This window comes from Solanum verrucosum, unplaced genomic scaffold, assembly GCF_900185275.1.
Source record: "Solanum verrucosum unplaced genomic scaffold, falcon-dt-bn FXZP01000092.1, whole genome shotgun sequence".
Classification (NCBI taxonomy): Eukaryota; Viridiplantae; Streptophyta; class Magnoliopsida; order Solanales; family Solanaceae; genus Solanum; species Solanum verrucosum.
This window is the reverse complement of record NW_026020351.1, coordinates 1,806,278-1,878,366: the sequence shown is the minus strand read 5'-3', so window position 1 is coordinate 1,878,366 and position 72,089 is coordinate 1,806,278. Positions and strand designations below refer to the sequence as shown.

General features: G+C 37.1%; 2 pseudogenes; one reads left to right on the top strand and one right to left on the bottom strand.

Moving 5' to 3' along the window:
* Nucleotides 1-39,701: 39,701 nt before the first annotated feature.
* LOC125837505 (gibberellin 20 oxidase 1-like) lies at nt 39,702-40,784 on the bottom strand (annotated as a pseudogene).
* Nucleotides 40,785-41,639: 855 nt separating this feature from the next.
* On the top strand, nt 41,640-42,683 carry LOC125837504 (gibberellin 20 oxidase 1-like; annotated as a pseudogene).
* Nucleotides 42,684-72,089: the final 29,406 nt, after the last annotated feature.

The following is a 72,089-nucleotide window of genomic DNA, read 5'->3' as shown; positions in this document are numbered from 1 at the left end:
TGCAACTGCATAACTAATATATCGATATATAGTGAGGGAAAATGTAGTGTTCTGGAGTTTGGACTTATAGCCAATGTAGCATATAGTTGCAATTACTAGTTTTCTTGTTTTTTTTCTTTATGCATTTCTTTGAGGATGCGACTAAGTTATTCTTAACTTTATGAGAAGTTAGTTATGAGCCAAGACTTTTTAATCACAAGCGACTACCAACAAGAATTTTTTTAATAACAAACGACTATTTTGTATAAGTACAAAGCCATAGAAGATTACATGTTTTAAGATGAGTAATCTTTTATGTGATTCTAAAGTATTAAATCTCTTCTTTTTCTCAAATGTGTTATTCAATATTGAAATGACTAGGTGCCACAGTTGTATAAACCTAAGTGCTAAAGCAGGTTGTTACGATAACGTGCTTTTTTGCTTAAAACGAGAAGCGAAATGTATCATATTTTTATCACTTTTCTGCCCTCAAGAAAGTCGATAGTGAAAAGTGAGCCCTTGTTATTTTGTTTATATAAAGCCCTATTTTTTTTTGTCTCAAAATCGAATCTTCTCTTTGAGCCATTGTTATTTCTTACAGCTTCTCGCTCTCAAAATAAATGTTCTAAAGTATTAATTATATGATTTGCTTTCTCCATGTTATGTAGGGAAGGGTCGAGGACAAGGACTTACAAACTCTAATTTATTTACTAGTCAAGGAATGATAACAATACCTAAGAACTCCATCAATCTTGAGAAAGAGAACAATCAAATTAACCTTCAGCTCATGCATCGACTAATCTAGGTAAAAAATACAGCCAAGAAGTCCATTGTTTCTATTATGAGACAAATGTTATGTATTTAAGTTGTAAATCTTCAAAATAGATATTGGATTCTTGGTTAATGCATCTCAATGTTTTCTAATAGATTTTTTCTTATTTTCTTGCAGCTTTTGCTGATGTTTCTCGATGAAGATTGGAACTTTAAATTTTTTGCCTAACTTTTGTTCATTCTCCAGTGCAAGATACAAGTTTAGAAGAAGATGACTGAGCTCACCTTGGTTAAGGAAGTATTGAAACTAATATCATGGATGTAAACTAGTTTATTCTAATTAATCGCTCTCTTTACATATATCTTCTTCTCTCTGTCTCTTCTCTCTCTCTCTCTCTCTCTCTCTCTCTCTCTCTATATATATATATATATATATATATATCATCTTTTTGTAGAAAATTTTTTGGTAGCAATTTGATATTTGTTTTAATGTATATTAGTGGTCAATCCAGGACAAGAATTATTGCTGGTCTCTAAAGGTTAATCTATGATGACCAGGCTTGTTGCACATCTCTATTGGATAATCTAAACCAAGAAATGATGCTCGTCCATACAGCTATTCTAGGACGGGTTGTTGATAGTTGCCAAAGCAATTCTAGGACGAGGTTGATGATAGTCGCTAAAGTATTTCTAGGACCAGATAGTACTCATCTTTAATGTTATTCTAAGGCCATGCCTTTAATGGTCACTAGAGATTACTAGGACCAAATCTATATCGTCTTTAAAGATTATTACGACTAGTTTTTGGTGGTCGCTAATGAGTTTTACCGACCTGGAAAATGTATCTCCCAAAATATATTTGGTCTAATTGAGACTAAAAATACTGTCTCTGAAGGTGTAGAGACTGTATTTCTAGACGAGATTGGATTCCCATCCCAAAAAACTTTAACGACTAGTTTTGTTTTTTTGTCGCTGTTGAGCGATAGCGAAGGAAGCTTTTAAGATGGGTGGCGACCAGATTTTTCAGGTCTCAAATTCTCATTGGGGACCAGAATTTGACTTTTAGGGACCATATTTCCCTTCCTTAGAGACTGTTTTTCTTGTAGTAAAAAGACTCACCGAACACTAAAACATTTATCCATGAATACCTCCACAAAATCCCCCACCATGTCGTAAAAAATAGCCACACATCTCTAGAATGTGGCAGGTGCATTACAAAGCCTAAAAGACATACGGTTGAAAGTGTGAGCCATATGGGAAAGTGAAAGTAGTTTTAATTTCTATTGTTCCTATGGTACTATCATAATCTAGTTGTAACCATAGTAACAATCCAAGAAATAATAATATTCCTATCCTTCTAACCTATAAAATATCTGATCAATGAAGGGGACCAGGAAGTGATCTTTTCTGGTGGCCTCATTCAGTTTCGATAACCCATGCAAATAAACCATCCAATGCTTTTTCTAGTAGGATCAATTCATTCTTGTTGTTCATCACCACAATTATGCCACATTTCTTAGCCACAAATATCACTAGACTTACCCACTTACTATCTGATATTTGATATACTATCCCTGCATCTAGCCACTTCATTACCTCTTTTCGCACTATATCTTTCATATTTAGGTTCAAGCGACGCTGATGTTGTGCACTAGACTTATGGCCTTCCTCTATATATATTGTATGGCGTTAGGGTGATCCCATGTATGTTAGACATCTGCCATCCAATGGTTCCTTTCCACTTTTGTAGGATAACCAACACTGTCTCAACCCACAATTCAAACAAATCTGCAGAAAGAATCACTCGTAAAGTTTTATCATCTACCTAAAATGCATACATCAAATGGGATGGCATGTCTTTAGCTCAAGCTTTGGTGCTTCTTCAATTGAAGACTTGGAGGGAAACCCCAACACCCTATTCAATCGTTCCTAGCTATATTTAGATATCCAGTAACTAGACATGTCTAAATAGTGCACCATTTTATGTGCATCTGTATTACCATAGATGCCATGCCCCACCAATACTCTCTCTAATGGTCTCTAGATACCATATAGTGAGCGTCTGTATCAAGATTTGTGACAGTAATAACAGACAACTCTTCATATACAACTAACAACTTTAGTGCGCGGTACACATCAAATGTCGTAACTTATCCTAAGTCCACATTGTTAATTGACTTGTAGCCACATCTATCATAGCACACCAAGTGGACAAAAAGTTTTCCCAAGAATGAATGGTACCTCAGGGTATAGCTCAAAATTCAACACAATAAAATCAACCAGAAATATCATTGACTCCACTTGGACAAACATATTTTCCACAACTCCCTCTAGCCTAGCCAGTGATCGAATTACTAAGTGTAAGATAATAGTGACGGGTTTAGGGCTTCCCAACCCCAATTTCTTAAACAATGATGTTAGGATGATATTAATGCTAGCACCAAGATCACATAACCTTTGAGCATGTATTCTCTACTCTATAGTAATCTAAACTGTGAAACCCCCTGGGACCTTTAGCTTAGTAAATAGCGAGTTTGGAACCCTAGAACTGCACTCTTCAATAAGTGCCAATGTTTTGTACTCTGTTAGCCTCCTCCTTTTTGCTACACTCTCCTTCACATATTTCTCATACCTTGGTATTCCCTGCAAACATCAACAAAAGGTAGATTAATGTAAATTTATTTAAGGAGAGAAAGAAACTTACCAAAGCACTACTCTTCGCCTTGCTTTTTGAACTTTTTGAAAAATAGTGGAGCTGGTTTCACTTTAGATGGCACTATTTCCTTATGGAACTCTACCCACTCTTTTTGAAATATAGTGGGGGTGGTTCAATTCTTTGGAGCTAACTCTTCCAATTGTAGACCCCTATGAGTTCCCACAGCATTCACCTGCCTTGAATTTGGATCAATATTACCCCACAAACCTCCTTAAGGGCGTGTGTTTTGGGCACAAGCTATTTGCCTGACTGTTTTTCCAGTTTTGGGTTTCCAATAGGTTTTCCTCAAATCAGCAGCCATACTATCCATATTCACACTCGTTCTAGCCTGCTTTGTCATAATTTTCTTCAACATCTCCTCAGTGCTAATGTTCCCTTGCTAGCCACTTGGATTATTACCTTGACCTTGATGTTCATAATTCTTCCTGTTACGTGAGGTTGTTATTGATTTTTCCTTGCACCTGATTGTGGTTTCCTCCCCATGAAAAAATTTGATGGTTCTGCCAACTATTATTATATATGTTTCAATAGTTTTGGTGGTCCCCTCCCCGGTGTGCGTTTCCCACAAAACTCACACATCTGGATTGGCTCCACAAAAATCAATAGTATGCTGACCACTTCCACATATCTCACACTATGTTTGAGGTTGTTGTACCACATTTACCTGAGTGGGCTGATGTCCCAGTGATATATTACTGAACTGGGTGTTCATCATATTCTGCATTGCACTAATTTGTGCAGTTAAAGTGGTAACTGCATCTACCTTTAGTACTTTAACAGTCTTTTGAACCACAAGTCTGGACCCTCCTCCATTCCACTCAGGATTTACTTGTGAAATTTTTCTTAGCAAAGCAAATAGTTGCTCATATGTTTTCTCCAAAGCTTGTCCTGCACAGTTAAATCTAACAAATTTTTCCTCTTCGATTCCAAACCTTTAATGAAAGTATGAACCAAAACTTGATTCCCTTGATGATGATGAGGACTATTTATCAGGAGAGACTTGAATCTATCCTAGGCCTAGTATAAATTCTTCCCTCCTTTCTGTTTGAAGCTTAATATTTAATTACTTAGCTTGGACGTCTTTTGATATGGAAAGAATCGTATTAAAACTTCGTGACTAAGATCATCCCATGTTGTTATTGAGTTTGTTGGCTCTGATTTTAACAATCACTTCGCTTCCCCTAATAGAGAGAAGGGAAACAAGGTGAGCCTTGCATATTTAGGCGATACTCCAGTTGGAGTATACATGTCACTGATTTCAACGAAGTTCTTAAGGTGTACTTGCGGATCCTCATGAGGTAGACCAGTGAACTGTCCATTCGTGTGCAATATATGCACCATATTTTGTTTCAACTCAAATCTACCACCTACATGTGGCTTCTAAATGCTAAACATAACATTTATTGTGCATGGGATTTCCACAGCACGAACTGTCACCTCTTCCATTTCTACAAGTGATCCTAGTTCAACCTCGACAACATGTACAGGGGTAAGTTAGGATCACTTGCCTTCTCCGATAGTGAAAGAATCATTCTGGTTCAGTGAATGGCACTATAAGCTCCTTGTCAATGTTCAACTTGACGTATTGAAGATACCCATGATAAAGTACAACTATGATAAAATCGTTGATAACACTCAAACTATCCTCAAAAACATTAAGAGAATAATCGATCGTTGTTAATAAAAATACCCAACTAAGAGTCAGGGTCAACCCCACATAGAGTGATATAGTACAAGGAATTCTATTAAGAAATTTACAGTGTAAATCAATTCATTTGCAACAAGAAAGATCAATGGGTGGATGACTCCACTAAATTTACAAAAAAAGGGATTGTAATCAAGAGTCACAATTAAAATAAAATTTTAGAGATTCAAACAATTAGAAAGCAATCTAGGGGTGCGAGGATTGGAATTCATGTCACATAGGGATAATTGTGTTGCTTAGTAGTACTAAACAATCATTAACAGGTTAGGTCATCTTACATGAAACTAATCATCTTTCGATCTCATAGTTCTAATTCATAGAATCTCCTTTTGGTCTCATCTACGTGAATTAGAATTTAACCCACTACCTTACAGAATCTCTCTTTCAAGCAGATTTGGGCTAATAGATCTTATTCATAAGTTCTCTTTCAAGAAAATCATGGACATCAACCTTAAATAGCATGCATTAGGCTAATTACTCACTTAAATCAATTTCTTTCGAGCATCAATCGAAGATCTAAACTAAAATTAAAATTGCAACCTTAACCCATGAATTGACCGCATGCTAATTAGTCCAAATTCATGTATGAACATTAATAAAATAAAGCAAAATATAATACCCACTACATTAAATCAACACCCAGCCCTATAATTTCACCCCTAGACTTTAGGGTTTTAGCAACACATCACAAAAAGTAAAGAAATTATTCCTATCATGCAGGCAGCCATGTATGTGATGAAATTAAGAATTATAATCAACACACACTTTGATTTCCACTTCAATTTGTCAAATTCAAGACGAAAAGTGAAAACTACAAAACTAAGAGTGTTTCTCTCAAGAGCATACAAATTTAGGAACTCAAAAACTCTATTCTAAAAGTCTCAGAAAAATCTCTACACCCAAAAGTCTCCATTTTCTCTCTCCTTTGGGCTATTTATAGTTTCCCAAAATTGGACAAAAATTCACTGTGTGACCTCTTCAACGACGTTAGTCAAGCTCGCCAAGCTTATTCGGCGGATCACCATTTTCTCCTTAGCTCGCTTTTCTCTTGCTTTAAGGTTTAGGTGTTTGAACCTCTGTCGGCCAGTTTTTTCGAATATGCCTTTCACATTCGGTGAATCACTGAGTACCACCTTTGTTCACCCTTTAAGCCTTCAATTCTCCTCTAAGCCCTACCACCTTCGGCGATGGTCAGCATGTTGACCCTTTGCGTTCGGTAAGTCATCATTTTTGTTTAAGTTTGCTAACCTGACTCAATTAATTCAAGTGTTGAGAACTATAACTTTGGGCGAGGTCATGCCAGTTGGGTGATCTACCCTTTTGGTTAGGCGATCAAATGTGTGGAGTTTATACTTCTTTCCATGTTTTTGGTCTTTCATTCAAGTTTTCATCCTTGCCTTACCCCTTAGCTTTTATAGCTACCAATTATCAAAGTACCATAAGAATAGGACATCAGTGTAAATAGGCCTTAAATGAGTGTAAACTACCACTCATCAGTCATCAACACTTAAGCAATGAGCTTAGAGACTAGATAAAGCAAATAATTCCAAATTCTCAAGTCCCCATCAATGGAGCCAAAAATATGTTGAATACAAATGCATACATAAGTATATTGGTTGGTGCAAGTAATAAAGTAGATATTTTAATAGCCGAATGTGGAACTCATAGAGACTTAAAATTAGATAATATTTGGTTTTTCTAATGACTATATTTTAAAGCAAGCGTGGTAAGAAAGTTTGATGATTATTTCTAAATTAACAATTCTTTAAAAGCAAACAAAACTGGATGCAATTTCAAATGGAGTTTCAATAATGACTTAGGTAATTCCAGGGCTGCAACCTACTTTGAATTCATGCATAATATCTTCTTTATGGACTTTAATTGGTTATCAAAATCATTGATTTACAAGGCTGAATGTATGATCATGGTCTCCTGACCTCTAATTATCTGCCATAATTGGCAGTCTAACTACATCATTGAACGGGGATACACTTTACAAATTTCGGAGCATTAATTTTTCATCTTGGTTAGCAACTAAGCAAGGTTTCTAGGTACATCTTTATCCAAGATACAAATTAATCCTAGTTTCTAGAGAAGATTATGCCCCACTTGTCCCGCATTTTATTCTCATACTCCTCTCCTGAATTCATGTTAGGCAATAAATATATCTCAATGGTGGTCAATCGTGAAATACTAAAATAAGAATAAAAGAGAAATTTATGTGATAACCAACTTCCACTAATATAATTCAATACTACACAGCAGTTTATGGCTACTGCCCTAAAATAAGGGAGATTAGTCATTCATAATTTGACTCTCAATATTTGAATATTCAAGATACGAGAAATCAATGGAAGAAATGAATAGGAATAAACCCTTAAACTGAATTGGAAACTCGTCCAAGTTGTCGCTCTCCAAAAACTAGAAAATGAAAAATTAAAATAACAAAACCCGAGTCAATTTATAGTGCGAAGAATATCCACCAAATTGGATATACAATTCTAGCATCTAACCACTGGATCACTTATTTTTCACAACATCTTTCATCAAAGGGTTTAGTCGACGCTGGTGTTATGCACTTGGCTTATAGCCCTCCTCTTTATAGATTTTATTGCATTCACAACACCGGACTAATCCCATGAATGTCAGACATTTGAGACTCAATAGCTTTCTTTCTTATTTTTAGAATCTTCAATGTCGCATCAAGCTTTACATCAGATAACTTTGTAGAAAGTATCATCGGTAAAGCTTAATTGTTACGCAGACATGAATATCTTAAGTGAATACAAACAGATTCCAACTCCAACTTGGGAGATCCTTAGATTGAGGGCTTGGTTGGAGGCCCCGAAATTTGATTTAACGGTTCCACAACAAATCTTTGTACCCCTTCTTGTGCCACATCAAGAATCTATTCCAACACTTGTACTTCTGCATCTCCAAAAATGTCATGACCAACCAACACTCATTCCAATGGATCTCTAGAAGAAACATAATAAGTATTGGTTGATTTATCAATCACAGTGATGGCAGACAACTCCTCATATACTACCGGAAATTTCAAGGTACGATACACATCAAAGACTTCTTCCTTATCATGGACTCTAATGGTCAACCACTCTGCTGCTATATCAATCAATGCTAGCACACTAGTCAAGAAAGATCGGCCTTAGATGAATGGAACCTCATGATCAGGTTCAAAGTTTAGCACTATGAAGTCTATAGAAAATATCAATGAACCTACTTGCACCAACACATCTTCTACCACCCCTTCTATCCTAGCAACAAATTGATTTGCAAGATGTAAGATGGTGGTGGTTGGTTTCAGGATACCCAGACCTAGATTTTTATAAAATGATGCAGGTATAAGTTTTATGCTAGCACCAAGATCACACAACCCTCGGGCATGAACAGTTTTCCATGTTGTAATTTACACCATAAAGCTACCCAGATCTTTTAATTTTGTAGCCAGTATGTTTAAAATTCTGGAAATGCACACTTTAGTAAATGTCATGGTCTTATATTATGTCAACCTTCTTTTGTTCACCACAATCTCCTTCATATATTTGATGTATTTTGTAATTCCCTACAATGCATCAACAACCAGCAAATTAATGTGAACTTTCTTAAGTAAAGCGAGAAACTCACAGAAACATTCATCCTCTTTCTGTTTCTTAAACATTTGTGGGAAAAGAGGAGGTGATTTGACTGAAGTCACTGCGCTATGTTCATGAGAATATTTCTCAATCTCCCCATTGGTCTTTTCCTCTCTTACTATCTTTGGAACTGTTTTATTTGGGGATAACTCATCTAACTGCAGCCCACTTCTAGTACCCACAACATTTACTGATACTGGTTTGGATCAATATCTCCCAAAAGGCCTCCTTATGTATGTAAGTTTATTATACTAGGCAGCTGCCTAAAAAACTTAGTTGTAGCTTGATTGGCCATAAAGTTATTGTGACAACTTTCTTCCACCTTACTTATCCTCTTCGTCAATTTCTTGTATTCTTGTACAAATCTTCAATGGTCATGTTTCCTTGCAGGGAATTTTGTTTATTCCCTCAACTATGATATTGCTACTTCTGCCCATTATTTGGAAGATAACATTGGTTCTGATTTTTTTTCTGGTTACCTCCTCGTGAGAAGTCTGGGTGATTCCTCAAACTTAGATTATAGGTGTTTCCATAATTTAAAGTCCCCTACCTCTTTGTGCATTCCCAACATAGTTCACAAAAACTTGATTAGACTCACAATACTCAGTCATTTGCTTTCCACTTCCACAAGCTGCATACCACCCTATAGGTTGTTGTACTGCATTTACATGAGTTTGTTATTGCCCTAGTGCCATTTTGTTGAATTTTATGGTCATCAAGTTTTTCATGGATGCAATTTGTGCAACTAACGAAGTGTAATTGTCAATCTCCAATACTGAAGAAGTCTTTTGCCCCCACAGTTCTTCCATTATCTCCATTCCATTTCGGGTTACCCTTGAAATTTTGTTGAAGAGTGCAAATAGTTCATTACATCGTTTTCTCTAAGGCTTGTCCACCTACTATAGAGTTTAGAAGGACCTTTGCATTAGGTTTGAGGCCTTCAATAAATGTGTGAACTAGTACCTTATTAGCTCTGTAGTCATACGAGCATGAAATTAGAAACTGTTTAAATATATCCCAAGCTAGGTAGAAGTTTTCTACTCCTCGCTGTCTGAAACTCATGATCTCACTCTTTAATTGTGTTGTTACCCAAAGGAAAAAATCTTATCAAAAACATTAGAGCCAACTCATCTATGTAACACCCCATATTCAAAAAGGATAAAATGACAAACTTCTTAGAACCTGCAGGTGCCACCGACTTAGGCCACCCACGGCCCATGGGTGGGACCATGGATCGTAGGTGTGGTCCGCTGGTCAGCCACCTAGCATTTTCAGAAAATGTCTTGAACCGCACAAGGACCTACGGACCGTAGGTGGGACCATGGTCCGTGGTTCAGCACCCCAGCCTTCAGCTCTCTAAAGACAAACAACGGACTGACAAGATGGACCATCGGGTAGTCCACGGTCCATTAGTCAGGCCCGTCGATGGCTTCATCAGATTATAAGTTAGGGGTCATTTGGTCTTTTCCCCTATGGGTTGGAATCCTAAACAACGTCGTTTAACCCCTAAACTACGTCATTTTGGTCAGTTTAAGCCTAGTAACTTAATTAGATCTTTCCCTAATCAATTATTCTCCAAAAATTCACCAAAACTTAGAGCAAAAAAAAAGAAAAAAGTATACCAAAGTAGTAGGTTTTCTTCGGCTCCAGCCTCGAAATCGAAAGATTTCTCCATGAATTTCATCACTAGGTATGTGGGATTTCACTAGTGGATTCCTTTCGTCCACTAGGTCCTTAGAATTCAGTCAGATCCTTGATTCTCTATATCATGTTTTGACCTAGGGTTTCTAAATCCTTGGATAATTGTCATGAATTTGCTTGTATAGTGTTCCTAATAAGATTACCATGTTTTCGTGAAGTCATTGCTTAGTTCCTTGAATGAAATGTAGAACCCTAGTTGTGTAGATTCGTTTAGTTCATGGATTACACTAACTAGGTCAAATAGTTACACATGTTCCAGTTTTGAATGTTTCATTATCAGTACTTAAATGTTGCATTCTCATATTTGCATGTCAAAACATTGAGCTATCCAGTATTACAGTATGTTGTGTCTTACACATTTCCAGTTGGGAGTAGACTTAGCACCGAGTTGGAATAGAGTTCAGCACACCCTCATAGTCCAAGAACTACGTGCCCCCTTAGGTTTATAAGTTCCCTCTGTGGATATCATATTTAGTGATCATGCCAGTCATACATTTATACCCCTGGAAAGGTATATTGGGTCCTCTCGATGGGGCGTATATATCGGACTCTGCATTTAGCTCACGTGGTTTTATGTCAGCTGATAGTAGCTCCCACACTCATATTTACTGCATTTTGGCCAGGTCTTCTGTTATACTTCAGTATTTAGTCTCAATATGTTAGTTTCATGATTAGTACTTGGCCACTGCATATAGTACAACTTTCAATATATTTCAGTATTATTACCCTGTTCATTTTATATCATTGACCAGTATGCTTGTTCAGTTTATGTATTTCTTCAACTACATTCTATATCGTGCATGCTCAGTACATTCCAAGTACTGACGCATACTCTGCGCTACATAATTTCATGATGTAGGTTCAGTTACTCAACATCCAGATCATCGATAGATCGGTTACCGATTCATATTTAGTAGTTCAGTGGTGAGTCCTCACACTTTGAGGACAATAGACATGTTTTTCTCGATTAAGTCTTTTAATTCAGTTTCAATTTTGCTATTGTTAGCTGGGGGATGTTCCAGCAACTTTAGTCAGTAGAGGCTTTTCCAAACGTAATATTAGATTCAACTTTAGTTTTTGAGTGGTTGTTCAGTATCACTAAACTCATAGTATTTTATATATATTTAGATCAGTTTTTAGGTATTCCCCACTTTGAGTTATCTCTTATTTTAAGCTTTTGCATATAATTTTTATATTAAGTTATTTTAGTATGATTATGATATGCCAGCTTCAGGGTTAGCTTGGGGTCACCCGTGATCCTAGGTTCCGTGTCACGTCAAGGGGGTAGCCTCGGGGCGTGACAAACTTAGTATTAGAGCATTACGTTTAAGAGTCCTAGGATGTCCGAAAAGTTATACTAAGTATAGTCTCTTTTATGGGTGTGAAGTGCACCACATCCAATGAGAGAGAGGCTAGGAAGTGTTTTAAGAAACTTCACTTTCTTGCTATTCCTATCGTGTGTGGGTATGATCTTCTTTCTAATCCGTCGTTATGAGTTCTAGATCATGTCTCCTCATAGATCTTACGCAAGGAAAGCTAATGCACGCAATGCTAATATAGTTCCTCCAATCCCAGACCATGAGGTCACTAACGTAAAATTTCATAATGTTATTATGGTTTTGGCTCAGAGTGTGGCCAACTAGAACACAAACATGCTCCAGTTTCGGCAAATGCTAATAGTGAGTTAGCAACAACCAGGGTTCAAGATTTTGTTCGGATGAATCGGCTAGAGTTTCTAGGGTCGTAGGTTGGTGAGGACCCACAAAATTTCATTGATGAGGTTAAGAAAATCTTTGGAGTAATAAAGTGAATGGTAATGATATGGTAGAGTTGGCATCCTACCAGCTTAAGGATGTGGCTCACATTTTGTTAACTTAGTGGAAAGAAAACAGGGTTGTGGATGCAGTTCCTCTGACTTGGGAATGCTTTACTGGAGCTTTTCTAGATAGGTTCTTCCCGAGAGAGTTGAGGGAGGATAAAGCTCAAGAGTTCATGAAATTGAGGCAAGGTACCATGTCAGTCCATGAGTACGGGTTGAAGTTCACTCAACTCTCCAGGTATGCTCCACATATGGTTGCCGATCCAAGGGCACAAATGAGTAAGTTTTCGTTTGGGGTATCTAACTTGGTGAAGACAGAGAGCAAGAATGCTATGCTGCTAGAGGATATGAATATCTCTAGGCTTATGACTCATGCTCAGTAGGTTGAGGGAGACAAGCTTAGGGAAATGTCTAAGGACAACAAGAAGACTAGAACTGGTAACTATGAGCACTCTCAGCAGAAATAGGGTGGTGGAAATCGCTCACAGTTTTAGTAGAGGTCAGCACCTTCATCAGCTATTGCTCTATCCCCAAGGTTTCGACAGGATCAGAAAGGTAGGGCATCAAGCTCTATGTCTCAAGGGAGAAATTCAGGTAGTAGGAATTTCCCAACTTGTCCAAAGTGTGGTAAGAACCATCCGGGCAAGTGTCTTGTAGTCAAGGAACAGTACTTTGGGTGTGGTCAGTCTGGCCATAGGTTGAAGAGTTGCCCTTCGGCCAGGAACGGGCAAGGAGGTAACAACAATATGACTCAGTCTATCGCTCCAACAGCACCAACAGGACGCCAAACTCAGCAGGGTGCTTTGTTTGGTACAGATGGCAGTCAGCACTAGAACAGGTTATATGCTCTTCTGGCTCGCCAGGACCAGGAAGATTATTTTGATGTGGTCACTGGTACGTTACAAGTCTTTCATTTAGATGTTTATGCATTATTAGATCCAGACAGATTGTATGCTCTCCTGGCTCGCCAGGACCAGGAAGATTCTCCTGATGTGGTCACTGGTACGTTACGAGTCTTTCATGTGGATGTTTATGCATTGTTAGATCTAGGGGCAACACTGTCTTTTGTAACTCCCTATATAGCAGTAAACTTCGGTTCAGTCAAAAAACTCTTTCAGAACCCTTCTCAGTCCTACTCCAGTTAGTGACCCAATTATAGCTAGACGGGTATACAAAAATTGCCCTATTATAGTCTCTTAGAAAGTCACCTCAATAAACCTTGTAGAGTTAATAATGGTAGACTTCGGTATCATTCTTGGCATGGATTGGTTACTTTCTTGTTATGCCACAGTCGATTGTAGAACTAGGATCGTTTGGTTTTAGTTTCCAAACAAGCTTGTCTTAGAATGGAGGGGTAGTAGCTCAGTGCCTATAGGTCGCTTCATCTCTTACCTCAAGGCCAGAAAGATGATTTCCAAAGGGTATGTCTATCATCGTGTTCGGGTTAAGGATTCAAACTTTGAAACCCCAACCCTTCAGTCAGTCCCAGTAGTAAATGAGTTTCCAGAAGTGTTTCCAGAAGATCTTACTGGAGTTCCTCCCGAAAGGGAAATCAACTTCAGAATAGATCTCCTTCCAGATACCCAACCTATTTTGATTCCTCCTTACAAAATGGATCCAGCCGAGCTTAAGGAATTGAAAGATCAGTGGAAAGACCTTCTAGATAAGGTCTTCATTAGACCTAGTATCTCTCCATGGGGTGCTCCAGTGTTGTTCATCAAAAAGAAAGATGGTTCTCTCATAATGTGCATTGATTATCGACAGTTGAATAAAGTCACAATTAAGAATAAGTATCCCATCCCTAGGATTGATGACTTGTTCGACCAACTTTAGGGTGCTAGTTGCTTTGCTAAAATAGACCTCAGGTCCGACTATCATCAGCTCAGAGTTAGAGATAGTGACATTCTGAAGACAGCATTCATAACTCGGTATGGTCATTATGAATTCTTAGTTATGTATTTTGGACTAACAAATGCTCCTACAACTTTCATGGACTTAATGAAGAGGGTGTTCAAATAGTATTTGGATTTGTTTGTTATTGTCTTTATAGATGATATCCTCATTTATTCTCGCAATGAGGAGGAGCATGTGACTAATCTAAGAGTGGTCCTGCAAACTCTCAAAGATCGCGAGTTATTCTCTAAGTTCAGCAAGTTTGAATTCAGGTTACAGTATGTCACTTTCCTTGGTCATGTAGTATCTAGCAAAGGAATCCGAGTAGATTCTCAAAAAATAGAGACAGTGAAGCAATGGACTAGACCCACCTCTCCAACAGATATCAGAAGTTTCTTGGGTTTGGACAATTTTTGTAGGAGATTTGTGGAAGGATTTTCATCCATAGCTTCCCCATTGACTAAGTTGACTCAGAAAATGGTTAAGTTTCAAAGGTTAGATGAATGTGAGAAAAATTTCTTAGAATTAAAGACTAGATTGACTACAGCTCCTATCTTGACTTTACCAGATGGTTCAGACGGTTATGTAATTTATTGTGATGTATTCAGGGTCGGCCTAGGTTGTGTATTGATGTAGCGAAGTAAGGTCATAGCTTATGCTTCTAGGTAGCTTAATGTACATGAGCAGAATTACCAGATTCATGACCTCGAACTTGCAGCCGTAGTATTTGCCCTAAAGATTTGGAGAAATTAATTGTATGGTGTTTACGTAGATGTGATCACAGATCATAAGAGACTCTAGTACGTGTTCACCCAGAAAGAGCTGAATCTTCATCAGAGAAGATGGCTTGAATTCCTCAAGCACTATGACATGAATGTGCTTTACCATCCTGGTAAGGCCAATATAGTAGTTGATGCTCTTAGCAGACTATTTATGGGTAGTGTAATGCATGTTGAGGAAGAAAGAAAGGAAATAGCAAAAGATGTTTGCCGGCTTGCTCGATTAAGAGGTTGTCTTACGGACATGCCAGATGGTGGTGATAGTTCAGTAGATAAGAATCTTCACTGGTAGCGGAGGTTAGGTAAAAGCAGGGTAGTGACCCTATATTACTTCAGTTAAAGGGTGAAGTTCATGAACAAAAAGTTGAGATCTTCCCCCAAGAGGGAGATGGTGTACTTCGTTACAAGGGTCACTTATGTGTTCCTAATGTGGGTGAGTTGAGGCAGAAGATTCTTATAGAATATAATAACTATAGGTATTCCATTCATCCAGGTGCCACTAAGATGTATCGTTATTTGTAAGAAGTCTTTTGGTGGAACGACATAAAGAGGGACATAACAGATTTTGTGGCCAAGTGTCCAAATTGCCAACAAGTTAAGGTAGAACATCAGAAACCAAGTGGTATGACTCAAGAGATTAGCATTCCTACATGGAAGTGGGAAGTGATAAACATGGTTTTTATTATAGGTTTACCTCATACTCGTAGACAACATGACTCCATGGACAGTTACTAAGTCTGTTCATTTCTTGGCTGTCAAGACTACAGAATCAGCGGAGGACTACGCTAAATTCTACATCCATGAGATAGTCAGGTTACATGGGGTTCCTTTGTCTATCATCTCAGATAGAGGTCCTCAGTTAACCTCTCATTTCTGGAAGTAGTTTCAGAAAGGTCTTGGTACCCAGGTAAATCTCAGCACAACATTTCATCCACAGACGGATGGTCAGGAAGAGCCTACCATTCAAACCTTAGAAGAAATGTTGAGAGCTTGCGTGATCGATTTCAAGGGCAGTTGGGATGATCACTTTCCTTTTATAGAATTTTCCTATAACAATAGTTACCATTCTAGCATTTAGATGGCCCCTTATGGTGCATTATATGGGCGTAGATGCAGATCTCCGATATATTGGTTTGAAGTAGGTGAGGCAACATTTATTGGGACAGATTCGGTTCATGAAGCCATGGAAAAAGTTCACCTCATCAGAGATAGACTTAAAATAGCTCAGAGTGGTCAAAGGTCTTATGCAGATGTGAGGAGAAGGGACTTAGAGTTTGAAATTGATGAATGCGTTTACATGAAAGAGTCACCTACGAAAGGAGTGATGAGATTTTGAAATAAAGGAAAGCTCACTCTCAGGTATGTAGGTCCCTACAGAATCCTGAAAAGGGTTGGAAATGTGGCTTATGAGTTAGAGTTGTCAGTAAAACTAGCAGAGGTTCATCCAGTCTTTCACATTTCCCTATTGAAGAAGTGTGTGGGTGACCCAACATCAATAGTACCATTAGAAAGTGTGGCTGTGAAGGATAGTCTCACTTATGAAGAGGAGCCAGTTGAAATTCTTGATCGTCGGGTTCAAAGATTGAGAATTAAGGAAGTCGCTTCAGTGAATGTTTTGTGGAGGAGTTAGTCCGTAGACGGAGCTACTTGGGAAGTAGAAGCAGCCATGAAGGCCAAGTATATTCATCTCTTTCCTTCCGTTTCCATTTCAGCTTCAGGTAATAGTTCCTCTCCAGTCTCTCAGTTTATTCTTGCGTAAGTTCAATCTTAGTATCATGTTCCTTTAGTTGTTCTTTCATTTTCACCGTATTTGCATATTTTTGGAACTCAGTTCAGTTAGATATCAGTTTCTGGTACTTGATGATAGGGATTACAGCTCATTCCCTCCATACCCAGCTAGTTTACACTTCATTAGAGGACGAATGTTTCCAAGGGGGAGATAATATAACACCCCAAATTGAAAAAGGATAAAATGATAGACTTTACAGAACCTGGGGTGCCACCGACTAAGGCCCCCCACAGCGCTCGTGGGTGGGACCACGAACCGTAGGTGTGGTCCATTGGTCGGCCACCCAGGATTTTCAGAAAAATTCTACAACCTCGCCAAGACCTACGAACCGTAGGTGGGACCACGGACCGTGGTCCAGGTTGGTGGTTTAGACCACCAGCCTTCATCTCTATGAAGCCAAATGACGGGCTGACAGGATGGACCGTCGGTCAGGCCTGTCGGTGGCTTCATCAGATTTTAAGTTAGAGGTCATTTGGTCTTTTCCCCTATGCATTGGACACCTAAACTACGTCATTTAAGCCCTAAACTACGTCGTTTTGGTTAGTTTAAGCCTAGTAACTTAATCAGATATTTACCGAATAGATTATTCTCCAAAAATTAACCAAAACTTAGAGCAAAAGAGGAGAAAAGAGTCGACCAAACCATTCTAAGAATGCAACATGGTTTCTTCAGTTCCAGCATCGAAATCAAAAGATTTCTCCATGAATTTCGTCACCAGATATGTAGGGTTTCACTAGTGGATTCCTTTCGTATACTAGGTCCCTAGAATTTGGTTAGATCATTCATTCTCTATATCATGTTCAGACCTAGGGTTTCTAAATCCTTGGATAATTATCGTGAATTAGATGTTATAGTGTTCCTAATCAAATTACCATGTTTTCGTGAAGTCATTGCTTAGTTCCTTTTATGAAATTCAGAACCCTAGTTGTGTAGATTCGTTTAGTTCATGGATTACACTAGCTAGGTCAGTTAGACAGTTATACATGCTCCAGGTTTGAATGTTTTATTGTGAGTACTTAAATGTTGCATTCTCATATTTGCATGTCAGAACATTGAGCTATCCATTATTACAGTATGTTGTGTCTTACACATTTCCAGTTAGGAATAGACTTAGCACCGAGTTGGACTAGGGTTCAACATACCCTCATAGTCCTAGAACTACATGTCCCCGTAGATTTATAAGTCCCTTCTGTAGGCAACATATTTAGTTATCACACTAGTCATGCCTTTATACCCCTAGAAAGGTATATTGGGTCTTCTCGATAAGGCGAATACATCGGACTCCGCGTTTAGCTTACGTTGTTTTATGTCGGTTAACAGTAGCTCCCACAGTCAGATTTAGTGCATTTTGACCAGGTCTTCATTTATACTTCAGTATTCAGTCTCAGTATGTTAGTTTCATTATTAGTACTTGGTCATTGCATAAAGTTCATCTTTTAGCATATTTCAGTATTATTACCCTGTTCATTTTATATCATTCATCAGTATGTTTGTTCAGTTTATGTATTTGTTCAGCTATATTTTATATCATGCATGTGCAGTGCATTTCAAATACTAACGCATACTATGCGCTACATCCTTTCATGATGTAGGTTCAAGTACTCAGCATCCAAATCACACAAAGATTGGTTCTCGATTTATATTCAGCAGCTCAGTGGTGATTCCTTACACTTTGAGGACAATAGACATGTTTTTCTCGATTGAGGCTTTTAATTCAGTTTCAGTTTTGCTAGAGTTAGCAAGGGGCCTATCCCAACAACATTAGTCAGTAGAGGCTTTTCCAGACATAGTGTTAGATTCAACTTCAGTTTTTGAGTGGTTGTTCAGTATCACTAAACTCTTAGTACTTTATATATATTCAGATTAGTTTTGGGTATTCCCCACTTTGAGTTATCGCTTGTTTTAAGCTTCTGCATTGTATCTTTATATTTAGTTGTTTTAGTATGCTTATGATATGCCAGCTTTAGGGTTAGCTTGGGGTCACTCTTGACCCTAGGTCTCATATCACGTCAAGGGGATAGCTTCAAGGCATGACAATCCCCAGTGGTGATGGATTTTGTTAGTTTGAATTACAACCACTGACTCGCTTCTCCCAATGGTGCAAATGCAAAAAGAGTCAATCTCATGTAGTCGTAGAGACCCCCATAGGAATGTAAGTATTGCTTATTGAGTTATTTCCAAGAAATTTCGTGTGCACATTTGTGGGTCTTTATGAGGGACGCTTGTGAATTTTCCATTAGAATTAATCAATTGCTCTATATTTCCTTTCAGCTCGAATCTACCCCCATGTAGTAATGTTACGACCCGTGTCTACACCCCAGACGTAACACGGCGTACAAGACTCTGAAGAGCCTCATACAAGCCTCACAACATTCATAACATAAGACATAAGAAATAATGCAGAATTTAAAAATCTTTACAATCATACAATCGAAGTCATTTTCATAAAAGCAAACGGAAGTCTTTCTTACTTAGTCTCAAACCATCTAGAACCATAGAACTTAAAACTTTGGGACGCAGCCCATACAAAAGCTCAAAATATAAAATAAAAGACATAAAGGGAAAGGTGGGTTTTGTCCTCGAAGCTAAGAGGACTCACCAAATCTTCAACTCCTTGCTCTTTAGAAACCTATCTTCCAAGAATAGAACTCAAGTCCAAACCCTACATTTTGTGAAAAATATAGAAATATGGGTTAGCACACAAAATATACTAAGTATGTAACCATGCAAAAACCATGCTTAAAAAGGACATTTTGGTTAAAAACCATGCACTATGCCAATTTTGACAAACATCATGAACTTTAGTATAAAAGGCATAAGATACAAACATAATCAACATATAAGCCATTACATCACAATAGGACCACCACCTTAGATAACCCTAAGCTATACTTGTGCAATGTAAGAATAGCATATCATACTACTATTCCTACTAAGTACCACTTTAAGACCACCTTAGATGAACTTACCATTTGTCATACTCATCTTTAGTCAATACTCATGCATAAGAAACATATACATTTCATTAGTCATGACAAGGAAATTAACTCATAATACAATCCAAGTAAAGCATACATCATTACATTAAGCCTTCAAGTCAACATTCTCACTAGCATCATTTTAAGCACATTCATTTCATTAGACATTAAATCAACATTCTCATTAGCATCATCATAAGCTCATTCATTTCATTTAACATTATGACATTGAGAAACACGCCATAGCTCTCTCAAAGCCTACTTGTGCAATGCATGGATGGTCCCATTCCCCTACCCACGCAAAGTAGTGCATTCTTGAGGAGCCATAGTTCATTATAATAATTTGTGGGGTTAAGCCTTAACAGACATAGACCATGTGAGCAAAACATGGAATCTCGATGTTACCCACACCGAATAAGGCATTTCTACTTGCCTAAGGTAGCATCGTTAATATTGAGCTTAGGTGGATCCACTAGCTATAAACCTATGTGGGCATATAGTTATGGGATATGGAGATTGCTACTAGATACCCCGCCTCAACTCATGGTTGAGCATCCATATCAAGATATTGCTACTAGATACCCTTCCTCAACTCACGGTTGAGCATCCATCTCAATCCATATCCACTCGGTGATTAGCATTATTCCCTACGGAGTACTTGACATTCATTACTTTAGTTCATTATAATGGGATAAGAGAATGCTACTAGATACCCCGCCTCAACTCATGGATAAGTATCCATCTCAAACCCAACATTCATTGAATTGGGATATAGAGATTGTTACTAGATACCCCGCCTCCACTCACAGATGAGCATCCATCTCAACCCAACATTCATTCATTAGATATCTCATAGATTCAAAGATGAGCTTTCAGCTAAAAACCCCATATTGTGAGAAATTCCTTTCACAACATGTCATTATCATTCATTAGTGTAATATTGAGAATTGCCTTTCAATCCACACATCATCATTACATAATAATAGAAACCTCATTCATTTTTCATTCATGAGTGTGTGTATGTGAGAATAACCTTTGACATATATCATCATCATTCATAAGTGTTAATTGAGAATAACCTTTCAATAATAACACAATTGCATTCTAGACATGATCACATTACTTTCGTTGAAATCACAAAGCATATACATAATTCTCATAGTCATCTATAGTTTATTCCTTCATTGCCCTTCAAGAACCCTATATCACAATTCATGATTCACATCTTGCTTCACTATTCTATAAACGAATATTCACATATTTCAATTAGATTAACTACTACATGCATAATTTGATCACAATCCACCCACATCAATCATCACCCACACTTTGAGATCCAATTTGACAAAATAGGGGAATTCATGGATTCATAGGTAATTCATCATTAAAAAAAGTAGTAATTCATCAAAATGATCATAATATAAGCCAAAAAACACTTTGAAATCGTTTTGAAACTAAATCCTTGCCTAGATTGAAAACCTTAGGTTTTGGAGAATTTCAACTTTGAGAAAGAGAGTTTTGAAGGGACTCCTTGGATGGAACTTAACCAAGGATGGAGACTACCATACCTTAATGGAGTCTTCCTCACGAAATTGAAGAGAAAAGATGAAATCTTGAGCTCCACACCTTGGCTTCTTCTTCTCCAATAGAGTTTCCTAGAGGGAGAATATTTTGGAGAGGGAGAAGTTTCTATTTTGTGTTTTGGGAATAATGAATTGAAAAAGGGAGCTTAATACTTTAAAAAGCCTTAAATAACTCTAATTAATCAAAATAAATAGACCCCTAACTAATCTAACCACCCTAGGAATTTACCACTTTACCCTAGCCTTGGCCGAATTGGACAAATTCACAGAGGTGACCTACGCCCACCAACCCACGGACAGTGAGTGGGGTGACACCCCGTACTGCACGTCCGTGGTTTGGTTCAGGAACCCCTCATTTGGGGCCTTGACATACGGATGGCATCCAAGGGCGTGGATGGACCTACGGGGCGTAGGTCCCATCCGTAGGTCCTAGGGTTTTTGACAGCTTTTCTTCTTTGGGGCAGCCTTGGGGTTAGGCTTTAGGGTCCTCCTCAAGGACCCTTGGTTTGTCCTTGGGGGGTTGTAACTTGACGTTTAACCCCTAAACCCCTCAACCTAAAATTGGGAACTCGTTTTACAACATCAAACTCAACATCAAACTCAACAACACACTCATAAAGCTCTAGTTTCACCTACTAGTTTTCGGAGTCGTAATAATATCTCCCCCTTGAGAACATTCTTCCTCGAATGACACTTTAAACACTTTAGGGAAATAAAGACTCAAGACTAGGAGCTCATCATGCATGAAACATCATAAAAAATGCACAAAACTAGGAGGAAACATCAACTCCATCTCAAACATACTCCATGTAACACAAAAAAGTAGGAACTACATCTACAAACTCATTATACATGAAAACTTCAACATTTCTCATTTCCATGGAGGAAATACCTTCTCCAACTCAAATCATGCTCATCATATCATCATGAAGCAAATTATGCATTTATTCTCAAAAGCACATATAAGCATGTTAAATCATTTCGTCTCATGAAGCATATATACAACTCATACTAAATGCACATCAACATGAGAAACAAAAATCATCAAAACTCATTTTCTCATTAAACATGAATTCATCAAGAACATGCATAACATAAGGAGACCATGGAAACACATAATCACACATGACTCCAAAACATGAAACAAGTCACACTGAACTCTTTGTATCTAGCTTGAATAGGAATAGAAGGAAGAGAATGAGGATATTGGGACTTCTCATTGGCCCTTGGCCTCCCAAGTATCACCCTCACTAAAAACCCTTACTAAAATACTACTCATCAACATTTTCATGGAAACAACTTCCTTTGATCTCTTCTATTTCTTAACTTGCCGGTCTAAGATCCCAACTGGTACTTCTAAACTAAGGAGATTCTCATTAAGAAACTCTTGCTCACAAACAACCTTACCAACACCACTCAAGGTCTCATATGAGCCTACAGAATTGGGACTAAACTTCCCAAAACATACCACATCTCTTAAGGTGAGAATTTAAGCCAATCCAAATCATTAACATCTAGAAAACTCAACGACCTTGCTATCTAAGCACATTATCTCCTCCTTGGGAGTAAGCCTATACGGACTCTTCTAAGCCTCATTTCTTTCAATTTCTAAGGTTGGAACAAGTCATCACTAAGTTTTCATAACCACCACACAAGATGATTCTAAACCAAGGTGAATAACAGTTTTACCCTTCTTAGAAGAGTCTACCCTCTCAATATATCTAGGCATTTCTAAAACACCCTATTCATCAAATCTTTCAACATGCCTCTAAACTCATCATGACTAAGTCGAGTTCTACCATCAACTAAACATAACCATAATGCAACTCATTCATACTAAAGACAACATCACAACATATCATCCCAAATCTATCAAGTCATATAGCCATAATTGGCATCACAACCAACATTTTATCCCTCATTCCTTCCAGCATAAGCCCTTCAAGTAGTCATATCCTAAAGACCATCGAATAAGGAATAGGAAAGAGACCTTATAGAGTTAAACTCTATGGCACGACTTGGAGAATGAAGAAGTGAAGTTTTTCTATCATCCAATAGCCTCATATTCATAAATGAGGCGCACTTCACACTATGAACAAGACTCTACTAGATGTGGTTTGAGACATCCTAAAACCATCCAAAAATCTTATGCTCTGATACCATATTTGTTAATACCTGAGCCTACACCTCGGATGTAACACAGTGTACAAGACTCTCAAGAGCCTCATACAAGCCTTATAGCATTCATAACATAAGACATAAGAAATAGTGCAGAATTTCAAACTCCTTAAAACCATACGATCGAAGTCATTTTCATAAAAGCAAACGGAAGTCTTTCTATACTTTGTCTCAAACTATCTAGAACCATAGGAGTTAAATCTTTGGGACATAGCACATACAAAATCTCTAAACATCAAATAAAAGACATAAAGGGTAAGGTGGGTTTTGTCCTCGAAGCTATGAGGACTTACCAAAGCTTCTACTTCTTGCTTCTTAGAAACCCATCTTCCAAGAATAGAACTCAAGTCCAAACCCTACACTTTGTGAAAAATGTAGAACTATGGGTTAGCACACAAAATGCACAAACTATGATAGTCATGCAAAAACCATGCTTAAAAAGGACATTTTGGTTGAAAACCATGCATTATGCCAATTTTGAGAAACATCATGAACTTTAGTATAAAAGGCATAAGATACAAATATAATCAACATATAAGCCATTACATCACATTAGGACCATCACCTTAGATAACCCTAAGCTATACATGTGCAATGTAAGAATAGCATCCCATACTACTATTCCTATTAGTACCACTTTAAGACCATCTTAGATAAAATTACCATCTGTCATACTCATCTTTAGTCAATACTCATGCATAAGGAACATATACATTTCATTAGCCATGATAAGCAAAGTAACTCATAATACAATCCAAGTAAAGCATACATCATTACATTAAGCATTCAAGTCAACATTCTCACTAGCATCATTATAAGCACATTCATTTCATTAGACATTAAATCAACATTCTCATTAGCATCATCATAAGTTCATTCATTTCATTTAACATTATGACATTGAGAAACCCACCATAGCCTTCTCAAAGCCTACTCGTGCAATGCATGAATGGCATCCCATACTACTACTCACACTTCATAGAACTTCTTGAGTAACCACAGTACCTAACTCAAATCCTTGATCATAACACATTATAACATAAAGGAACACACCATGACTATTCTCAAAGCCTACTAGTGCAATGCATGGATGAAGTCTCATACCCCCACCCACACTAAGTAGTGCATTCTTGAGGAGCCATAGTTTATTATCATTCTTTGTGGGGGTAAGCCTTAACCAACATAGACCATGTGAGCAAATCATAAAATCCCGATGTTACCCACACCAAATAAGGGACTCCTACTTTCCAAAGGTAGGACCGTTAACATTTAGTTTAGGTGGATACACTAGCTATAAACCTATTTGGACACATAGTTATGGGATAGGGAGATTGCTACTAGATACCCCACCTCAACTCACGGTTGAGAATTCATCTCAAGAGATTGATACTAGATACCCCGCTTCAACTCACGGTTGAGCATCCATCTTAATCCATATACACTCGGTGCTTAGCATTATTCCCCACGGATTACTTGACATTCATTACTTTAGTTCATTATTATGGGAAAAGAGATTGCTACTAGACACCCCACCTCAACTCATGGATGAGTATCCATCTCAAACCCAACATTCATTAAAATGGGATATAAAGATTGTTACTAGATACCCCACCTCAACTCACGGAAGAGCATCCATCTGAACCCAACATTCATTCATTAGATAGCTCATAGGTTCAAAGATGAGAATGACCTTTCAGCTAAGAATCCCCATATTGTGAGAATGTCCTTTCACAACATGTCATTATCATTCACTAGTGTACAATTGAGAATAGTCTTTCAATCAACACATCATCATTAACATAATCATAGAAACTTCATTCATTTTTTATTCATTAGTGTATGTATGTGAGAATAAACTTTCACATATATCATCATCATTCATAAGTGTTAAATTGAGAATAACATTTCAATAATAACACAATTGTATTCTTTTGACATGATCACATTACTTTCATTGAAATCACCAAGCACATACATAATTCTCACAGTTATGTATAAGTTCTTCATTCATAGCCCTTCAAGAACCCTAGATCATAATTCATGATTCACATCTTGCATCACTATTCTCTACATGGATATTCACATGTTTCAATTACATTAACTACTACATGCATAATTTGATCACAATCCACCCACATCAATCATCACCCACACTTTGAGATCCAATTTGACAAAATAGAGGAATTCATGGATTCATAGGTAATTCATCATAAAAACAGTAGTAATTCATCAAATTGATCATAATATACGACAATAAATACTTTGAAGTCATTTTGAAAGTGAATCCATGCCACAGATTGAAAACCCTACGATTTGGAGAATTTCAACTTTGAGAAGTAGATGTTTTGAAGGGACTCTTTGGATGAAACATAACGAAGGATGAAGACTACCATACCTTAATGGAGTCTTCCTCATGAAATTGAAGAGAAAATATGAAATCTTTAGCTCCACACCTTGGCTTCTTCTTCTCCAATGGAATTTTCTAGAGAGAATATTTTGGAGAGGGGGAAGTTTCTATTTTGTATTTTGGGAATAATGAATTGAAAAGGGAGTTTAATACTTTAAAAATCCTTAAATAACTCTAATTAATAAAAAACCGACCCCTACCTAATCTAACCATCCTAGGAATTTACCATTTTACCCTAGCCTTGGCCGAATTGGACAGATTCACAGGGGTGACCTACGCCCACTGATACGCTCAAATTACACTTCTTTTCAGAAGCATAAGCAATTGTTATTGCGTAAAGAACCCAACTTGTAGGTTGGGTCGATCCCACGAGGAATATGGTTTAGACTTAAGTTCAATAACGTTTATATCCGTTTAGCCAATGTATTTCCGATATAAATAAGTAAAAGGGCGGGGGGAGGAATTTGTGTAACAAATTTTGGAAATTATGAAAGTAATCAGTAAGCAAGATTCAAAAATTTGTTGTTATGAAATTGAGAAGGAAACTAGGGCGTACGTGTTCCCCATAAGCTCATAACTCCGTAATCCTAGTAATAGAAATCCCTTCCTAGTGTATTACATGCAAAGCGATAAGTTATGTATCTCTAAATCCTTGGTCCGGCATCTAGAGAATTTCACCCCGCACCTTGGTCCAGCTACATGTGTATAACTTACTAACCCTTACCATTACCTCATATTAGACGTCACATCGATGCATGGATTACTTTTCACCCTCGCACCAATCGACATTAATTCTATTAGATAGTATCACACTAAATCTATGTTGATAATTATTTTCTTATTAACTACCTCCTTGGTCCGGCAAGTAGCAACAAGGCGAGTTCTAACATTGCGCACCGTTAAAAAGAAATCTAGATGAAAGAATTATGAATGCATGCAAAACACTATTCGGGAATTACTTAGTTACTATTCATACTTCGTTAATCGCGCATGGTTCCCACAACCCTAGTTGTGGATTTAGTTACCCATATTAGTAAGAAAACAATTCATAAGGTTTGAAAAATAAATCATGAACTTACATAGTAGAGTAGAATAATCCCAGAATTTCAACTTGAATTTCAAAGTAAAAATCACCAAAACGTGCATAGGAAATTAGGAATTGCTAAAGTTGCAAGTTAATCTCCCGAGCCAAAAACTAGAACAAAAATAATAATGTCTAACCTCAAAAATGAGGTTTACATGCCCTATATATAGAAAAATAAGTCCTAACTAAAAAGGAAACGTAGTAAGGAAATAAAGTTGCAGGACGCGTCTTCATTCTACGAGAACTGACCTACGGTCCGTAGGTCGATCTACGGTCCGTAGGTCCCTTCCGTGGCTCAGGACTTGGGGAATTTTTCTTTCTTCAAAATCTGTAAAATATATGTCGTAATTGACGATTCAACAGTACGAACCGTAAGTCTATCTACAGTCCGTAACTCTTCTCCGTAATGCCACACTTTGATTTTTTTAGCATCAGGTACTGGAACCAATCTCTGAATGATTTGACGGAGCAACAGTACGGTCCGTAGATCAATCTACAGTCCATAAGTCACAACCGTGGTTCCACACTTGGTCAAGAATTCCCTGATCTTCAGCAATGCCTTTCCTTCCCTTCTACGACTATCATCTACGGGGCGTAACTGGACTACGGTCCGTAAGTTGCCTTCATAGATGCCCTTTTCTGCACTTCTTTCAGTTGTGTCTTCAAGCTTTCGCTCCTGAACCTATTCCCTGCAAACATGAGAAAAACACATATAAACTAATACAAAATAGCCCTAGACAAACACAACTCTCAAGTGAAATGTATCAAAAACACCGTAAACTCACGGTACATCACCAACCAACCCACGGACCGTGAGTGGGGTGCCGCCCCATACTGCACGTCTGTGGTTTGGTTCAGGAACCCCGCATTTGGGGTCTTGACCTACGGATGGCATCCAAGGGGCATGGATGGACCTACGGGGCCGTAGGTCCCATCCGTATGTCCTAATGTTTTCAAGAACTTTTCTTCTTTGGGGCAGCCTTGGGGTTAGGCTCTAGGGTCCTCCTCAAGGACCCTTGGTTGGTCCTTGGGGAGTCGTACCTTGACATTTAACCCCTCAACCTAAACTCGGGAACTCATTTTACAACATAAAACTCAAAATCAAACTAAACAACACACTTGTAAGGCTCTAGTTTCACCTACTAGTTTTTCGAGTCGTAACAGGTGGTTTCCAAATGCTAGATGTAACCTTTGTAGTGAGTGGGATGCCACATAATTAATTGTTCTTGCTTCCATAACCACATGTGTCTCTTAATGTTATTTATCATATTCTTGTTTGGATTTCTCCTTTGTAGCAGGTTCAACCTTTTGAACAAGGTATTGTAGAGTTGCTAGCCTTCTATGTTGAAGTAGAAATCATTTAGGTTCTAGTAACGGCTCCACGAGTTCCCTTATTTTCTCTAGCTGAATTCTTTGAGTTACCTGTCATTAAGAATAGCTAATATCAAGTCATTAAACCTTGAACACCGAGTATCTAGACTTAGAGGAATTAAATATAATAATTTTAATTTCATTGGAAGCGACGCCAAAAATGTGTTACTCCCAAATGGACATGCAAGTGTATGCGGTCGCGCATGTAATATAGTTTCTCTAATAGAGCCGGATTGTCGAACCCAAATGAAATACAATTAATCTATACCTAATTGGACTAAACCCACAATTTGATGCAAGTGTCTCGCAAAGAGTTTGTTTTTGTATTTATACTACAATTGCTAGTATTTAAGAATCTAAAGAAAGTAACAATGATCAATTTCAATTTTTGTGTTTAAACAGGCTGCAACATACTAAGAATTCATGCATCACATCTCTTTCATTGATTTCATAAAGTTATCAAATTACTAATTTATGGGGTTGATATTATAATCATGATCTCTCAATCATTAATCACATAACCCAATTGAACGTCTAACTACATCATTGAGCGGGCATAGACAGAATCAACTGTTGAGCATTTATTTTTCATCATATTTCATAAACAAGAATGGTGTTTTGTTGGTGTTAATCCTAAAAACAAATCAATTCAAGTGATATGCAAGAAAAGATCATGCTCCTTATATTCCCCGTTCTATCTCTTTATTCTTTATCTTGAGTTCAAAAGTAGACAATGTATTTATCTTAAAGGTGATCAAGTATCAAAATACTAAATTTAATAATATAAGAATAATTTATATGATAACCAAATTTATCCATAAAATTGATGTTCAACAATCATTCATAGATACAACCCTCGAACAATGGCTTTTACCCACTCATTTTAATCAAAAAGATAAACAAAATTGTTTTCATGCAATTCAACAATGAAGAAACAGTAGAAGATTAGTAACCTAAGGTGAATTTCCACCCCTTAGTCTTGCACTTGAAAAAAAGAAGTAACCATACAAAAGAGGCCTAAGGTTCTATTTATAGGGTTTGGGAAATTAATCCATTTTCCTTGTGGGCTTTGGAATCCTGAAGTCTGAGTTATTCATCGGGATAGCCTTGGCATAGCGCACCACCAGTATGTCAGCAATGAGGCTGCAGTAGTATTGTCTCTTGTGTGGCGCGCCACCGGTGCACCAATCTAGGGGCTTCAATAGTTTGAGGGCAGGGGCAGCGCGCCACCAGTTCGCCTCAACCCAGTTTTTCTCCTTTTTATCCAATGTGTGCTCCTTTGAGTTGCATCCACACTTTCCTTCTCTATTCTAACTCCCATGTGCTTTATTTCCCTTTGAAAACTCATACATAAGCTAATCACATGTCTTAGTGTGAATTCACTACAATAATAGTCAAAACATAGCAAATAGGTTGAAGAAAATTCTCAAAACACAAGGTACATGTGCAAAAATCGTAGTAAATAGGCATATAAATTGTCACGCCACGAGACTACCCCCGAGATGCGGACATGGGACCTAGGACCACAAGTGATCCCAAGCTAACCATGTTGGCCTGATCATGAGCATACTAAACATAAGTTGAATAATAAACTGATGCGGAAGCAATAATCATAAATAAAAATGAAAATATGGGGAATACCCATATACTATAACTGAGATATATGAAAACTGATGAGTTTAATACAAAGAAGATATCAATTCAATTCTAAGTTGAATTTAACTATGTCTGAAACAAGCCTCTAAACTGATTAGAAATGTTGGGACATGCCCCAACTAGATCTAGCAAAACTGAAACTAAAGGACTAAAAGTACTGAAAAGATAAACATGTCACTGGTCCTCGAAGAATGAGGACTCACCATTGATGTTGTTGAATTGACAATCGGGAAGTGATCTAAGCGTGATCTGGATGCTGAGAACCTAAACCTACATCACGAGAAGACGTAGCACAGAGTATGTGTCAGTACTTGAAAGGTATTGCGCATGCATGATAGAATAAAGCTGAAATAACATATAACTGAACAAAACAAATATGCAATGATATATTCTGAACATGATATAGTTACTGAATGTTGAGCTAACTGAATGCAATGACCAATTTATAACATGTTGAAACTGAATATTGGATATATTGATAAATGGTCAATGCAATAGAATCTGACTGAACTGTGGGAGCTACTAATAACCGATCGTAAAACTACATGAGCTAAATGTGGAGTCCGATGTATACGCCCCATCGAGAGGACCAAATATACCCTGCCAGAGGTATAGAGGCATGATGGCATGATCACTGAAATGATGCCCACAGAGGGGACTTACAACCTATGTGTCTAGTAGTTCTGGGACTATTTGGGTATGTTGAACCCTAGTCCAAGTCGGTATTATGCTACTCCCAATGGATTAAGTAATTAACACATTATGACTGAATTTCGGTAAGTTACTGGATAGCTCAAACTGAACATGCAAACTGAGTATGAAACAATTAAACTGATATTGATGCATTAATAACTGAGGCATGTATAACTGAATAACTGAAATATCTTACCTAGCATGTGTAATTCAAGAACTAAAGAAATACATAGCTAGTGTTCTGGAATTCATGCAATAAACTGAATATTAACATACTAATCTGATTTGGATCATTCTAACAGCTAACAACCCAATAATTCTAACATTCAAGAAACCCTAGGTCTAGTCATAATAAGGGAATCAAAAAACTGACTGAAAACTAGGGACCTAATGGGTGAAAGGAACCCACTAGTGAAATCCAACATCTTTGGTGACAAATTCCAAGGAGAAATCTTTAGATTTTGGGGCTGGAACTGATGGAACCTTGCTGTGTTCTTGAACTAGGGTTCTTGACTTCTCTTCTCCTCTTACGCTCTAATTTTTCTAAGTTTTGATTAATGATTTGACTTAGGTAAGTTCTAGTTATGTTTCTAGGCTTAAACTGACTAAAACCTCATAATTTAAGGTCTAGACAACGTAGCTTAGGGGTTAAACAAAATAGGAAAAGACCAAAAGACCCCTGACTTAACTGCTGTCGGAGTGACCGACGAACGGGACCTATGGGCCTTAGGTCAACCTACGGTCCGTAGGTTTGGGTCGTAGGTCAAGTCTGTCCGACAGGGCTTCCCTAAAACGAGCATAACTTTTTACTCGGAGATGGGATTTTAGCAAACTCGGTGGCATTGGAAAGAGAATTCAATTATCTATCATATAGTAGGTCATGGGACACCTAATTAATTTTGTGCTAAGAGTGATGACCATTTGAAGTTGACCCAATCATCAATTTATCCTTAACTGGCTACTGACCTTCACCAATGATCTGACCTACGGATCGTGGATCGAATGATGGTCCGTGTTGGTCGGTCGTCGTTCACATCAGAGGTTGGGTAAAGGGGGCCTCGATCCACGGACACAAACCACATACCGTGGTCTAGCCTACAGACTATGGTTCGAGACTTAGCCAATTTTCTAAGCTGGGTTTCGGGAGGGGTTGCAGTGGTGAACCATGAACCCACTGCACGGGCCGTGGGTCAGACCACGGTCTGTGGGTGGCAACCGTAGGTTGCACCTGCAACTTCTGAAAGTCTGAAATTTGGTTAGCTTTCAGATATGGGGTGTTACATTTTATATCCCCAAGATCAGCCATCATATGCTCTTTATCCAACCAAAGCGGAAATTACAGCCCTCTTAACATATCTGCGCACTCTCTTGTTCTTTGTCGATATAAGCATAATTGCATACCTAGCGTTGAACTGCATCTAGTAGTCAGAAATTGTTATTGATCCCTATGTAAAGTCGATGAACTCATCCTCCAACCGCTCCCTCAAGATGTAAGGTACATACTTCTCCAAGAAAGCCTCTTAAAATTGAGTCCAAGTCATTGAAGGTGACCCGACAGCCTGCACTCAAGATATGATCTCCACCAATGCTTCGCTGACCATCTAACTGGAAAGCAGTATAATCAACTCCGTGAGACTTCACTAATCTAAGGTTCTGCAACCTCTCCTGAAAAATCACTAGAAACACATTATCATACTCTCCCGCAACACCTTTAAACCTAGGAAGACCCAATCTGATGAATCACCCCAACATCTTCTGCTCTTCAAAAGACATAACCGGCCTAGCCTACATAGGTGGGGTTACTATCGGAACCGTCTGAACCACTAAGCAAGGAATTGAAGTTGCAAGTTGCACCCCTGAATTTTTCACACCATGTGTCTCTGTTGGGCTTAAGTTTGAGCCTCGTCTCGAACCAGAGGTCCAGTTGAAGTACTAGGCAAAGTCCCTGCTTTCGTGGGATATACCTTCCATGAAGCTGAGGATCCTAGCCAATGTGTCATGTAAAACCAATGTTGGCTGAAATCCTGGTGGAGGTTAACTGGTCCCACACTATACGACTAATACTCAACATGCTCAATCTTTATGTTAGGCTCTGGTGACGGTGCCCATTCCTGGTCCCAACCTGGTGCTGCAGCTCGTAATCTACCTCGACCTCTACCCCTAGTTGGGGATCCATATGGAGGTGCAAGAGGCTCTCAACCACCTGCATACGATCTCATCTTAGCCATCTGAGAAAGAATGAAACAAAACGGAGATTAGATATTGCTACAATCACCAGAGCACAATAAGAACAAGAAATAATGAAGTATTCCTACGTATGCCATATTGCCTCCTGAAGATTGCATACGAACGCCATCGTATCTACCCGAAAGAATCTACTAGGCACTTGCTCCTATACTCGTAAGATCGGTGAACCTAAAATTGTGATACCACGTTGTCACGAGCCGAAATTTGACCATGAGGGCACCTACAACAACCCTCGTGTAGGCAAGCCAAAAACCCAAACTAACTCGGAGAAGATAATAGTTTAAAAATGATAATTAAGAACAAACAAAAACATGAATAAAGATGTAGTATAAAGCCATAGTATAGAACTGTAAATACGATATACATTATATAAAAGAATCCCAAAATTTACCAAGATGACATACTAACACAAGAAAAAATCCCCAGACACCACTAAGTACATAAAGGCTATAAATACAAGAGAACTGATTAATCAAAATATAAAATACAAGTTAGTAAAAATAAGGGAAAGCAACAAGTCTTTGGACGCAAGGATCTCACCATGATCTAAGTTTATGATACCCATACGATATCGAACACTCATGGAGTGTGACTCATTCTTGGAGTTGCATCATAAAAAGATGCAAAAGTGTAGTATGAGTACCAAAACACGGGGTACTTAGTAGGTATCATAGGTCGACGAGCTTAGAAAGATCAAATATATACAGAGAAGCACAATGACACTAACATTTCAAAGGATAGGTTCTAAAATACGATGATCAATAACTTAGGAAAAAGGAACTAACAAACATAACCACTCAATGAGAAACACTCAAATACAAGATAGCCACAATGACACTCAACGAGCTAAATAACATTATAATGCGATGAAAGTGATAAATGTAAGAAGGTAAAAAGTCTGGAAGAAATCTCGAGTCGCCCGAAATGATACCTCAGACTCATCAACAAGTGCAAGTGTAGTGGAAAGTAACTTGGATCTATGTCAACGAGCCTCTCGGAATGAGACCTTGGACTTATCAGCAATTTCCTAAGTAGTAGAATATATCCAGGATATCTAAGTCAACAGGATGCCCAGAATGATACCTCGAACTTATCAGTATAAAAGTAGCCCAGAATCATGAACATTATGAAGTATTTTTTTCATTTAAGACATAAAATCCTCGAAAATGTCATATTATCCCAATAAACTCATTTTCCTTTAAAAAAACGGTGACCCGGCTTATTGGGATCAAGAACGGTCACTACGTAAAAATCATTACTCTTAAAGCCATTATATCATTTCTAAGACTTTTTAAGTGTGAGAAAACAAATGTATATGCCATGCCCAATATCAAAACAATTCTCAATCACCCTATCAGAACGCAATACACCTATCACACTTTCGGGTAACTCCATACATAGTACAAACGTGCTAACTTGGAAATCTGGTTAGTCCAAGCTTACGGCCTCAGGCCTAACTATCAATAAAATTAGAGTTTAAAAGCTAAAAATACCACATAACCAAAAAACAACCCAAACAAAGAGAATACGCGGCAATCTAAGTTTCACGCCACCTAAAAACCATTTCTGAGTATACTTACTGACACAAGACCAAGGATCAACCTAGTCTATTGTCTTTTGGCTAAAAACTACACTTAGCAATCCAAAGGTTGCCATAAATCAACTAAGGATCATGCAAGCCTACAACTAGTTAACACGTGTAAGGAAAATACCCAAAAAATGACAAAGGCCACAAAATCATATTGAACACCTCGAGATCTCAACAAAAGGTCATGCTACATCACACTCAACATTTCAAAGCTAACTGTGCTGACACAATTCTCATCCGAGTGTATTTACCAAGGATGTTGACCAAAGTCAAAATTTTGCCAGAACTTCAAAGTTAAAATACCTAACGTCACAAACTCAAGTCATAAGACATCTCATCCTCCAAATTTTGACTAAAGTTGGCTCTTTCACTTTAAAAGCCTCCAAAAGGGAAAAACTTGCTCAAAACATTCCAAACCACCTTGGGAAGCATGCCACCTAACCCAGTAACACACAAAAGCTACAAGAAAGCTACGAGAAGGGGTAAAACAGTAAAATAATGCAAAAATATAGGAATAACCACGAGGGTGATTACATGTTTGTATTTATTTTTAAGAATTGACTAGAACTGTGTTTCTCTCATTTTACAACTTTGTAAGTGAAGCATAGTAGTGATCTATTTCAGTCATTAGAATGTAAAAGTTATAGGATTGGTTCACCCAAATGTCTTTCTCCTTATTAGACTAATGTATGTCACTCTAAATATCTTTTTTGTCTTTAAATGTTTGAGTCTTGACGCTTATCCTGAATTTTGGATTAACTTTCATGTTAAGGCTAAAGTCACTCGATTAAGGTTAATAACCTCACATATCTATTGTTAATTTCTTTTCCTATTCTCTACCCTTTTTTCAAGCAAATTAATAAATTTATGTGATTTCTAACATTTGTCATCGTTAAAGAGCAATCAATATGAAGAAAATAATAATACATACATGAACATCATTCAAGAATCACTAACTACTTTAACCTATTTCGTTAATTCATCATGATTCTCATGACCCTAATTATGAGATTTAGTTATTCACGTTTGCAAGAAGAAGATCATAATTTATGGTAGAAAACATGATTATGAACTTACAAGCTGAGCAATTGAAATCTAGATTCTTTAATTCTCCCTTTGTTCGATATTCACAGTTGGAGTAATTTGAATTTGTTTTTGTTCAGTCATGTCTGAAATAGGAACAAGAAAACAACCAAAATGGTTATAATATTCATTGAAGAGAGAAGTGTCAAAAACACACATAAACTATTCCCATTTTTTGAGTTTCATACCTAAACTATTTGGAGTGTGAGTTTCAAACCTAAACAATCACGTATTAGTTTGAAAAACACACTTCAGTGGTGTGTGTAGTACAGTCTCTCTTTTATTTGCAAAAACCTTGTCACATGACATTTCACTTACATAAAATATTCTACTTTGACAAAAATTAAATAAACTATTAATATTAGTTAAAACTAAAAATTAAAGCATTATTATCCCCCCAAAAAATATATATTTTTAAAAATAATTACTTTTAAAAAATAAAATTTAAAATATTTTTCTCACCTCACTCCACTATCTCCTCCCCCCCCCCCAACCCCCCGACAATCCCTTCGTCCATTTAGTTTTTAAAACTCTTTTTTGACAGTCCATACACCTTTTATTTTTTAAAATATTTTTAAAAAAAAAATCAGATCTCAACCCCTCCTCTACTCCTTCCTAAAAAAATTGATATTATTTTTTAAAAAATAAAATAAAACTCCACTCTACCCCATCTAACCCTCCACTCCAAATGTATTTTTATTTTTTTTACATTTTTTCTCGTTTTGCGTTACATGTGTACATATACTTTTAGGAAAAATATTTTTTTCTACTTGCGTACAAAATATAAGAGAAATAAAATTTTATTTTAGGAAAAGTCTTACGGCGATTAAGAACAAAAATTGCAAGCGGAGGGTCATGTGGGGTGGGATGGGGTAGAATTTATTTTTAAAAAAATATATCATATCTAAATAATTATCTTAAAGGATTGGAGGGGGAGATGAAGTAAGAACTTTTTTTAAAACACATTTATAAAAGAATTATTTTTAAAAACTAAAAAATTGGGGCGGGGGGTACAATGAGAGAAAGTGATGGACTGGAGTAAGAAAAATATTTAACATTTTATTTTATAATTCTTTTTAGGGAATAGTAACACTTTAATCTTTAACTTTAACTAATACTAATAATTTATTTAGTTTTTGTCAAGGTGGAATTTTATCGATATGGAGTGTGATGTGACATTTTTTTTAAATAAAAGAGAGATAGTATTACACACATCATAATGAGAGTGTAATAAAAGAGAAAGATATGTTTGTCAAACTAATAAGTGATAGTTTAGATATGAAACTCAAAAAGGGAATAGTTTAGGTATGGTTTTTTTTACCCTTATCTCCATTCAAATATAACAATTATCTCACCCATACAAATTGTGCTTTTATTTTCTTTATTTTTTTTTTATTCTCCAGTGCATGGGGAGGCACACAGTACAACAAAAATAAATTTTAGAGGCAATTAATTATTGACAATAATTTAGTTGTCACTAAATATGTATTTTTAGAAGCAATTAACACTCTTTGTAAATGTCCAGAAAATCTATAACGATATTGGATCTAATGACAATTAATTAATACCAATAAATACTTTAACACTTTTTGTTTTTTAATTTATATATTTAATGCTGCTAAAATTTATTTTTGTTGTAGTGATAGATCAAAAGAAAATGTATGTAAATGTAGACTTTAACAAATATTTACTAATAACTTAGAGGACGGATATAAAATCTCCTTTTATTCAAAAATTAGTGTACTTGCTCGCACTTTGCAAGATTATAAAAAAAATCACTTACAAAAATAAAATCATAAATATTTTTTAAAAAATATGGCAAAGATAATTAACCTAAATTCTAATAGGTATAAAAAATGTAAATCCAATGAAAAGGAAGAAAATAAATATGGAGAAAAAAAAAGAAGTTAACGTGTATTGGTTTATCCTCAGAACTCTAACAAAAAACATTGACATGATACAAACGCAAAGATAAACAAAATCCCAAAAAAATTACAACCCCAAAAGCTTAAAATAATGAAATTTCAGAAGAATAATGAAAGTCATATATCAATTGACAAAAAAAATAAAAAGAGAAACTGAAGGCACACTGTAAAAATAATCATATTCTTATATTAATGACTCAATGATTTTAAAGTTTATCAAGGTCAAAAATCTCAAAATGTTTAAACATACATAAGAATTACAACCCCAATTTTTAGTCAGATCGTTCCTGCGTTTCGGATATGAAGTCTCCTTCAAAGCTTTAGACAAAGGTGCTATTGAGATATTGAGCCCTTATGGTATCTCGTACACATTCCGACGACTGGCCGAGCGAATAAGTCAACTTCAAAGTAGATTTGTTGTGTGAAGAGTGTGTTATGACCCGTGGCCGCCTGCCTAGTGAGGGCGGCTCCTGCTTCCAATGATCGGGAAATTAAAAATACAAAAAATATTGCTATATTTACAACACTCCGGATAGGCAGAAGGGTCTATGTCCATCCCCAACTTCCTTTCAATCCACATCGGAAAATTGAGGCTTTCTCTACTGGGAGTCATCAAAGGAGGAATGGGCATACGCTGGTTCGATAACCAAGGAAAAATAACCAGGTTAGTCTTAGTGGGTCGTTGGCTCCACCTGTTATCTCCTTCTGCAACATGATGTTGTCGTCGCCATATTCCATGTCACTTAGTCGTATTTTTTTACTTGCCACAAGACTTTTTTAAAAATAAATTTTTATTTCTATTATATTCGGTACGGAAGTAGAAAATAATTCCTAAAATATATGTACACATCTAACACAAAATTAGAAAAATGTAAAAAAAAATTAAAATAAATTAAATTAGGAGCTGATGGTTAGATTGGGTGTAGTAGGATTTTATTTTTATTTTTAATAAAAATAATAACAAATTATTTTTAGGAAGGAGTGGTGGAGGGGGTGAGGTTTGAATTTTAAAAAAATATTTTATAAAAGAATTTTAAAAAATTAAAGGACGGAGGGATTGTCAGGGATGGGGGAGGGGGGGATGGAGATCGTGGAGTGGGTGAGACACTAATAATTGATAGTTTATGTATGAAACTCACACTCCCAATAATTGAAGTATGAAGCTAAAAAAAGGAATAATTTAGGTGTGTTTTTGACACTTATCTCATTTGAATATTGTCTGATGTCATTGCTTATTTCTATCCTTCAAAATATGAAGGCAAATATCATTCTGTTGGAAATGCAAATATGCTTTGCAACTGAATATTTGATTGCTTTGTTTGGTTTCCTGTTATTGTCCATTGTTAAGGTGATTTGTTTCCATTTATTATTCTTAAAAAATCGAACATGTTTGAGACGTAAAGAACAAAAACTAAAGTAGGAAGTTGAGTACAATTTGAACGTCTGGTGGCACAGTTTTTGAATTTTTATATGTTAATTTTTTGTGTAAGATTTAAATATGAGGACAAGATAAACTAGATTTCTACAAAGGGGAAAGTCAAGGAAATTGAACATTTATCTATTTGTACAATGCAATTTTTTTGGGGATAAGATCGCTCTATCGCTCACAAATAGTGTAAAAAAATATATTTAAACAATCGTTCATTGGTAAAGTAATTTTGTTTAGATAATCTCGAAAAGATGATTGTTAAGCTCCTATTAAAGGGAAAATTCATTGATAATGTAAAAAAAGTAGTTATACTAGCCAGGTCTATAATTTAAATCCACTCGCCGACTCAGTTTGTCAATCGTTTCGGAAGAAATCATCAATCATGTCTTTACAGTAAATTAATCTTTCTCAATTTGGATCTTTTACTATATGTTAGTGTATATGCATTTTATTATAAAAGTTAACTATTAATTGCATATGTTAGTGGGTATAAAACAAAGTCGTATCCAGGATTTCGAAATGACAGGTGCACTATCATAAAAAGGTTGATCCAAAATATAAATTCAATCGGTTCGATATTTATGTTCTTATTACTAAAAACCATTAAAATATTAAAATTATAGGTCCAAAATTAGTATATATATATATATATATATATATATATCATTACTGTTTCATGTGTATAAAAAACTAGAGCTCCTCGAGAATAAATATGGATCATACTGAGGCCCTGTTCCTAAGGTGACCATTGGTGTCTAGCATGGCAAATAGTAGTTAAGTCTCATTATGGATTCATTGTTTTTGAAAAAATCTTTCAAGTGGCTCTTCTGTAAGCCTAGGCTCATCCCTAAGAGTTCCATGTTCCAAATAGAAAGTGTGCTCGTGGAATGGCAATATTCTTGATAAGCATTCTTGTGTAGCTAAAGGGGAAAAAGTTAATTCATTTACATAGTCGAAAAAATTAGAAAAATAGATACTTCTTCTAATTCAATTTGTTTGTCTCGTTTTTTATTTTAATTGAAGTTTAAAAAACTAAAGAAAAACATCAAATAATGTAGTCTTAGACTAAAGATATGTAAAATGTACCAGAGTATCATTTAATTTTATGGTCTTAAACATGTCATGCCAATACACGAAAAAAACATGTTTTTGAAACTTACCGAAAAGAAAAGTACAACAAACAGACTGAAATAGAGGAGTGCTAAGGTAGTCAATTGTCCTTACCCAAGATGGTTAAAACTTTACCCAATGTCCTTTAGAAATACTCTTCTACTAAGTGCGATGAGCCTTTTTAGAACAATATAAAAAAGATAGTGTCTCTTTCCAAGGCAACTTCGACGAAAACCTTCCAGTAAAGCTATTGGCATAGCCACAATGCTCACCAATTTTCCTCTAATCTTTTTTCTTTTAAGAGAGAGGCAAGTCAAAGAAGGTGTCCATGTAACGATGGACATTGGAGAAGAGATTAGGGTCATCTCTGTGGTTCACTACAAGAAAGAAACCTTTACTTTTGCACGCTTTACCAACAAGCCTAGATGCTTGTTGGGCCGCGACGGGGTCATCCGAAAAGAAACCCCTCTAGTCAATTAGGGGAATGTGAAGTTCTTGTGCTACAACACAAGCCTTCTCGTCGTCCAACCGTATGTATATGTGGGAATGTTGGACTCATATTGCATGTGGGATGCATAAAAAATAAATGGGTTTTCCTCATCTAGCTTAAGTGATTTTCCAGTTGTGATTACACTATCAATGGTCATTGCATGAAAGAGTTTGTTTTTTCTTTCTTGCGCAATGAGCCACAAGAAGGAAAAGGATGTAGAAGTAGTTCATTGTGAGGAGCAAAAGTGAAGGATTATATAGAGCTTAATGCTGCTTAAACATTGGATTGAAGTCCATATGTAGTTTGAGTCAGATTTTAAAAAAGGATTTCAAAGATATGTTTGATCATAGATTTAAAAAAAAGAATTATTTTCCAAGATATGTTTTATCATAGATTTTGAAAAAATTTCCTTACATAATTTTTCAAGTATAAAAAATGGGTCCAAATAGTTTGCTGAGAAGGGCTTAATAATGCTTAAAATTGGGGATATAGGTTTGTAACAGATGAATGTTCAATTCAAGAATATAAATAGACCACCAGTTTATTTTCAATCAATGTGGAATTTAACCAACTCTAACACCCCTTTATACCCAGGTCCAACTAGAACATGGATTGGGAGCCTAAATAAGGATGGACTATGTTAAGTGTATATATGTCTATGTACATAATGTAACAGACCTAAACCCTAGAATTATTAAGCTCTTCTCAGCAAACTATTTGGACCCATTTTTGATACTTATAAAAACTTTGTAAGGAATTTTTTTAAAAATCTATGATCAAGCATATCTTGGAAAATATTTTCACTCTTGAAATCTATGGTCAAACGCATCTTTGAAATTATGTCCTTTTTCAAAATCTAATTCAAACAACATATAAACTTCTATCCAAACTTTAAACATCATTAAACCCTATATAATCCTTCACTTTTGCTCCTCAAAATAAACTACATCTAATTCCTTTTCCCTCTTGTTACTCATTCCAAAAGAAAGAAAGAAACAAACCCTTGCATGCAATGACCATTGATAGTGTATCCACAACTGGAAAATCACATATTCTAGCTGATGAAGAACCCTTGGTTTTTGATGCATCCCATATGAAAGATGAGTCAAACATTCCCACACAATACATATGGCCATATGACGAGAAGGCTTGTGTTGAAGCACAAGAGCATCCTATTTACTTTATTGAAGGGGTTTCTTTTCTGGTGACCCTGTCGCGGCCCAACAAACATCTAGGCTTGTTGGTGAAGTGTGCAAGAGTCAAGATTTCTTTCTTGTAATGAGACATGGAGTTGAAACTAATCTTATTTACAATGCCCATCGTTACATGAAAATGTTCTTTTACTTGCCTCTCTCCAAAAAGAAAAAAAGCTTAGAGGAAAATTGGTGAGCATTGTGGCTATGCTAGTAGCTTTACTGGAAGGTTTTCGTCGAAGTTGCCTTGGAAAGAGATACTCTCTTTTTGATATCTAGCTAAAGAAGACTCATCTCACATAGTTGAAGAGTATTTCCAAAGGACATTGGGGGAAAGTTTTAACAATCTTGGGCAAGGACAATTGACTACCTTAGTACTCCTCTGTTTCAGTTTGTTTGTCGTCCTTTTCTTTTTGGTAAGTTTCAAAAACATGTTTTATTTTCTTTTTTGGCATGAGATGTTTAAGATCACAAAATTAAATGATATTTTGGTACATTTTACATATCTTTAGTCTAAGACCACATGATTCAAAGTTTTTCTTTATTTCTTTAAACTTCATGTCAAATCAAAACTAGAAAAACAATGCAAATTGAAAAAAAAGAAGTATCTATTTTTCTAATTTTTCTGATTATGTAAATTAACTAACCTTTTTCCCATTAACTACACAAATATGTTTATCAAGAGTATTGCAATTACATGAGCACACTTTCTCTTGGGATCATGAAACTCTTATGGATGAGCATAGGCATACAGAAGAGTCACTTTAAAGATTTTTTTTGAAGACAATGAATTCATAATGAGACTCTACTACTATCTTCGATGCAAGAAACTAGAGCTCACACTACACCAAAATGATCTTTAGCGACAATTAATTAACGACAATAGCTTAATTTCGGCTAAATCAATTAACACTCTTTGTAAATGCCCCTAAAGCCTTTACTGACATTACATCCAATGACAATTAATTTATTCTAGTAAATTCTTAAAAATATTAATCTACTTGTTTAAAAAATACACTTCGTTTAATGTATGTGACATATTTTTATTTGACATAGAGATTAAGGAAGAAAATATACCTATATATATATTGGAAACCGAGAATGATTTCTTGAAGTTGTTATATAAATTGTATTCCTTGTTATTAGCAGATAAACTAAGATGGGTATTGATAAAATCATAGCTAGGGATTATACCGAGCCAAGACTTCGAAACACACCTGAATTACAAGAGGAATTTCATTGGAACCCTTTTGAGGATATAAGTGATGAGTTCTTTGGGCAAATTAAGGATGGTAAAGGTTGAATCTTGCATTGAAGTTGATGGAAATTGAGAATGGTAATGGGTTTTCTCCATTTTGAGTTTTGATGGGTGCTTTCATCTTCCTCAAATTCCATTTTTTGGTAGTAGAAATTTGAGAAGTGGAATGATTGTTTCACTCTGCAATTATGGAAGATTCTCAGTATTGTTCAGTGATTTCCCCAAAATTGTACTGTGGACTGTTTCGTCTCCCAAAAAAGGATAAACTAGTAATGATGAAATTTGTGGCTACATAAAGTTATTTGGGCAAATTACAGAAATCACATACTTTTAAGGTAATATTACAATCTATCCCTTAAAAGTTTATAATTACAAAAATCCCTCGAACGGATAGAATAATATAAGCGTTGATACATTAATCTGATGCGCAAAATACATTAATCGTTAAGATACATTACATTTTATACATGATACACTAATTTGATGTACATTTTATACATGATACACTAACCTGATGCACGAGATACATTAATATAAGCGTTGATACATTAATCTGATGTGCGAGATACACTAATCTGATGCGCGAGAATGAGGGACTTTGGAAATTTGTAAAACTTATAGGGGATAATGGTAATAAGTAAACTAAAATGTGAGATTTCTGTAATTTTTCCAAGTTATTTTTGACTTTTTACCATTTTTAAAAATAGTTATTTCTAACTTTGTATTCTATCTGTTAATTTTTACTTGTTCATGTCTAATTTAGCATATAAACTTTATGGTGGAAAATAACTTGTATTCAGTCCTCATTAACGGACAAGCTCATGGTTTCTTTTACTCTTCTAAAGGGATAAAACAGGGAGATCCTCTCTATTCATTTTGGCTGCAAAAGTTCTTTCTAGAGCTTTAAATTAAACAATATATTCCATAATTAAGAATTTACGAGATATGGAATGCCTAAGTTGAGTGATGATATTAATCATCTTGCATATGCCGATGATATTGTTATCTTTGTTAGTTTAGAGAAGAAGTCGCTTCATTTGATTATGGAAAGGCTAGGCTTATATGAATATCAATCAGGGTAGATGATTAATAAAGAGGAGTTGATTCTATGTGTATAGTAAAACTACCCTTTCTATAGTTCAAACTATTGAGGATTGCACTGGTTTTATTAGGGTCAAGTTTGCATAGACTTATCTTGGTTGTCCTATTGGTCATGCAAGGAAGAGGAAAAGTCATTTTTCCAATATCATGAAGAAAGTTCAAAGGAATATACAGGCTTAGAAGGGTAAACTTTAATATTTTAGTGGTAAGTCTGAGTTGATTAATAATGTTTTGCAGAGTATTCCCATATACCTCTTATCTTCAATAACACATCCTACATGATTTATTCATGATTTACATAGATTATTTGCTAAATTTCTATGGAACTTTTAGGAAGAATGGAGAAGAAAACATTGGATATCATGATATTATATTGGTAGGCCTAAGAAGGAAGGTGGGTTGGGCTTTAGATCTCAATGTTTGCCAAGATTTGGTGGCCTTTCAGAACAAAAAATTCAATGTGGACTATATACATGTGGAACAAATATTGTAAGAGACATAGACCTCAATTAGTGGAATGGAATGGAGGTTCTCAAACTTGGAAGTTTGTGTTAGCAGTCAAGGATGGTATTGACCAACAGATTTGGTGGGAACGAAAGTGTGGTCATTCAAGTGTATGGTTTGATAATTGCACACAATTGGGTGCTATTTACTATTATTTACCTGTTTCTCATTCTAACAATTTTGATTTTTGATGAGATAAATCACATTGGAATAAAGATCTTATACTCTAGTTACCACCAGAAGATGTTTGTAAACATGTCCGAAATGTAATTGGAGTAGTAGAGGATGCTTAAGAATGGGACTCACCATGATGGATGTGTACTAGCTCTGGAAAATTTACAATTGGAATGGTCTGAGAACTAATGTTGATACAAGAGTAGAGCACATCCTTAAGGAAGGCAACACTTTTGCAGATTATTTAGCTAACTAATTTTCTCTTTTTGCAGGTACAACAGATATCATTTATTCAGATTTTCAAAATTTACCACGAAAAGGGAAAGTAATATTACTCCTAGATAGATAAAACAGAAATTCCCAATCTTAGAATTAGAAACATCCAAAACAGGGGTTTCAATACACAAACATAATTGGGACAAACAAGAACAACCAGACACGGATAACAAAGAAATATCAAAAGGCGATGGCAGTACCCGCATACTTGCATAAGTGGATGTAATTGCAATAGATAGTTTATGCTGAGATGGAACTCATATGTGGCCTCCTTATGCAGTGGTATCATCCTCTTTGGGGCTCACCATGCAGAGAAGTTCATGGATGAATTAAATCGAAGTATAACAGTGCACAAAGATGATAGGGGAGAGAGATTTGTTCACTTAACTTCATTTTGTAGTATAGATCTGATCAATCCGAGTTGAAGAAGTCTTCAAAGGACCTAATTTCGTGGCACTTTTGAGAGTTTTCAAGTGTCATTAGTGAAATTTGTCCAAACTCGGATCCATTTCAATCTATGTCTATATATATATATTTGAGCCATTTAAACCATCTTCTATCCTCTTCTCACCCCTACCTTCATTGGAGAGGTAGATTTATCCGACCATGGAGCAGCTTGGAGTCATCGAAGGTTCAATTTATTGGAAATGGTCCAGAACTTTGTGGCCTTTCCTTTTCTGTTTTTTCTTTTGATTTATATGTTTCCTTTTCCTTTTTTTGGGTTTGGCTACTTTTGGGCTTATTCCCTTGTAAATATTGAACCTCTTTTGTTTTTAATAAAATCAAATGTGGCTTGAAAAAATAAAAAGCATAAAAGCTTTAAAAGATGTTACTCGCTGTGTTATCAAAATAATTGTCATGTTTTACTTTCTGAGTCAAATCATATGAACTTTGATCAATATTTTAAGATATATTTTATCATCATTTTGCTATAAGATGACTTGCAAATTCTACTTCCTTTTTAGTTGTCGTTTGTTTCCTTTTTTAGAGTAAAAAACTATTTGTGTGAACAAAATACATCCCTAAATAGAAGAAAATGTTAAGCTAGGAACAACATGTCCAAGTTAATTACATCAACAATTTTACGGTATAAAGTTGATGAAGAAGCAACATATTACTTCGTAGAATCACATCACATGTGAATGGGGGTATCAAATTGGCCGGATTGAGCTGAAATAACGCAGGCCAAAATGTGCCGACTCAGTGACCCGCTAACGAATTACTTAGGCCAAAATGGACTAGGCTAAAATGAACTAAAAGGGAATCATACACTACTAAAAAACTACCAAAAAAAGACGGAAAAAAGCGACGGACTGCATCGCTTTTTTGGCCAAAAGCGACGCAGTCAACCACGTCGCTTTTAATTTATTTTTTTAAAATATCATTTTTTTGAAGAATGTGACGCCGTCTGTCACTTTTTTTTTTAAAAAAAGAGACGAAGTTCATCGCTTTAATTAATTTTTAATTGTTTTAGAATCTTGAAAAGCAACGGAAAATGAGACGCCGTCCGTCGTTTTTTGGGAATAAATTTTTGAAAAATCCAAAAAAGCGACGAACTAAAGGACCTTGTCCGTCGCTTTTCTGGGTTTTTTTAAAAAAAATGTTAAAAAAGTGACGGACTAAAGGACCCTGTCCGTCGCTTTTCTATGTTTTTTAAAAAATTAAATCCAAAAAATCGACGGACAAAACCACCCTGTCCGTCGCTTTTTCTGCAATTTTTTTGATAGCAAAAACTAGCCTACCCGCTTGTAAGCAATTCAATTCAATTCAGCCCCAATCAAACACAAAACATTATAAAGAAACTACACAAAATATAAAACAACAAACTTAAATTAACATTCAAAAATATCTAAATCACAATTTAAAGACTTATAAAGTCTTCCAAAATTCGTTTCAAAATTACAAATATTTCATAAAGACTATATTTTATCAAGATTTCTAAATTCAACCTAATAATTAGTTCATAAATTTTATAAATCAAGATTTCTAAAGTTCACAACCTAAAGTTTAAAATCCTATAATAATACAAGATTTCTAAAGTTGACAACTTAAAGTTCTAAAATTCCACAATAATTCAAGATTTCTAAAGTTCACAACCTAAAGTTCCAAAATCCTACAATAATTCAAGATTTCTAAAGTTCACAACCTAAAGCTCTAAAATCCTACAAAAATTCAAGTTCTCTCTAATTCACAACTCAAAGTTCTAAAATTCTACAATAATTCAAGACTTCTAACGTTTCACAACCTAAAGTTCCTACAAAAAATTCAAGTTCTCTAAAGTTCACAACTTAAAGTTCTAAAATCGTACAATAATTCAAGATTTCTAACGCTCACAACCTTATAAAGTTCTAAAATCCTACAAAAATTTAAGTTCTCTAAAGTTCACAACTTAAAGTTCTAAAATCCTACAATAATTCAAAATTTCTAAAGCTCACAACCTAAAGTTCAAAAATCCTACAATAATTCAAGTTCTCTGAAGTTTACAATTTAAAGTTCTAAAATCCTACAAAGATTCAAGTTCTCTAAAATTCACAACTTAAAGTTCTAAAATTCTACAATAATTCAAGATTTCTAACGTTTCATAACCTAAAGTTCCTACAAAAATTCAAGTTCTCTAAAGTTCACAACTTAAAGTTCTAAAATCCTACAAAAATTCAAGTTCTCCAAAGTTCACAACTTAAAGTTCTAAAATCCTACAATAATTCAAGATTTCTAATGCTCACAACCTTATAAAGTCTAAAATCCTACAAAAATTCAAGTTTTCTATAGTTCACAACTTTAGATTCTAAAATCCTACTAATTCAAGATTTCTAAAGTTCACAACCTAAAGTTCTAAAATCCTACAATAATTCAAGGTTTCTAAAGTTCACAACTTAAAGTTCTAAAATCCTACAAAAATTCAATTTCTCTAAAATTCACTACTTAAAATTCTAATATTTTTCAATAATTCAAGATTTCTAACATTTCACAACCTAAAGTTCTAAAATCTTACAAAAATTCAAGTTTTCTAAAGTTCACAACTTAAAGTTCTAAAATCCTACAATAATTCAAGATTTCTAACGTTCACAACCTTATAAAGTTCTTAAATCCTACAAAAATTCAAGTTATCTAAAGTTCACAACTTTAAGTTCTAAAATCCTACAATAATTCAAGATTTCTAAAGTTCTAAAATCCTACAATAATTCAAGATTTCTAAAGTGCACAACCTAATTAAAGTTCTAAAATCCTACAAAAATTCAAGTTCTACTTAAATTCAATAATTCATATCCAATTTCTAAAATTAGTTATATATAAACTTCTAATCCAAGACTTAATTAGTTATATTCAAGCTCCAAGTTCAAGTTCAACATCAAGTTCTAAATTCAAGTTCATATCTAGTTATATATAAACTTCTAATTCCAAAAAACCTCATCAGTCAATATATATTCATGATATTCAAAAATTCATCACTATATAGTCATGACATTCAAACATTCATCAGATACACTTCAATTACTAATTTCTAACTTCAAAGTAACACTTTACCAACTAACAATATATCAATCAATTTTTAAAAAAAATCTCAATTCACAATGAAATTGCATATTCTCATGTTCAAACTAGTCCTAAAATCAAAAACCCTAATTCATTCACTAATTGCAATACCCAATTAAAAAATGCCCAATTCAAAAATCCTAAAATAAAAAATCTCCAATTCTCTACCTAACTAACAATAATCAAATCAAATTAAAAATAACACAACCCAACAAACTAAAACAATAGTATACTAACTAACAATCAACTATAATCACTAGAATTGAAAAAATACCTAAAATTAAACACCAACCTTAACAAAGAGGAGAGGCAACGACACGCGGTGAAGGATGACGGCTGGCAGCGACGGGTGAGGGCAGTGACAGCGGCAGCCGGTGGAGGGAGTTCGATAGAGAGAAAGGATAGAATAAAAGTGAAGAGAGAAGAAGAGAGAAGAAAGAGAGAAGAAAATAAGAAAATCCTGATCTGGGTCAAAGATATTTTAAGAAAAGCGACGGACAACGTCTCTTTGTGCATCGCTTTTTAAAAAATGTTTGACCAAAATTTTGACCAAAAAAGCGACGGACCAAGAGACGTTGTCCGTTGCTTTTCTTAAATGTTTGACCAGTCATGTTGACCAAAAAGTGACGAACTTAGAGATCATGTCTATCGCTCCTTTTAAAAAACAATTATTCAATTAATTATTAATTATATATATATTTCGTGCAAAAATCCGTGAAAAAAAGCGACGAACAAAGAGATGTCGTCCGTCGCTTTTTGAAAAATAATTATTTTTATTAAAAAGCTACGGATATTGTGGCAAATGGCGCCGCTTTGTGGAGCAATGACGTCCGTCATTTTTTAGCAATTTTTTAGTAGTGATAACTCAACACACTGAAGTCTTACTAAATTTTAATTGTTTTACATAGAAACTATGACCCTTTTTTGCTCAAACATATAAAACTCACAAGAATTTCCCTACCACATGCTCTATGTCGCTCGGATACAAAAATTGTCCAAGGTTGTGTATCAGAGTATGAGGATCTGACATGCAATATAGCCCGCACACACTCTTTTGGCTTCCTTCCCTTGCTTCCACAATTATATAGGCTATATCTATACTCAAATCAACAGTAAAACCACAAATATATCAATGGCTGAGTGTTAAACTATTGACATTGCTAAAGTTCTCACGAGGCTGATCTTGACCTGCCATTCCAGATTAGCTACCTTTACCCGTTTCCATTTCTTGGCTACAGTCACTTTCACAATAGATAGTTGATATCATGACAAATAGATCAACACTTTAAATGAATTAAACAATGGTTTTAATCTCTCCCTTGGTGAAACACAACCGTTTCACCTAAAGATTTTAACATTTGATATTAGAAATGTACAACAGAATATATATGAGCAGTGCTCGTACTAATCCACGTCCAATATATTATGTTGCCCAAAATGGGTAATGAGTTACCCATTTGTGCTAATATTACACCTAAAATTAAATAGGGCTGATGCCAATGCATTAACCCTCCTAACAAACATAACTCCATTTTTGTTCACGCTCAAAATCTCTTCCAAGGATGCACGAGTGTCCCAAAAAATCCTAAGAGAGGAGCTTCCTTCAGCGGTTGCTGTCATTGCTGCTAATCTATCAGCTAGTCTATTCTGTTCTCTGGAGATATGGATCACCTTTGAACTACTCAGCCTCCGGAGGAAGCACCTGCAATAATCCAAAATTAGAGAGTTGTGCAAGTTAGTGTTATAAAGTAACTTTACACTACTTTTTGGGTAATCAATATTAATTTCCAAGAGATACAAGCTAATGGAAAGGCTATACTCAGTTAATGTAATAGAGCAAGTAATCCAATATTTGCATGCTAGATATTGAACAACAGAGTACTTAATCGTCAGTTTTTTCGTTCAAAAATGAATTTGTTACGTTGTGTCCAAATGAGCCAAGAAATTGTTAGGGTAGAGATCGATATGTGAAATTCGATCCACGAAATATGGAAACATTGGTGGAGGAGTATTTCAAACTAGCTGGTGTATCTGATGTTCTGATATGTCTAATGTTATTCCAGCATCTCACCAAATCAGTTGTTGTTCTGGCTAAGGAATGACCCACCGCAAGCCAAAACAAATTCAAAAGTTAAACTCAATGAGTTCAACCCTTAAGATTTTTACTATTATTAAACTTGTCATATTTTTAAAATTGTGGATTCATATCTACTGAGTTTTTTTAATGTAATTTTAGAAGATTTTTACACATAAATTCACACTCAACATCAAAAGTATTGAGTTCAAATCATTCTGGTACTCTGCAATGTTACATATGCATGTCTGCTTAAATAAACTCCAGTTGTTGGGCAGCCATCTCTGTCTTCAAGGTTTCAGAAACCTATTTCTCCACATTAGATACACGATTTTCTACACATTTTGCATATAACAATGTCTTATGAATCCACTACATATAGGGGAAAATGAATAACAAATTCGAGGAGGGCTGATGGCATAAAAGAATTTTACATGTGGTCATCTAATGCCTCAGCTTATGCCCTCGCTGGAGCCGCATACAAGTGAGCATGTCCACCTCCATCCTAGGCATTTGAGCTACCATCTAATCTATCTCCTGGAAGACCACCCGAACACCCTAGTGACCACTTTGACGAACCTTATCCTAGCCTCTACCTTTAACCGGAGGTGCTGCTGTTGGGGCTGGTAGAGCTGCATCTGAAGTTGGTGCAAACCTCCTACAAAAAAGGGTAGTCTTTGGAATAATGAGCATGCTCCCCATATCATAAGAGCCTTGTGAAGATTGGCCCGCAATAAAACAGCCACCATGGTCTAAAGCACCCGACTTCGGCCCATCTAGAACTTGTCATCGGGATGACATCACCCTGACTATATCGGTCTTCCTCTGAAGCTTGTTATGAGTCGTGAATACGGCAGCTAGACTTACCCTTCCGAAACAGATGTTGGGGTCTATTATCGAAGTCCCTAGGCCTATAATGGGACATGTTGTAGCTACCCTCATGCCTATACAACTTTTCTTTGCCCCCATAGGCCTCACGATGAAGTTTCTCAATAATACGGGATGGTCAACTTTGCCCTGAAAAGAACAACCCACTGAAAGCATAGGCTGAGTCTCAATGTGCAGCTGCAGTCTCAAACCTCAAATAAAGCACTAAACCCTCTCCTCCTCAGAAGGTAGAATAATTTAGGCATCGCGAGAGAGCTCATGAAATCTCGCCTCATACTTACACACAATAATTGAGCACTACTCTAACTTTAAAAACTATTCTCAAAGTCTATCTTTGACACTACAGTTGATGAACCTTGCAAAGAAAGCCTCACAAAACTCTGACCATTATACCAAAAGAGACCTAGTTAGCTTATTCTCAAGATAAGAATGCCACCACTATCTGGTAAGCTCATCAAGTATGTAAGTAGTGCAGTCGACTCTTCTCGACTCCACTAAGCCCAAAGTATATAGCCGCTCACGGAAAGTAGTTAGAAACTCATGGGTATCCTCTCCAATAGCCCCAGAAAAACATTGGAGGTTAAAGTCTCAAAAACACCCCAAACATTTTTTGCTCATTTAGCAGCATAGCTACGACCGCAATCATGGGTTGGGCAGCCCATATGGTACCTAAACCACGGGTGCCTCTACTGCAGGCTGACATTGGGGGGTTGATGCAACTCTAGCTATAGCTAGGGCCTGGTCCATACCCCACGCATGGTCAAAAGCTTAGTAATTGCTGCCTAGAGATCAGAAAACATAACTAGTCTGGGGTTGCTAGGTGGGCCTCAGTCCTACTGGCTGAATGGGAACATGAGTTACCTTAGGGTGTATTGCAGGCTTTAGATCCATCTTTTTATTTCGGGTTGGTGCTACAGACTGGCTTGTTGAGGAGGCCAACCTCCACTTGTGGCCATCGCGATGATCCATCTTGCGAAAGAATGAAAAAAGTGAGATTTCATGAAAAAAATAAGAGACACACTGCATAAAAGGGAAATAAAGGAGAAAACATTACAAAAGACACCCTATAGCCTCTATAAGATAGGATACATATATCACCACACCGATACGCAAGAGTCTACTATGTATTAGCTATGTACAAGTGAGACCAGGGAACCTAGTGCTCTAATAGAAACTTTTCGTGACCCAATTTCTTGAGTCATGATGGAACCTACTATAACCCACTAGAAGGTAAGCCAGCCCGTAACCCAAAATAATGATTAATGAGCATAAGGGTAGAGACAAAGCAAAAGAGACATTTTAACAACAAAAAAAAAAAATAGGCGGAAGAAAACAAAAATATATATACAGTAAGATCCCTGCTAGAATATGGATTTCACAAGTACAGACTTTCCTAAAATACAAGAGTACAAGTCACAAAAGTGGACCAAAAATACAAGGCTTGTCTCAAAAAGCAAAAGACTAGCCATCAAAATAGAGATAGAGACAAGTAAGTCAAGGAGGTCATGTGCTCGGCCTCATATCCAAACTGAAACCTTCAACAAACTAGAATATAAACGCTAGTAGCTGGTGCTCGGACCTACATCACAAAGAAGATGCAAAATGTACCATCATTACCGAAACAAATAGGTACTCAATAGGTATCATAGGCCGACTGCGCAAGAGAAGTAGATGGAGTATGAAATATGAGAATAAAACACAAACAAAATTCAGAAGAAGAGATTTTAAAAGAGATGCAGATAAGTTTACTAAGAATAAAAATGACGTACGTACATCTAACTAAACCTAACTAGGCCCGATAGATTTAGAAGGTACACTCGTGCACAAGTTTAAATAATAACCCAAACGAACCATCATAAGCCCGACAAGTATACAAAATAGATAAAATTACTAAGAACAGGTCGTTGTGAGCCTAGATCCACAAAAAGCATAGTCTGGACATCAAACCGTGGATAGCCTCCTAAGTAACCAATAATTGTCTCCCATATATAGGGAGTGCCTGGCCCGGACCTTGAATCATGGATATCCTCCAAAAAGGGGCAATAAGCTCATCCAATCTATGGAGTGCGTAGGCCAGACCTTGAACCGTGGATATCTCTGTTGAGTAGCCAATATGATCTAACCAATATGTATCAACTATATATGTAGAGAATAAAGGAGCCCGAACAATGGATTTCCCATATAGATCAAATTCCAAAACTCTAATATGAGTCTAAAGTAGCTATCGGAAATTCTCATGTCCTATCCTCATCATAGAACCACTATGGAACGACATCTACTTTCACGTAATTAGTACAATACTTCAAGTCGAACCAATCCCAGATCTCAAGTCACCAAGCGAAGCCTGACATTTCAATCATAATTGTTTAGCCATAAAAAAAGGGAGGATGGATAAAAGGTCATCAAGGCTGAGTCAACGCCTAATATAAAGCTCATTCTAACAAACCCAAGTCTGCTATGCCAGTCTACAAGGAGCTAAGTCATCCGAAATGACATCTGAAAGAGTGTCTAAGGCTCAATGTCTAAAAATATCGCAAGTCTATGGCAAGCACTAGTCTAAGCCTAGACTAAGGCAAAACATGCTCAAATCAACCATTAAAAACAACAACAACAAACGCACACCATAAGGTAAGGATGATCACAATCAATAACAAACATGCTTCTAGTCTAAAAAATCTAGATAAAAGTCTAAAACATGGATTCTAAGTAATTAATCATGCTCTACTAGGTACCCACCAAAAATTCACATAAAACTCAACATGTTTTCACATAATCAAGCTCAATCTAAGGGATGGAAAGCCGTAGTATACCTTTAGGCTAACCACACACAATCCAAATCACGTATCTAAAGTTTTTCCCTTCTGAATAGCCTCCAAACACTTCTACACTATCAATTATAGAATCAAAATTTTAATATTTTCATTTAGACACTAAAATCTAATAAAATGGAGATGGATCCAAATGAGAGTCAAAACTGGAAATGTGAGACCCACATTTGAAATTTCATATTGACTATGTCAAAATGTCCTAATTACCTCCCTGGGCTTGTATCCCGAAATGGAACACAATTCAGGATTTGGAACAACACAAACACAACACATACATAATTTCACAATTTAATGAACAATAAAGGGGCTAATTTAGTCCATTACAACTGTTTTTTACCTCAAACGAAGAACCCCCGACACTCTCCAATCACACACCCACTTAGCCCCACACTTTACAAACAATCCAGGCTTTCAATCCCACATCTAAAACTCCCACAATCGCCAAATGAAATAGTAAATTAATTGTTAATCAAGTCTGGTCTTTATTTAAAAGACTAGATGAAAATCTTCTTTGTGAACGTGGAAAGGCTCCATGAATGAAAAATAGTTAAGGACCGATAGCTCCGCAAATGCACTAGAGCTCAATGAATGCGGATAGTTAAAACCCCAAAGGTTAGTGAATGCGCCGAATCTCCGCGAACCTAGAGGGATAACTAAACCTGCACCAGCTAATGCATATCAGCTAGCTTTTGTAGGTCCTAAATCTCCGGTGGGGTGCTTGGGATATATTCGAAACCTTGTGGGTGCAAACGAGATTTGCTACCACACAAAATTCCAAATTTTTGGGAGCAGTTGAAACTTCTAATTGATGTTGTCTCGACAAAAAGTAGGTGTCACACCCAAACTCCATTTTAAGCCCAAATGCACAAGGGAGATTAGAATTAGCCTTGAAGCCTCACAATCTACACGAAGGGTCATTTAAGGAAAAACTTGACATGCGGTAGGTAACCACGCTACATAATTCTCATTTAAGCACGTTTACCATGAATGTTGACCGAAGTCCAACTTTGGCAATAACTTTCAAGTTAAAATGCCTAATTTGACAAACTTGCACCGAAAACCTTGAGAATCGGGCCAACCATGCAACTAGCGCAAAATACCTTTTTCGAAGTTGATGGAATTAATAGAATTGCATTTTGAGGCCATCTTCTAGAACTTTTGACCAAAGCTAATTGTTAAAGCTCTAAATTATGGAAACTTCTATAATTACAAAACAAACTACTAGGTGACCGAATTGTCAGTCCTAAAATGTCATAAATTACTTAGGGTCGCTATAAGAATGCATTTAACAGTGGAAGGAAGACATTAGCACATAAATGACATGGAGGGTCATTACACCCATAAACTCAACCTAAGTCCAAGAAAATTTAATACAAAATAATAACGACCTAAGAACTGAAAGTCATCATACCAAAACTCTAAAAAGTCAAAACTGGGGATGCAACCCTAAAATTAGACATAAACTAAAGTCTAAAAGTCTGTGTCCAAAAAGATGGATAAGAAGACGTAGAAGAACCCATGGTAGCCTGAAAGATGTAGTTCACCCTTAGATTCAGAATGAAACATCTCTTATCTAAGGTCTCGGATAAGCCACTGAAGCTGCCATGTACTCAAAAAGGAAAAAATAGGTTGAGTACCAATACATAAACCATAGTGTACTGATAAAATCACACGGCCAATCCAAGATTGAATGTAAACAACATCACAAAGTAATAACACAGAACAACACATCCACAACAAATATCAAACCACATAGATTCTTAATCACATGCAAAGAAACAATAATACCTAGATGCATGTTCAACATGATCACATATGCAAATACGCAATCCTCTCATGGAATGACAATCACATACCTAGTCTTTTAACTACATCAAAAACCACACTATTAGTGTACCTGTGTGGTACCTGAGTCATCCATAGTTAGTGTATCGATGTGGTACCTGAGAAATTCTTAGTTAGTGTACTAGCATGGTACCCGAGCCAACCAACAATCACAAATAATCATGTACAATCACATAACTTAATGAATAATACCACTTGAAAACCAAAAGGTCACCAGAACAAGTTCATCGCATAAGATTATCTACATTATGTCATTTCTTATATCTCACTACCATGCATTGCGCAAATGATACTAAAAATAAGTAGACATGCATACATACATAAACCAGAAACATACAACCATCACCTACCTGGAATCAAGCCTTTTGGAAACTTTAAATAACCTGAGCTTTATCCTTATGAAGTGCCTTGGCTTGTTCTTACTCTAAAACAAACAATACAAACAACAATCAATCATTAATGGAATGTAATAATACCTGAATCATAACAAATCCTAGCGCCATGACAAAATATGATCAACTTCCCCAACATAGGGCTTTTTCCACCATGAAATCATGTCAAAACCTTCCCCCAAGGGTAATAACCTAGATTCTTAGGCTTAAGAATCAATGCATAAGGTTTCGGAAGTCCAATTTTAATATTTAACAACAAATTCTATTTAAAAACAAGTCCAAACTGCCCAAAATTGCCCACTTTAACTATAAGAATACAAAGTGTAGAAAATAGGGGTTTTGGAGTTATTTCCGCAATAAATCCCATTGTGCCCCACTATAGCAGTGTCACTAGAGGAACTTAACCCGCAATATTAGTCTGAGCGTTGCTATAGAGGGACGCCTCCCGCTATATCGAGATCAATGAAACTACAACAACTCAGATTTTTTAGAAAGACCATATTTTTCACAACACTACCCACTCTTTTTATGTGCCAACATATACCTTCCACGCCAACATAAATTTCAGGAGTTCTACTTACCTGAATTTCATACTGAAAATCCCTATGGACTCCTTAATTTCTTGTCCACAAGAAAACATCAACCAAACCTCAAAATCACACCCCACCCATTCCCACAAAGCCTTAGATCTCACCTAGTCCAGAAATACCCCGAGGCTGCCCTAGAAAAAAATTACTACCCAAAAGGTTTATTAGCAAAAAATATTTTGCTATTATTCTATGCATAACAACCACGTCAGGTTGTTATAATAGATACCGATTTACATATCACTCGTCCCCAAGTGATCAAACAAGAAAAACTAGGCTAAAGTAGAATAGAGGGTAGAGCATGAATCTTCAAATAAGTAAGGGTACTTGTCTCATGTGTCCGTTTTTGTCTCTCAAGTAGCCTCCTTCATCAGACGATTTTTCTACTGATCTTTTACTGATTTTATCTCCCTATTCTCAGCTTTGGGATACCCCGATCAAGAACCGCAACCGATTCCTCTTCATATTATGATTTTTTGTCAAACACTATTGTGTCACATTTAATGTTCCAGTCTCCATATGCTATTTCCTTAGCATAGATACATGAAACACTAGATGAACCCCAAATAGGTTGTGTTTTATTTATACTGTGTAAGCCACTGGCCTCATACCTTCATAAACCTTGAATGGACCAATGTTACAAAGGCTAAACATACCCTTCCTACCAAACCTCGTGACTCCTTTCATAGGTGACACCTTTAATAGAACATAAAAATCCATGTCTCTTACCTTACAATCTGCATACTCTTTCTGCCTACTCTGAGATGCCAATAACTTAGCCTAAATCCCTCTCACCCATTCCTGCCTACTTGGGATCAAACAAACCTATGGGTGATCTACATCCCCTCCCATAGAGTGCCTCAAATGGTGTCATATTAATGATGGAGTAATAACTATTATTATAGGAGAAATCACATAAGGGCGACAATTGATCCTAATGGACCATAAAATCAATTACACACACCCTCAACATATCCTTCAATACCTGGATAGTCCTCTCTAACTGACCATCAGTTTGTGGAAGGAAGGTTGTACGGAAAGTGAGTTGAGGGCCCAATGTCTTATGAAACTTACCCAAAACTTCAACATAAATAGAGTGTTACGGTCTGAAATGATAAAAAGGGGCACCCCGTGCAACCTTATTATATCCTTGACATAAATCTTCGCCAATTGTTGAGAGTTGTAATCCACTCTGACTGGAATGATGTTGATTGATATAGTCAACATGTGAACAATAACCTAAATCGAATCGTACTTCCCCAAGTTCTTGGGTAGTCCCATTAGAAAATTCATGGCTATCCTTAATTTCCCACTACTATATTAAAATGAGAATCCTTTTAAGAAAACATGTAGGCCTTTGATGATCATACTTTACTTGTTGCTAATTCTAACACTTGGAAACACACTTTGGAATGGCTTTATTCATCCAAGGCCACAAATAGTGTAGCCTCAAATCCTTATACATCTTGGTCACACCCGAATGAATAGAATAACTGAATCATGAGACTCTTCCGATACATTCAGGATCAAGTCACCAACCTAAGGAGCTCAATTTTTTTCACTAAAATTGAGCACACCATATACATCGAGACTGGTATATTTTATCTCACCAGACGCCACCTTACCTTTGAGATTAACCAATTTCTCACCCTCAAATTATTTAGCCTTGATTTCCTCTATAAAGGTATGTTTGACCTCAAAATTGGATAACACATTGCCTTTCTCAGAGATGACCAGCCGCATAAACATCAGTCCAAAGTCTAAATTTACCGGCAAAGGGTGCTAAGACAACCCTAAGCAAGCGACGTTGCCCATGCTAACTGTATTTTAGCTCAATGTGTTTACCACCACATTAGCCTTACTTGGATGATATTGTATGGTATTGTCATAATCTTCGAGCAACTCCATCCATCTTCTATGTCTTGCGGTTAAATGCCCCTTGTAAAGTGCCTTGGCTCGTTCTTGGTCTAAAATAAACAACATAAACAACAATCAATCTCTAATGGCTTATAATATACCTAGATTATCAACAAAACATAACCCCATGAAAAATATGATCATCTTCCCTAACTTTGGGTTTTTCCACCATGAAATCATTTCAAAATCTTTCCCACAAGGTCAATAACCAAGATTCTAAGGCTTACGGATCAATGCATAAGGTTGGGGAGTCGAGTTCTTACCTTTACATATGAATTCCATGGAAAAACTAGTGCATACTGTTCAAAATTGCTTCTCTTAACACCAAACATACAGAGTGTAGAAATAGGGGCTTTGGAGCTGTTTATGCAATAAATATCATTTAACTTTGCTATAACGGCGCAACTATAGTGGAACTTACCCCACTATTTCTGTCGTAGGGTAGTTATAGTGGGAGGCCTCTCGCTATATCGGGATCAACAAAACATCAGAAACTCAGATTTTTTATAAAGGCCATTTTTTCATAACACAAACAACTCCCTTGATGTCTAAACATATACCTTTCATGCCAAGATCAATTTTGGGAGTTCTACTTACCTGAATTAGTTTTTGAAAAGCCCTATGGACCCGATAATTTCTTGGTTTGAAGAAAACATCAACCAAACCTCAACTTCACACCCCATCCATTCTCGGATGACCCTAGACCTCACTTAGCCCATATTCCATCTTAGGCTAGCCTAGCCAAAATAGTCTAAGTCACTATACACATCAAGTCGTTATAATGGATAATTTCGTTTTGCCCATTTCTCATGGACGTCTCTCATGTATGTATGTGTGTGTATATATATATATATATGCAAAATTAGATTACCTTTTTAACCTTACATTAAATTAAAATATTAAGTTGTGCATGAGTATCATTGAGTCAAAGCCTACTTTGAGTTGTTCATGCCTTGATTTTGTTTTCGTGGGTTGTGGGATTGAATTTGAGAAGGTGGGTTGCAAGAAGGAACGTTGGGCTATTTGGTGCGTTGGATCGAGCTCACCGAACCACTCTGTGGCTCGCCTAATGACCCCATCTCGCCTTTAATTTCATGCAACATGTTTTGATTGGTTTCTGAACCTTTCGGCGAGAAACATGAGTTCTCCAAAAGCACTCGGCGAATCGCCGAAAGTCTTCTTGTTCGCCCTTTGTCTGCACCACTTGAACCCTATTGCACTAAAACCTTCGGCGGGCAACCCCTTGCTCACTGAAAGTATTTGGCGACTCACCGAAAGGATTGGCAAGTCTGCCTGCAACTGATCGTCCTTTTCTTGTTAACCTTTACAGATATGGCTAGACCTAAAGTTGCAGGGAGAATCATGCCACCCCAACAAATAAGAGCAGAAAATTACAAGACAAATACTAATAAAGCGAATCCTCCCAAGACAAGAGGTGAGAGCAAAAAGAATACTTCCAGCAAGAGATTTGTCCCTCGAAATCCCACTGTCCCTTCGTGGACTCATGGATTCAACACAACTATACATTTCTTTTTGGCTGCTCATGACTTGGACAATTTAAGCAAGTTAGTTACCGCTGAACCTTCTGAAGTAGCTCTGGGGACTATTATCCAAGTCCAGGCAGACACATCGGGCACTGATGCCCAGACAGATGGAGCGAGCACTTAGACAGGATCCTCTCTTTCCCTCCCTCTCTGTCTTTCATCAATTTACATTCAGAATATTTTGTTATTGCATTTGAGGACAAATTGTTTTTAATTGTGGTGGGTTGTGGCCCACCTTTATATGCTATATTCTTGTTGGGTTGTTAATCATAATGTTGTGTTTTACACTACTTGTTGTGGATTTTGGTTAAACATGAAAGCGTGCTGCTGGATTGCTTCTACAAAAGTTTTGGCCAGGAGAATAAAAGAATGGCGGACCAAATATTTCCTGGGGACTCTCACGACTACCCTTTGCAGTAGCCACCCAATTCCTTGATCACATGGCAATAACTAACAAGGAGGTTGAGAAAGAATACGCTCTTGCCACACTTTTGACTCAATTAGATTTAGTGACCAAGAAGATTATTGAATTGGAAGCACCGGATAAAAGAAAAGACCGGTATGTTCCACCTCACAAGCGTATGAAACCCAATGCAGGTGAGGACGAACAAATAGAGGAGATACTCTTACTCATTCTCAGCAAATTCGAAGGTCATGAAAGGATGTTAAATAAGGTGAAAGAGAATGTCATACTACTAAATGAGATATCTGCCTCATAATTCATATATTTCCAGCGATTGGAGACTCAAATGGGTCATGTTATGTCCTATCTCTTATTTACAAATCATAACTAAGCAGAGAAGTCGTGCCACGACTATAACTAAGGCGCTTCTTGGGAGGCAACCCAAGACCTTAAATGCTTTATTTTTGTCTTAGAAATAATGGTGTTCTGATTTTATAGGTTGCAGTGTGAAAAGTCTAGGTTGGAGGGCATAAGTCCAGTCGGCGAATCACTGAGGAGTTCGACGAGGCCGACTCAGACCGTTGTTAGACGCAAGAAAATCTTACATCAGATTCTGTAACAATCGGCGAGCAACATGAGCAACTTGGCGAGTCGCCAATTAGGTCGGCGACCCTGATGAAGACCACCGTTTGGATCCTCACTTTTACTGAAGGCCTTGTAAAACTCGGCGAGGTATGTAACCACTCGGTAGACTGCCATGTTGCGGGACGAATTCGACTAATGACACTGAATTGATGAGATATGGATAAATTTTTATAAGCAGCGGGTTTAAACTCTCAACCTTTTTCATTTTCCCTCATTCTCGATCTTCACAAAATCGCACCTACTTAATACTTTCAATATTTCCGCATTCGATAAGTATTTTAGTTGATTGATTTGTGCTCGCAATTGGATTACTTTTCCGCCTAGCATTTCAGTGTTGTTTTAATAGACAGTAAAGGTTGGTTTTCCCAAACTCCACATTTTTTATATTTGAACTGTGATGCAAGTGGTAGTATCTGATTTTCGTGTGTTGGGCCTCTCTGATAGGTTTAGATTGTTTAAATGCCAAGTGTAATTCATAAATCTTGCCCATTTTATCTTGAGTGCGGGGTGTTTAACATGGTTTAGTGTTATGTGTCTGAGCTTAATTGTACTAGTGCATCATTTAATTTTGTTTTCGGGGGTTGTGGGGTTGATTTCGAGAAGGTGGGTTGCATGAAGGTATGTTGGGCCGTTTGGCGAGCTGGGTCAAGCTCACCGAACCACTTTGTGCCTCGCCTAATGACCCTATCTCACCTATAATTTCATGCTATATGTGTTATTGGTCTCTGTAACTTTCGGTGAAAAGTCTTTGGTCGCCCACAACACTCGACGACTCACAAAAAGTCCTCTTGATCTCCCTTTGTCTGCACTCCTGAACCTTTGTTGCACTGTATCATTCGGCAGAGAAAGCCTTGCTCACTGAAAGAGATCGGCGACTCATCGAAAAGACCTTCTTATCGCCACTATGCTAAATTTTTCAAGCCAATCCTGTCGACGATCCCAACCTAGCTCGCCTAAGCGATTTGGCGATTCTTTGATTTATTCAGCGAGTCTTACTGCAACTGTGTGAACATGAATTTGATTTAGTCTGTAAAACTTTTCCCACTATAATTGTAGACATGGCTAGGTCTAAAGTTGCTGGGAGAAACATGCCACACAAAGGGAAAGCAAAAGGGATTATAATCAATGAGGATGCAGCTACATCTAGGGGCCAGGCCGCAAAACTTTCTACAACTGGTGGAAAAGGCAAGGGAAAAGACAGAGCCCCAGAGTTATCAGAAGAAAGATCCGATAGTAATGACTTTTATACCAATGACACCAACCCATCTGAAAGTTAGGGTGTGGGTTCTGATGAGGATGACTAGATAAAGGCATAGAGGGTTGAGTTACAATCCAAAAGGCTGAATAATCCATCTAGGATCAAGAATTCTCTGCCTATTACTCCTACTCCTCCAGTTCAAGAGCAGTCGATAATCTTGGCACCAACAGTATAAGGTCCTCCGTCCAAGTCAATGAATAGATAAAAGGTTGAGCGGCTGAGAATGATTCTTGAGGAAAAGCATTTCTCCATAGATAGAGTTATTGACAGGTACCCAGAGATAATAGAGTGCCTAAGACACCACAAGTTCCAAATCTTCACCAAACCCCGTGGTCCTTATATTGCAAATTGGGTAAGAGAGCTATACAGTGCATACAATGCACTAATACCTTAGAAAAAGCAGCTGGCAGTAGCTTTCAAAGAAGTTGACTACATAGTTGTTAGAGGCCGGAGGATGAAGTGTGATAGTGAGGCTATCAACGCAGTCTTGGGCATGTCCACAAATATTAGGGACCACTGCCAACACTTGATCAGAACATATAAGATTGATGAGATGAAAGAGTGGTTAGCCCCACTGATGTCAAATGATTCTCCGAAGTGGTTGAATGAAGGAGCTCAGATTGAAAAGAAAGATCTGAACATTGCCACAAGATTCTAGATCGGTTTTATCAGTTGCATAATTTTGCCATCCCAGAATGAGTCAGTTCTTAGCCCTGCCAAGGAAGCCTGCCGGGGTTGAATCATAAAAAAAACTCGGATAAATTTGAGTACGATCATTGCTTCAGAGATATTAATGCGTGCAAAGCAGTGCCAGACCTCACTTTCATTCCCAGTGTTGATCACGAAACTGTGCAAATGAGCTCGGGTACCTCAAGATTCCAAGAAGGATGTCGAAGTAATAACCACATCCTCTACTGATATCCGGAGGATCGAAGCTGAATACCTTAAGGATCAAGCATAAAGGACGAAGACAACTTCAGTGGAGTCAATGAACACAAAATCATCACCTGCAGAGGCATCTTTGCCTACTCCGGTCCCTAGGCCTTCAGATATGACTATTACCACTACTACTCCTGTGGTCACACCAGGTTCTTTTTCTGCTGGATTGCCTCCCAGTCCTACTGTTGTTGCTATTGTTTCCCTACTTCCACTCACCTAGGCTTCCCTACTTCGGATGGGACAGCTGGCCCATTCTACTAATCGTCGGGCCGCCAGTCTAGAGGCCTCTGTTTCGGGCATGATTCAGACTGCCTTGCTGATGTTGTGACACAACTGAGCACTACCATTGATGCCCTAGCAGCTAGGATAGTGGTGTGTGAGCGCAACCATGGGGCCACGGAAGAGGTGACGACTTTAAAGGAAGCCATCGCTGAGCTGCGAAAAGATGTAGACTACCTGAAGTCCACTGATATGTCCATGGTATTTGGAACAGTAGAGATTCCAGATGTGCCTAGAATGCCTCAGACCATCACCAAACATGGGGATATATCAGAGCAAACAACCAATCCTGAGTCAGAGGTAGATACTGATGAAAAGATGCTTAAGGAGACTGAGGGAGTTGCAGATAAAGATCTGACCGAGACTGAATCAATTATGATAGATGCTGATGTGCAGGCTTCCTTGGCAAATGAACATGTTGCTGGATCCAGTGGAGCTGGTCCTTCTCAGGTAACTCAAGGCACCGATACACAGATAGACGGATCGACCACTTAGACAGGATCCCCTCTTTACCTCCCTCTCTATCTTTCCTCAATTTTCATTCTAGATATTTTATTATATGCATTTGAGGAAAAGTTGTTTATAATTGTGGTGGGGTATGGCCCACCTTTGTGTGCTATATTCTTGTTGGGTTGTGAATCATAATGTTGTGTTTTACACTTCTTCTTGTGGATGTTTAAGCTTGTGGTTTCTTTTATTTTAATTACAAATGATTTTGACCCTTCCAAAATCTTTTAAATTTTCGCCACCTCTCGTATGTACTTGATAGTGGCTGATCTTTAGAAAATTTAAATCTCGGTTTTGATCAATACCAATTACTTGAATAGTGCTCATAATTGAACGAACATGAATGTATGGCTACGATGAGACCAAATAGAGTTGCATAGACAATATGTGAATTTGTTGCCTCTCGTTGTGATTAGCCATGTATTAAATTAATTCTCTTGCGATAAATGTTGCACACTAGCGAATGAGTGGAGTCTTGTTTGACTTTAGTGTCAATGCCTTGTGTGATGAGCTTATTGTGAACCTTGCATGACAACACGTAGAATTTTCCCCATTGTTCTGGTCGACTAAGTAAGGATATCTCTTGATATGATCTTAGTCAAATTCGAAGAGTGTGAGCCAATTTGAGATATATCTCTTTTCTTGCCTACCATGTGAGTGTGTGAACCTCTCTTGAACAATCCTTGAACCTTACCTTTCTTTGGAAGAAACTTGATGACAATATGACCTTTCTTTAGCCATTACCCTTAATCCTCGTGAATTGTTGTTGATTGAATAGCCAACATAGGCCAAAAAGCCTAAGTTGTGGGTGTGGTGAAAAGAAAAGAGAAAGTCAAAAAGTGCAAGGAAAGTCTCCTTTAACTCATGGTTTAAAGAAAAATGGAACCCCCCATACAAAAAAAAGAGAGAAGAGAGAAAAAGAAAAAGAATGAAAAAGAAAAGTTGTGGAATAAACTTAACAAAAAAATACAAAAGAAATGGGGTTCCCGAACAATCCAGGGGGAGTAAATAATGGGATGACTTATGAGCACTAAAGAAAAAGATGAAGGAAGAGGAAAGGAAGTGTTGTGAGCACCACATTTCGTGAGGATGAAAGTAAATGAACCTAAATGACCATACCTTTGCACTCAGCCCCAACACAATCCTTGTAAAGACCTTTTTGATCTTGAGTGAGCTGAAACAAATGTCGATTGGAAAATACGGGCAAACCTATGGGTGGAAGCTTGCATAGTGTTCTTCTTTTTGAGTGTGAGCGTTATATTTGATTTCAGAGCTTTAAATGATTATACCATTGTGTGTGAGTATGGAATCATTCTTTGTGTGAGGGCATTCAAATACTTTTGTTGATATTGAACCTGCATTTGAAGCAAGTGTTGCGAGCGTGAGAATCTTTGGTAATGGTTTTGTCACAACTTGAATCTTTTGGTACACAGTTGATCCTAGCATGAGTAAATTGAGTCTTGTTGTGTACATTCATGATCGTTTCTTGTGTAACACTGTTTGAGACATCCTTTTTGAAATGCTGAACTTGAGTTTTCCTTGAGGACAAGCAAAAGTTTCAGTTGGGGGTATTGATGAGTCCACAAATTGGACTCATTTAGGGCTATATTTTGATAGAATTAGTGTCCTCAAATGCATATTTTGTCCCAATATCTGATTAAAACCCTTAAGTTTCAGGTATTTGGAATTTGAGCCAAATCATGGACACTACTTGGCAAGAAGGAACAAAGAGGCTGAAAACAACGTAGAAATGAAGGCCTGAAGATCGCTGAGCCCAGTTGGCGAGTCACCGATCGGCCTGGAGATCGACTTTTGTTCTAGTGCGATGATCCTTGAAGGAAAAAGTCTAGTTGGCGATGAAATGGAGCAGACGGCGTGTCGTCGAACATTTATGATGAAGTAGTACCATATTGCCCAATGACTCAAAGAGCGAAGAGGCTAAAGCTAAAGCAGGAAAGCAATGAAATCGACCAAACGGCGGATCGCTGAATGTATCTGAGATCCTGACTAACTTCACCGAAGGGTCCTTCAAAGAAAAATTTTAAACACTATAAATTCTTGTTTAAATTTCTAGCTTAGCATCGTATCACTATTATTCTTAAAACTTTTTACATTTTTTTAGAGAGTGTAAGTTTTAGAGGGTTTTGGAGACTTTGTTCTAAGACCTTGAAGATTCAAAGGGTTTCAACTCCAAGAAATTGGACTTGGGACTCGAAGATTCTTCACTCTTGACGTCTTTTAAGAGTTAATCCTTCATACTGAGTTGATGGAAACTGATAATGGTATAAATTTTTATCTCTTTTACATTTCTAGCTAAAATCCCAATTCTTGGGGTGTGACTTTGTGAATATAGGTTATATTATCTATTGGGTCTTGCTTGTTGATGGTTTATTTGTTGTTAAAATGTGATTTCATTTAGTAGTTGTGTATGAACTTAATGGAGTTGTATTTGCAAATACGATTTCATCTTAGTGTTTCCGGCTTACTCGAGAGAGAGGTCGTAAAACTAAGACTAATAAATTGATAGCCGGTGGTATTGGGTCAACATGGGTTCAGCTCGAGAGAGTGAATCCTAGTCCTTCTCCCACACATTCAGCTCGAGAGACTGAATGGGCTAAGACAGAGTCTGTGCCTAAAGTGACAACTCTGTGTTTAAGAGAAACCGAGTTGATTCGGGGTAAGTTGCTCGAGAGAGAATTTACCCCACTATAGTCTAGCGTAGTCACAAATGTTCAACAATGTACTATCAAAAGCATGTACCCGATAATCTAGTCTATCCCGTATTCCTAACACATCCCAAGAAGTCGGTCTGTCTATCTCATTTTCTTATATTTTTAATGTTTTTAGTGGTTACTTGACTACAAACCCCCATTGATTATTGACGCTTGCATCATCCCTTTTAGATTTAGTATGTATATACTCGATAATGTTTGTATGAAAACTAGATAGAGAGACGGGATTCTTGGGATCTGATAGGAATATAGGATAATCTAAACTTTCGGGTACTTGCTTTTGATAGTAAATTGTTGAGTATTTGTGACTAGGCTAGACTGTACTGGGGTAAATTCTATCTTGAGCAACTTACCCCGAATCGACTCGGTTTCTCTAGAACACCGAGTTGCCGCTTTAAGCACAACCTCGGCCTTAGCCCATTCACTCTCTCGAGCTGAATGTGTGGGAGAAGGACTAGGATTCATTCTTTTGAACTGAACCCATGTCGACCCAATACCACCGGCTATCAATTTAGTAGTCTTAGTTTTACGACCTCTCTCTCGAGCAAGCCAAAAACACTAAGATGAAATTGTATTTGCAACTAGAACTCCATTAAGTTCATACACAACTACTAAACAAAATCACATTTAAAGAACAAATAAACCATCAACAACCAAGACCAAACAGATAATCTAACCCATATTCATAAAATCACACCCCAACAATTGGGGTTTTAGCTAGACATGAAAAGAGATAAAAAATTGATACAAAAAGGTGTTACCATCAAATGGGTACGACAAATAAAGTCTTTAAACATGTCAAGGATGAACATTCTTGAAGACCCACTTCTAATTAATTGGAGTTGAAACCTTTTGAATCTTCAAGGCTCAAGAACAATGCCATCAAAAATGTAAAAAATGTTCTATTCTAAAACTTAGTTCTCCGATATCTTGATACTAAGCTAAAATTTTAAGCGGGTATTTATAGCTGTCAAAAAGTGTACTATGAGGGATCCACTCGGTGCAGTTAGTCGGGATCGCCGAACTACTCGGCAATCCATCCTTTGGTCTGTGACCTCACCTTTTAGCTTTTGCCTTCAGCATCTTCACGTTTTGAATCATTGGGCGATATAGTGATGCTACGCAGAACTGTTTGGCGATTCGCCGACTGCTCCGTTTCCTCATAGACTTAACCTTTTTCTTCATGGCTAAGCACACTGGAACATTAGGCAAGGTTATAGGCCTTTCGGTGACACTGCTAATGGATTAGGCGATCGTCAAGCCGTCTTTTCTTCCTTGTTTCAGCAACTTTGTTCCTTTTTGCTCGATAGCGTCCATGCTTTGTCTCTCAACTTAAATACCTGAAATTTAAGGATTTTCATCGGATATAGAGAAAAAATATGCATTTGAGGAAACTAATTCTATCAAACTATATCCCAAAATGAGTCCAAATTGTGGACTCATCAACACCCCAACTTAAACTTTTGGGTTTCCTCAAGCAAGCTAGAGTTCATCTGTTCAAAAATGGTGTCTCAAACAATGCTACACAAGAATCAATCATGAATGCACACAACAAGACTCACTTTACTCATGGAAAGATCAATTGTTCACTCAAAGATTCAAGTTGTGACTCACCATTATCAAAGAATCTTATGCTCACAATAGTTTCTTCAAAAGCAAGTTCAAGCTCAACAAAAGTGTTCAAATGCCCTCACACAAAGAAAGATTCCATATTCAGACAATGGTTCACAATTTAAAGTTTTGAAATCAAATGCAACGCTCACACTCAAAAAGACTAACATAATGCATATTTTACCCATAGGTTTGCCCGTATTTTCCAATCGACATTTGTTTCAGCTTTCTCAAGGTCAAAAAGGTCTTTTCAAGGCTTGTAATAGGGCAGAGTGCAAAGGTATGATCATTTAGGCTCAATGACTTTTATCTTCATGAAATGTGGTGCTCACAACACTTTCTTTCCTCTTCCTTCATCATTTTCTTTAGTGCTCATAAGTCATCCTATTATTCACTTCTCATGGATTGTTTGGGAACCCTATTTCTTTTGTACTTTTCAACTTTATTCCACAACTTTTCTTTATCATTCTTTTTCTTTTCTCTTTTTTTTTTTTTTATATGGAGGGGTTCCATTTTTCTCAACATCATGAGTTAAAGGAGACTTTCCCTGCACTTCTTCACTTTCCCTTTTCTTTTTACCACACCCCCAACTTAGGATTTTGGCCTAAGTTGGCTATTCTATCAACCATGATTCACGAGGATTAAGGGTAATGGGTCAACAAAGGTCATGTTATCATCACGTAACTTCCAAAGAAAGTAAGGTTTTAGGCGTGTTCAAGAGAGGTTCCCACACTCACATGGTTGGCCACAAAAGAGGCATATGTCAAATTGGCTCACACTCTTCGAAGTTGTCTAAGATTATTTCAAAAGATAGCTTTACTTAGTCGACCGGCCCAACGGGGCAAATTCTAGGTGTTGTGATGTATGGTTCATAGTAAGCTCATCACACAAGGCATCGACACTAAAGTCAAACAAGACTTCACACATTCGCTAGTGTGCATCGATCATCATAAGATACTCGATTTATTAATTTTCTAGTCACAATGAGATGCAAAGAGTTCATTTATTGTCTATGCAACTTCACTTGGCCTCATCTTAGCTGCACATTCATATTTGTTCGATTAAGATCACTATTCAAGTCATCGATATTGATTGGAACCGATACTCAAATTTGCAAAAGAACAGTCACATTCAACACAAAAGGGGTGGCAAATTTTTTTGAAAGGGTAAAAATGATTTTGATTTATAAAATACGGAGCGACAAGCGTAAACATCCACAAAAACGCAATATTAACACCACTATAAATTTCAACCCAAATATATAAACTAAACAAATATGCACAAAGGTGGCCTCACCCCACCACAAACAAAAATCATTTGTGCTCAAATGCAAAAAAAAGTATCCAAAATTAAAAGTAAGTAAGACAGAGAGGGAGGTAAATAAAGGATCATGTCTATGTAGTCTCTCCATCTATTTGGGCCTCAGTGTCCGGTGTGGTACTCTGAATATGGGCATCAGTGCCCGGAGTAACCTCAGGAGGAATAGCATTGCCAAATCCACTAGGAGCTGTTATGGACGTCTCAGTCGGCAATGTATGGATCACCGACTGCACAACCATCTACACAAGATCTGTCAAATCTCTAAATATGCTCTCCTCTCTGCTCTCTCTCATCCCATCATCATGTACCACTATTTGCTCTTCGTCGGTCTCTGCATTCGACTACTCATTTGTTGTGCCATCGCTCTGTACTGCTTTGGTAGTAGATGGGGGAATCCCCGAGGTTAGGAACATCTTTATCATCTATACCCTGGAATAATGAAATGAAGTTGGTAGACTTTAAATAGTCTACCTCTTTCCTCAAATCTGCTATTACGACTTTCAAAGTTGAAACCTCGAATGTCTTCCCCTGTCTGCTTTCACAAGCAGTGACTCTAGTAGCCAGAGCATTAACAAAGACCCTAAGGGGGGTCAGTGCCGCCAAGATAACACTCTCAATCATCCCTGGGATGGATCTCTCCAATCGAGTCACCCTCACATCCGTTCATAGGCCAGATTCCCCATTTTTAGGATCATGGCCTGAGTAATCCTTACAGGCTGAGAGGAGGAGGAAGCACCTGGGACTTGTGAAGAAGAGGAAGGAGCAGGTGTACCTGAAGGCCAAGAGGTCGGAGTAGGCGAAGATGCCTCTACAAGTAACAAGATAACGACAACATCTGGAGAAATATCTTTCGGAACTACTCTCCTCCCGTCTGCCTCCTCTCGTATGTACTCTACCTTAATACGCCGGATGTCAGTGGAGGATGAAGGGGTGACCTTAATATCCCTCGCAGTGTATCGAGGTACTCTTGCATGCTGGCACAACTCAATGATCAGGACTGGGAATGGTAGAGAAGTCTGCTTCTGTTTGGCTCTCATGGCCATCTCTTATGAAATCATCAGTCCCATATCAATGCATCTCCTAGACATGATAGAGCCAAGGAAAGCTTCTTGTGGGCGGCGCAAAATGGAATCGTTCTGGGATGGCATTATGGGGCTGCTGATAAAGCCAAACTAGAACCTAGTAGCAATGCTCAGGTCCCTCTTCTCAACAGGAGCTCATGCATCCATCCACCTCGGGGTGGTGTCAGAAATCAGAGGAGCCAACCAACCTTTCAAGTCATCTAGGGAGTGAGCAATGCGAAACCCCTCATAAGAAAGTGCAGAGTGCAACGGTCTATTCAAAACAGTGTTAATATGTTCACTGTCGCACCCAACTTCTTTGCCTCTGACCATGGCCGACTTCACCGGTCTGAATTTGCTTGCCTTCTTCTTGCTTTTGGGCACCAACTCCCCATAAGCTGTATAGAATTCCCGAACCCAAGAAGGAATGTAAGGGCCTTGAGGCCTGTGAATTGCTAAAACTCATGGTAGTGGATGGTGTTCCTGTCACCAAGGTACTTACCCTCCAAGCCCTCTGTAGATAACAACTTCTCCTCTAGGATGGTCCGAACACCATCACCTTTCAATCTATTCAGCAGTCTAGGTGGAGTAG